General features: G+C 40.5%; 1 protein-coding gene across 1 annotated transcript; it reads right to left on the bottom strand.

The window, feature by feature from the left end:
* Positions 1-32,092: 32,092 nt before the first annotated feature.
* Positions 32,093-59,697, bottom strand: LOC124236757 (serine protease 52-like). Its single transcript, XM_046655730.1, is given in 6 exon segments — positions 32,093-32,362; positions 35,127-35,243; positions 36,570-36,834; positions 37,669-37,864; positions 48,558-48,708; positions 59,620-59,697. Coding segments are annotated over 6 exon segments (1,077 nt in total).
* Positions 59,698-72,089: the final 12,392 nt, after the last annotated feature.

Raw genomic sequence — 72,089 nt, 5'->3', positions numbered from 1 at the left:
ATAGGCAATTCCAAAGTCATAGTGGGAGGCTGTAATACACCTCTCTAGATAGCCAATAGAACAATGAGATTAAAAAGATTAATAAGCATGCAGAAGAGCTGAACAACACAGTTAAAATCTTGATTTAATTGATATCTGATCACATCCAACAAAGACACAAAACATTTATCAAAATTGGTGATATATACTGGACCATAAAAAAAAATAAATAAATATCAAGTGACTGAAATAATTCAGAGTAGGTTTTCTGACCACAATGGAATTAAGGTAGAAATTAATAATAAAATGATAACTAGAAAAAACACTTCTACTGCTTGGAAGTTAAGCAGTGTAGTTCTACATAATTCAAAGATAAGGTTGAAATGAAAATAAAAACTAAAGAATATATTAATTGGCTAAAATTGACATCACAGAAGTGATGTCCGCAACATGTCAGCATAAGACATTCCTCCTTTTTTTTTTTTAAAGATTTTATTTTTTTCCTTTTTCTCCCCAAAGCCCCCCGGTACATAGTTGTATATTCTTCGTTGTGGGCCTTCTAGTTGTGGCATGTGGGATGCCACCTCAGCGTGGTTTGATGAGCAGTGCCATGTCCACGCCCAGGATTCGAACCAACAAAACACTGGGCCGCCTGCAGCAGAGCGTGCGAACTTAACCACTCGGCCACGGGGCCAGCCCCTGACAGTCCTCCTTTTTAACCAATGAATTAGACATCCATTCACAAAGACAAGTGGTTTAAGGGATGATTTGGGACCCAGCACCTTACTTCAAGGGACCCAAGAGGAGTCTGGCCCACCACTGCATCCAGTAAGAGACAGACACATCTCCATTCATGCTGCAGAATCAGTGGAGGCAGCAAAACTGCCTAGACCCCTCTTACCACTGTTGGGCAAAAATCAGGTGAGTGCTGACACAGGCAGGCACTCACACACGAGAGACAACTTGCAGAAGTCTAGCATTCCCAAAGGAAGACTCCAGCACACCTTTGGAGAAAAAGAAAAATACAACTTTGGTCACAGTGTAGGTGGTATGGGAAACTTCCCTGGTACTACCCCTCCCCTAAGGAAACACTGAATGCAGCTGATTTATCTGGTGGAGGTAGCCTTTCCTACAGGGAAAAGGAAAGCAATGAGTGAGTGCCTGGCTACCCAGCTGGGTGGGATGTGGCTGGAGAAACCCATTTCTGTGTACCAGCACCTGGAATATTAAGGTGGGAACTCTATTATTGAGGGGAGGGAGAACATTGGGAAAGAGGCAGGTAAAAATTTCAAACTGCGTTAAGGGGATTGTGCCTGGCAGGAAGTTCACCCATGAGCATCCGGGCGTACGACCCCCAGGGATCTCTCTACTGGGTCTACAAGCACCCCCATGTACTGAGTGCTAACCCCATACCTCCCCTCACTCTGCAGCTGGCTCTTTGTGCACACTCCTGAGTGTGTCCACCAGGGCGAGCTCCAGCAGATAGGGAGACTGCTCAGAAAACAGGCCACAGTGGATGGGCAAGAGAGAAGCCACAAACTTGAGCTATAGCACCACCTTCTGGAAAACAAAAGGGAGGTTTCCAATAGCCAAGATGTAAAAGCTTAAAAATTCGGTCATAAGAGGGAGCAAGAAGAGTGGAGCAGGTATAATTTCACAAAACAAAACCCAGAACAAAAACCCAGATAATAACAATACCATAGGACATAATGCCCCATCTACTGAAGGCAATGAGCAAAGAGTTAAGGACATGTCTATACTTGACGTGAGAAAGTATCAATGCATAACTAAAAGAAATATGAAAAAATCAAGGAAATATGACACCAAAAAAATTGATAATTGTTCAGCAACCAAGCCCAAAGGCATGAAATATTGCAATCTCACTGATAAAAAATTCAAAATAGCTGTTATGCAGAAACTCAATGTGTTATGAGAAAACACAGAAAGACAACTCAAAGAAACCAGAAATAAATTATATGAACAAAATGACTTCTTTACCAAAGAGATTGAAATTATAAAAAAGAACTAAACAGAAATTTTGGAGCTGAAGAATTCAATGAACGAGATGAAAAATTCAATAGAGAGTACACGTAGCAGGGCAGACCAGATGGAAGATAGAATAAGTGAAATGGAGGATAGGAACTTTGAAATAACACAGAAGAGAATAAGGAATAAATTTTAAAAAGAGCAAACAAAGCCTATGTGAGCTATGAGATTACATCAAAAAGGCAAATATTAGAATAATCTGAGCTCCAGAAGAAGAGAAGGAGAAGAGGGCTGAGAGTTCATTTAAAGAAATAATAGCTGAGAACTTCCCAAACCTGAGGAAAGACTTGGACACAAAAATGCATGAAGATAATAGATCACCCTATTATCTAAATGCAAAAAAACTTTCTCCAAGAGACATTACAATGAAACTGTTAAAAATCAATGATAAAGAAAGAATTTTGGGGCCCAGCCCCATGGCCAAGTGGTTAAAGTTCTGTGCACTCTGCTTTGGTGGCCCAGGTTAGTGGGTTCAGATCCTGGGCATGGACCTACTCCACTCACCAGCCATGCTGTGGAGATGTCCTACATACAAAAAACTAGAGGAGGGTTGGCACAGATGTTAGCTCAGGGCTAATCTTGCTCAAGCAAAAAAGAAATAAGAGGATTGGCAGTTAATGTTAGCTTAGGGTGAATCTTCCTCAGCCAAAAAAAAAAAAAAAAAGAAAGAGAGAAAAAGGAAAGAATTTTGAAGGCAGCAAGGGAAAAAAAGAATCTAACCTACAAAAGAACCCCCATTAGATTATCAGCAGATTTCTCAGCAGAAACTCTAGAGGCCAGGACAGAGTGGAATGACATATTGAAAGTGTTCCAAGATAAAAATTGCTAGCCAAGAATACTTAGCATTCTTCAGATATGAAGGAGAAATAGAGGCTTGCCCAGGAAAACAAAAGCTGAGGGAGTTCACAACCACTAGACTTGCCTTGTAAGAAATGTTGAAAGGACTTCTTCAAGCTGAAATGAAAATATGCTAATCAGTGGCATGAAAACATGTGAAAGTACACACTACACTGGTAAAAGGTGAAAAATGTACAGTCAGACTTAGAAAACTATAACTCTGTATTCAGATGGTTGGGTAACTACTCAACTATAGTATAAATATTAAAGGAAAAGAGGGATAAAATTAACCATACCTACTATAAATTGTTAATGAACACACAACATAAAATAAGGCAAATTGTGACATCAATAATATAAAAGGTAGGAGTAAAATGGGGGACCCTTTATAGGCAATCAAAGGTAAGTTCCTATCAGCCTAAAATGGACTGTTTTATCTATAAGATATTTTATGTAAGCCCCATGGTAACCACAAAACAAAAACCTAGAGTAGATCCACAAAAGACAAAACAAAAAACAAAAAACAAAACAAAAAAAAACCCAAACACCGGGAAACACAGCATACCATCATGGAAAATAACCAATTTACAAAGGTAGGCAGAAACAGAGGGCAAAAGAAACAATGGAAATACAAAACAACCAGAAAGCAATTAATAAGAAGGCATTAGTAAGTCCTTACATATCAATAATTACTCTAAGTGTAAATGGATTAAATTCATCAATCAAAAGGCACAGAGTGCTTGATGGATTAAAAAAATGACCCAACTATATACTGCCTGCAAGAGACCCATTTCAGTCTTAAGGATGCACATAGACTTATAGTGAAGGGATGGAAAAAGATATCCTATGCAAGTGAAAACCAAAAGAAAGTGGGAATAGCCACACTTATATCAGACAAAATAGACCTCAAGCCAGAAATGGTAACAAGAGAAAATGAAGGTCATTATACAATGATAAATGGATCAATCTATCAAGAAGACATCACAATTGTAAATAAATATGCATCCAATATTGAAGCACCTAAATATATTAAGCAAATATTAACAGATATGAAGGGAGAAATAGACAACAATATAATAATAGTAATGGACTTCAATACCCCACTTTCAACAATAGATAGACCACCAGACAGAAAATTAACAAGGAAAGGATGGACTTGAACCATACATTAGACCAAATGGACCTAATTGGCATCTATAGAAATTCCATCCATCAGCAGCAGAACACACATTCTTCTCAAATGCACATGGAATATTCACAAGGATGGATCATAAGATAGGTCCCAAAACAAGTCTTAGCAAATTTAAGAAGACTGAAATCATACCAAGCATCTTTTCTGACCACAATGGTAGGAAATTAGAAATCAACAACATGAGAAAAGCTAGAAAAATCTACAAATATGTGGAAACTAAACAACATACACCTGAACGAACAATGGGCCAAAGAAGAAATCAAAAGAGAAATCAAAGAATACCTCAAAACGGTGAAAAACACAATATACCAAAACCTATGGGATACTATAAAAGGAGTTCAGAGAGGGAAGTTTATAGGGATAAATGCACATATTAAGAAATTAGAAAGATCGCAAATAAACAACCTAACTGTACACATCAAAAAACTAGAAAAGGAAGAACAACTTAAGCCCAAAGTTAGCGGAAGGAAGGAAATTATAAAGATCAGAGCAGAAATAAGTGAAATAGAAACCATAAAATCAATAGGAAAGATCAACAAAAGTAAGAGCTGGTTTTTTGAAAATATAAACAAAATTAATAAACCTTTATTTAGGCTAAACTAAAATTGACAAACCTTTAGTTAGACCTTAGACTAACTAGGGAGAGAGAGAGAAGGCTCAAATAAATATAATCAGACCTTAAAGAGGGGAAATTACAATTGACACTATAGAAATACATAAGATCATAAGATACTACAATGAACAATTACACATCAACAAATCAGTTAACCCAGAAGAAATGGGTAATTTCATAGAATCATACAACCTACCAAGAATGAGCCAGGAAGAGATAGAAAGTCTAAACAGACCAATAATGAGTAAGGAGATTGAATCGGTAATAAAAAACCTCCCAACACAGAAAAGCCTAGGACCAGATGGCTTCACTAGTGAATTCTATCAGATAGTTAAAGAATTAATGCTAGTCCTTCCCAAACTCTTTCAAAAAATTGAAGAAAAGAAAACTCTTCCAAACTCATTCTGCAAGGCCAACATTACTCTGATACCAAAGCCAGATAAGGACAATACAAGAAAAGAAAACTATAGACCAATATCCCTGATGAATATAGATGTAAAAATTCTCAACAAAATATTAGCAAACCACATCCAAAAACTCGTTAAAAGAATTGTTCACCATGGCAAGTGGGATTTATCCCTGGGATGTAAGGATGGGTCAACATACGCAAATCAATATGATATCACGTTAATAGAATGAAAGATAAAAATCATATGATCATCTCAATAGTTTCAGAAAAAGCATTTAACAAAATACAACATCGCTTCATGATAAAAACTCTCAATACCTTGGGTATAGAAGGAATATACTTCAACATAATAAAGGCCATATATGACAAACCCACAACCAATGACATACTCAATGGTGAAAGGTTGAAAGCTTTTCCTCTAAGATAAGAAACACGACAAGGGTGCCCACTCTCACTACTCTTATTCAACATAGTATTAGAAGTCCTACCTAGAGCAATCCAGCAAGACAAAGAAACAAAAGTCATTTGAATTGAAAGGAAGAAGTAAAATTGTCACTATTTGCTGATGATAGGATCTTACATATTGAAAATCCCAGAGACTCAACCAAAAAATTGTTGGATCTAATCAACGAATTCAGTAAAGTTGTAGGCTATAAAACCAATGCACAGAAATCAGTTGCATTTCTATACACTATCAAACAACTGAAAAAGAAATAAAGAAAACATCCCATTGACAATATCATCAAAAACAATAAAATACCTAGGAATAAATTTAAGCAAGGAAATTTAAGATCTGTACAATGAAACACAAACAAATGAAAAGACATCCCATGTTCTGGATTGGAAGAGCTAATATTGTTAAAATGTCCACGCTACCCAAGCCATCTATAGATTTAATGCAATCCCTATAAAAATTCCAATGGCATTATTCACAGAAATAGAAAAAACAATCCTAAAATTTATATGGAATCACAAAGACCCTGAACAGCCAAAGCAATCATGAGAAAGAAGAACAAAACTGGAGGCATCGTACTTCCTGAATTCAAACTATACTGTAAAACTATAGTAATTAAAGCAGTATGCTACTGGGATAAAAACAGAAACATAGACCAATGGAACAGAATAGAGAACTCACAATTAAACTCCTGCATATCTGGTCAACTAATATTTGATAAGGGAGCCCAGAACATACAATGGAGAAAGGCTAGTCTCTTCAATAAATGGTGTTGGTAAAACTGTATAAACACATGCAGAAAAATGAAATTGGATCCCTGTCTTACTCCACTCACAAAAATTAACTTTAAATGGATCAAAGACTTAAACATAAGACCTGAACCATAAAATTCCTAGAAGAAAACATAGGGAAGAAATTTCTTGACGTTGGTCTCTGTAATGACTTTTTGATGTGACACCAAAGCACAAAAACCACAAGAAAAAAATCAACAAATGAGATTACATCAGACTTAAAACCTTCTGCATTGCAAAAGAAACACTTAACAAAATAAAAAGTAACCTATGGAATGGGAGAAAATATTTGTAAACCATGTATCAGATAAGGGGTTAATATCCAAACTCTATAAAGAATTCATACATCTCAATAACAACAAAAATCCAATTGAAAAATAGACAGAAGCACTGAATAGACATTTTTCCAAAGAAGACATGCAAATGATCAACAGGTACATGAAAGGTGCTCAACATTACTAATCATCAGGGAAAAACAAGTCCAAACTACAAAGAGATATCACATCACAACTGTAAGAAGGGCTATCATCAAAAAAGACATGAAATAATAAGATAAGTGTTGGTGAGTATGTAGAGAAAAGGGAACACTTGTGCACTCTTGGTGGGATTGTAGGCTGGTTCAGCCACTATGGAGAACAGTATGGAGGTTCCTCAAAATATTAAATATAGAACTACCATACAATTCAGCAATCCCACTTCTGGATATATATCCAAATGAAATGAAAACAGGTTATTGAAGAGATATGCGCACTCCTATATTTGTTACCACATTATTCACAATGGCCAAGATATGGAAACAACCTAAGTGTCCATCAATAGATGAATGGATAAAGAAGATGTAGTATATATATATATATACATACAATGGAATACTATTCAGCCATGAGAAAAAAGGAAATCCTGCCATTTGCAACAACATGGATGGACCTTGAGGACATTATACTAAGTGAGATAAGTCAGGCAGAGAAAGACAAATACTATATAATCTTCCTTATATGTGAAATCTAAAAAACTAAATTCAACAAAACAGAGCATGGAATGATGGTTAACAGGGGCTGTGGGTGGGGGGATGGGAGAGATGTTGTTTAAGGGTCCACACTTGCAATTAGTATATAAATAAGTCCAACTAATATACAGTACAGTGATTATAGACAACAAACTTGTTTTATAAACACTAAACTTGCTAAAGAGACTAGATCTTAATTATTCCCAACACTAGATATCACCTATCAAGACTTGTAGAATGGAGGTAAAGCATGGAATTTATTAGAATGTTATAGCCTTATATGGACATATTTGAATTAAAATGGTAAAAATAAATTGTTTCCATCTCAAAATGCTAGGAAAAGAAGAGCAAATATAACATAAGGAAAGTAGAACAAAGAAAATAATAAAAGTAGAAATCAATTAAATCTAAAACAAATATGAAATAAAATAAATCAACAAAGTCAAAAATTGGTTCTTTGAAAAACAATTGTAAAATTGTTTGCTCTTGTAAAATCAATCATGATCAAAGGAGACAAAAAGAAATTGCCAATAACATGAATGAAAAGAAGAACAGAGCTATAGGTCCTGCAGATAATGAAATATAAGATTTTATGAACAATTTTATTACAATAAGTTCAACAAGTTGAAAGAATGAACAAATGCCTCAAAAAATGCAACTTACCAAATCTGAGAGAAGAAAAAACAAGAAACCTGAATTGTCCTATAGCAGAGAAATTGATTCTGAGTATAAATAAGAACCTTCTCATGAAACAACCCTTAGACTCAGATGGCTTCATTGATGATTTCTTCCAAACATCTGAGGAAGAAATACCGACAATCACAAACTCTTCCAGAAAATAGAAAAAGAGGCAACCCTTCAATCTTTTTATGAAGCCAGCATAGACTTAATTCCAAAGTATGACAAAGATAGATGAAAAATGACAAAACAGTCTCATGATTATACTGCAAAAATCTTCAACAAAATGTTAGTAAATGAAATTCAGTGTTATGCAAAAAGAAAGTTTATTCCAGATATGAAAGGATGGGTCAAAAATAAAAAATAAATAATTATATTAATAATAATAATAATGTTTTTCATGACATTAACAGAAAAAAAGGAGAAAATCATAATTATCTCACTAGATGCAAAAAAAGTGTTTGAAAAAATTCAACACCTATTTATGATCAGAATATTTCTGTAAATTAGGAATAAAAGGAAGCTATCTTTTCTGTTAAATAATGCCTGTCCCCAAAGACTCCGTAGGAAACATCATACTCAGTGGTTAAATACTGAAAACTTTTCTCATAAAATCAGGAATAAGACAAGTTCTGTGTATCTTTATCACCACTTCTATCCAACATTGTACTAGAGGCCTAACCAGTGCAATCAGGCAAGAAAAACAAATTTTTGGTGTAAGAATTGGAAAAGAATAGCTAAAACTGTCATTATCCATGAATAACAAGGTTACAAAACTAGAAAATCTGAAAGAATCTAAATACAAATGGTTAGAACTAGTAAATTTAGCAAGGTCATTGTATACAAGTTTAATATACACACAAGAAAAATCAGTATTTCTCTACACCTGAGACAAAAAATGAGAGAAAGGAAAAAACCCAATTTATGACAAAGGGGACATTGATATGCAGTGGGAAAAGAATGGTTTTCTGAATAAGTATTGCAAGATCATTTGGATATTCGTATGGAAAAAATGTATCTTGATTTTTACCTCACACTAGGCATAAAAGTTAACTCCAGATTGAGCTAAGGTTTTAAATGTAAAAGGCAAAATAATAAATATTTGGGGGGAAAATATAGGAGAGTGTTTTCATGACCTTGGAATAGGCAAAGATTTCTGGTGGTCTCTGGGACAATAGTTTACAAAAAATGGCTCTAGCAATGTGTAAAATTTTAGAGTTACTGTGTGGAGAAGTCTCACTAGGTGTGACTGTGAGTGTGTGTCTGTGGGTGTGTTTTAACGTCTTTATTAAGTATCAGAGTTTTTCCAGAATTAATTGTCAATGTAAGTGTGAAACCATTTTAGAAACTCTAGGATGAATTCAACAGTTCAAAATGCTGAGAAGCCATGCACTGCAGTTTTAAGGGTAAGTGTACATAGTGTGGTGGTTACCAGGGACTGGGGGGCGGGGGAAATGAGGAGATGTTGGTCAAAGGATACAAACGTCCAATTAGAAGATGAATCAGTTCTGGGTATCTAAGGTACAACATGGTGATTATAGTTGTTATACGCTCAAAGTTGCTAAGAGAGTAGGTCTTAAGTGTTCTCTCCACAAAAAAGAAATGGTAATTTTGTGACGTGATAGAGGTATTTAGTAAAGCTATGGTGGTAATCATTTTGCAATATAAGAGTGTATCAACTCAACACATTGTACACTGTAGATTTACACGAGGTTATACATCAATTATTTTTCAATAAAGCTGGGAAAAGAAAGGGTATAATCAATCCTAAACTTTGTTTTTGTTTTTTATTTTAAACACCCTGAAAATGTGTCTGATAGTCTAGGTTTGGACCTTGAAATTCAACAACCACAGCAGCACATTATACCAAGGCATTAATATTCTAAATCAAAAGTCATAATAAGCTGTAACTATACCAAGGTCATGGTATAAATAAACCAACTAGCACTGAAAATACGTCTTCTCTACCTCTTTCCTAAGAAGTCATGCAGCTTTACCTGTCAACTAACAAATGTTCATTGAATGCATAGCAGCACCTAGAGATGCTTTAGGTACTCAGCAGGGACAAGAAGAAGTAAGATCTTACCTTAAGAACTGTTACTTTCAAGGAAGGGTTGAGCACAAAAACACTGTACAAGTTAACAAATAATCAAGATATTTTCAGGTCCTAATAAATGGTGTCAAGAAGACAAAATATACTAGGGAGACACTGGGGACTACGGGGTAGGGGTTGGGTCATGATGTCTGATGCAGAGAGACAAATTAGAAGGTAAGAGATGATGGGGATTTTAATTAGGGTCATAGCAGTGGGAATAGTGAGATGTAGTTGGATTTTGGATATAATTTGACTTCAATGCTGATAAGACTTGCCAATAGAGCAGATGTGGGGAGAGATGAACGAGACAGTGATCAGAGAGAGAGCCATCAAAGATAGCTCCTAGAAATTTTCCTCTGGGCAATTGGATGGATGGTAATGCCATTTCCTGCTTTGTGCAGGGCTTGAGGTGAAGGGAAAGATTTGGGATGAAGTGAACGAATTCATAGTTTAAGTATGCCACTTTAATTTTGAGATGCCTCGTAGACATCCTAGTAGAAATGTTGGTTAGGGCAGTTGTATATAAGGGTCTGGAGCTCAGAGGAGAATTCCAGGAAAGATATTTAGACTTAAGAGGCATGAGCATAGAGACGGTATTTGAAGGAGTGGCACTGGATAGGAGAAACTGAGGACCGAGGATTGAGCCCTGGGGTGCTCAACATTTAGATGTCTGGGGAAAGAGGAGGAATCAGGAAAGGAATTGGCAAGGAGTAACTCATGAGGTAGGGGGAGAAGTGTTTTCCTAGTGAAAACTAAATTCCTCTGGGCAAGTGTGTTCTCCTAGTGAAAACAAAGCAAAAGAGACACACCCTAGATTGTGCCACGATTCAGGGCAAAGCTCAGACTGACTTCACTCTGCTTTGTTCAGAGCAGAGCTGACATACGTTCTCTCTAAATGAACGTGCTGTTGATAAATATGAGGAAGGCACCATTATTACTCATCTTCTTATTAAAACTTAGAAAGCTGAGACTTAGAGAAGCTAAATAACTGGCCCAAGGTCAGATGGCTTGCAAGTGACACAGCCAGAGCCAGAACATGAACCCAGGACTTCTGACTAAATTATACCCTTTTCTCAACTGCACCAAGATTTCCTGCCAGCCAGGAAATTGAGCAGGTAGTTTTCCATTCTCAGACCACACTGGCTGCCGCAGACTGGAGTTCTGTCTCTGTTCACCCTTCTCTCATTCTCATTTCCGAAAGCATTTCTCCAACTAAGAGTCAGCAGCCATGGTGAGAATCTTCAGGGAATGAGAGTTTCTGAGATAGCCCTGATGGAGGAAGCCAACTGGATTCCAAAGCTGACATGAGACCTCCCGGGCTCAAACCATCTGCTCGGATTGCATCTCTTGTTCTGGCTGGATGGTCATTTGGGGAAAATCTGTGCTCTGAAATGATCTAATTCTAGAGAGGCCTGGAATCCACCAGGAGGGGACATTTTGTATGCCCCGTTGCAGGGCATTAGGAGGTCTGTCACTCCCTTTTGTCTCATGATACTAGCTGATCCATGATCTCACTTGCTTCTTAAAAACCCCAAATATTTGGGCTCCCTGGAAAGTCCCTAAGAACAACAACAATCACAGCTCTCAAGCTTTGTAGGACGGCAAAAGCTTAGTGTAGTTTCCAACAAAAGTGAATCATTAAATGCGTATAACAATGTCTGAATTGCTATTTCTTTACAAGAATTTTAGGTTTTTAATCACTTTATTAAGGTATGATTTATATACCATAATATCCATCCATTGTAAGTGTACATTTCAATGTTTTTTTTTTTTTTTAATTTTAGTAAGCTTTTAGTTTGCAGCCATCACCACAATCCAGTTTGGGAACATTTCCGTCCTCCCAGAAGGTTCCCTCACACTCCTTTGGAGTTAATCACCACTCCCACGTCAGCCTCTCATCTCCTTTCTGTCTCTGTTAATTTGCCTTTTCTGAATATTTTGTGTAAATTGACTTTCATGTAAATTAACAGTATAATAGGTAGTGTTAAGTGTCTTCTGGCTTCTTTTCCTTGGCATAATGATTGTGACATGAATCTATGTTGCAGAATATATCAGAGGCTCATCTCCTTATGTGGCTACGTAGTACTCCGTTGTATGGATATACTACATCTTGTTTATCCATTTCACCAGTTGATGAAAATCTGGATCATTTCCAGTTTCGGAGTATAATGATTAACGGTGCTAAGAACATTTATGTACATGTCTGTACATGTAAATAGATTCCTAGGTGTAGAATTGGCTGAGTTATAAGTTTTTTCTTTTTAATATTTTTAAAAAACACCACACTGTTTTACAAAGTGGCTAAACCATTTTACGTTACTACCAGAAAGGTAGGAGGGTTCCAGTTTCTCCACATCCTTGCTAATATTTGTTATTGTCTGTTTTTTTTTTTAATAGCCATTCTGGTGGGTGTGTTGTGATATCTCATTGTGGTTTGAATTTGCATTTCCCTGATAACTAATGACGTTGAGTACATTTTCATATGCTTATTAGCCATTCATTTATCTTCTTTTTTGAAATGTCTATTTAAATAATTTGTCGGTTTTTTTCTTTCAAATTGGGTTGCTTGCCTTCTTGTTGAGTTGAAGAGTTCTTTATATATTCTGCATACAAGTCCTTTATCAGATATGTGATTTGCAAAATTTTCTCTCAGTTTATGGCTTGCCTTCTCATTTTCTTAGTGGTAGCTTTTGAAGCACGAAAGTTTTTAATTTTGGTGACATTCAACATATCAGTTTTTTAGTGGATTATACTCTTGGCATTGTATCTGAAAACTTTTTGCCCAGCCCAAGGTCATGAAGACTTTTTCCTATGTTTCTTCTGCAAGTTTTGTAGGTTTTGCTTTAACATTTAGGTCTATGGATCATTTTCAGCTAATTTTGGTGTATAGTGTGACTTAAGGCTCTAAGTTCAGTTTTTGTTTTTGTTTTTTGCATATGGCTATTCAATTGTCCCAGGACCATTTGTTGAAAAGACTACTTTTTGCCTTATTGAATTATCTTAGCATCTTTGTAAAAGATCAATTGACCATAAATTTCAAAACTCTCGGTTCTGTTCCATTGATCCATATTTCTATCCTTGTGCCAACACTACACCATCTTGATTACTGTAGCTTTATAGTAAGTTTTGAAATTAGGTATGTAAGTCCTCCAATTTTGTTCTTCTGTTTCAAAATTGCTTTGGTTATTCTAGGTCCTTTGCATTTCCGTACACATTTTAGGATCAGCTTATCAATTTCTACCAAAAGAACCTGCTAGGACTTTGATAGGGATTACACTGAAGTTATAGATCAATTTGGGGGGAATTGCCATCTTGATAATTTTGAATCTTGCAGTCTATGAAATGTCTCTCCATTTATTTAGATCTTCTTTAATTTCTCTCCACAATGTTTTGCAGCTTTCTGTGTACAAGTCTTATACTTCTTTTGTTAAATTTATTACTAAGTGCATTCTTTTTGATGCTGTTGTGAATGGAATTGTTTTCTTAATTTCATTTTCAGCTTGTTTACTGCTAGTATACAGAAATATCTAGTTTTGTACATTGATCTTATATCCTGTAACCAAATCAAACTCATTTATTACTTCCACTACTTCTTTTTGTTTTTTTTTGTGGACGCCCTGGGATTTTCTATAGCCAGCATATGTACTCTGCAAATAAAGAAAGATTTGCTTCCCCCTTTCCAATTTGGATGCTTTCAATTTCCTGTCTCTCTCCTCCCCCTCCCACTCTTTTTCCCTAATGAAGTGCCAGAATCTCCAGTATGCTGCTGTATAGGAGGTGGAAGCAGCCATCTTTACCTTTTCTCCTAAAGAGAAACCATTCACCATTAAGTGTGATGTCAGCTATGGGTTTTTCACAGATGCCCTTTATGAACTTGAGGAAGTTTCCTTCTATTCCTAGTGTCTTGAGAGTTTTTGAACATGATGGTTGATAGATATTTTAAAGTGCTTTTTCTTAATTTATTGAGATGATCATGTAATTTTTAGCCTTTATTCTATTAACATGGTGAGTTAGCAAAACCCTCTTTTACACCTCCTGCGTAGGGAAAAACCCAATCTTTCATTCCCGAGTTTCTCCTGTGTTTCTCCTTTACTACTCACACTACACCACACTCACACAGAACACTTCACTTCTGGTCACCAAATGGGTGTGGCTTTTTCTCACACCAAGAAATTCTCTGTGACACCAGCTGGATGTCCTACAATTTAACTCAATTTTGACACTGTCTACCTGGAGATAGTATCAGATCCCATAAGGTAAGGGCTCAGTCCTATGAGGCTGCCCCCAACTTCAGATGCCAGTCGCGAATAGTAGGTCACCAGGACACCTACAACTTCTGTCCGATTTGGTTACAAATCAGAGGTTCCCATGGCCTCCTCAGTTTCAATTAATTTGCTAGAGCATTTCACAGAACCTAGGGAAACACTTACTTACATTTACTAGTTTATTAAAGGATATGATGAAGGACACAGAGGAACGGCCATATGAAGAGACACATAGGCTGAGATCTGGGAGGGTCCCAAGAGCAGGAGCTTCTGTCGTCGTGGAGTTGGGGTGCGTCACCCTCCCGGTATGGGTGTGTTCACCAACCTAGAAGCTCTCTGAACCCCATTCTTTTTGGATTTTTACTGAGGCTTCATCATGTAGATGTGATGGACCAGCAACTCCATTTCCAGCCCCTCTACCCTCTCTAGAGAACTTGAAGGTGGGGTTGGTAATTCCAAGCCTCAAGTCGTGGCTTGGTCTTTCTGGTGACCAGCTCCCATCCAGAGCCCACCAGAGTCACTTCATTAGAACAACAGATGCTCCTAGTGCTCTTATCATTTAGGAAATTACAAGGGTTTTAGGAGCTCTGAGCCAGGAACTGGGGGCAGAGACCAAGATACATATTTTCTATTATCTCACACATGGTTAATTACAGTAATTGATTTTGAGATTTTAAACCAACCTTTGTATTTAATAATAAATCCCGCTTTATCATGATGGATTTGGCTTGCTAATATTTTATCAAGTAGTTTGCATCTATGCATATATTCATCTTAATTTGTTTTGTTTTGTTTTCTTTTGATGTCTTTCTTTTTGTTTCTTGTGATGTCTTTATCTGGCTTTGGCATCGAGGTAGCACTCTTTCAGAAAATAAGTTAGGAAGTGGCCCTTTCTTTTCTATTTTCTGAAAGAGTGTGAGAAAGATTGGTATAATTTCTTCTTTAAATGTTGGAAAGAAGTCAACAGTGAAGCCATCTGGGGCTTTTCTTTGTGGGAAGATATTTTGTTACTGAATCAATTTTTGTACTTGTTATAGATCTATCCATATTTCTTATTTCTTCTTGAGTCAGTTTTGTTAATTTGTGTCTTTCTAGGACTTTTCCATTTTATCTAAGTGGTCTAATTTGTTGCATAATATTGTTCAAAATATTCACTTGAAAGTCTTCAATTTCTGGAAGATTTCTAGTGAAGATCTCATTTTCCTATCCTGATTTTGGTAATTTTTCTTTTCTCTCTTTTTATCTTGGGCAATCTAGATAGAAAGTTGTCAATTTTGTTGATCTTTTCAAAGAATAGTCTTCATTTAATTGATTTTTCTCTATCATTTTTGTTTTTTATTTCATTCGTTTCTGTTTTTATCTTTCTTTATTCATTTGTTATGCTTCATTGGGATTAATTTGCTCTTATTTTTATAATTTCTTAAGGTGGAAGCTTTGATTATTTATTTGAGAACTCTGTTCTTTCTGCCACAGGCATTTAGAGCTGTAAATTTCCTTCCAAGTATTGCTGAGCGTCATCCCATAAAATTTTGACATGCTGTGATTTCATTTCAGTTCAACTCAAAATATTCTAAAGTTTACTTTGTGATTTCTTCTTTAACCCAAAGGTTATTTAGAAATATGTTGCCTAATTTCTAAATACTTGAGGATTTCTCAGATTTCTGTCTGCTGTCAATTTCTAACGTAATTCCATTTTGGTCAAAGTGCCTATATTGAATTTTTTATCCTTTTAAAATTTACTAAGACTTGTTTTATGGCCTAGCATATTCTAAATAATGTGTATTCTGAAATTGTTGGGTGGCATGCTTAATATATGTCAATTTAATTGAGTTGGTTAATAGAATTATTCAATTCTTCTATGTCCTTGCTGATTTTCTGTCCAAGTTATTTTCAATTATTGAGAGGGGGTTACTTAAATCTCCAACTGTTATTGTATTTTTCCTTTAAATTTTGTTAATTTTTTAAACATTTTTGAGGAACAATTCACAAATATAATTGTATATATTTAAAGTACACAATGTGATGTTTTGAGATACATATACATTTTTTTCTTCACATATTTTGACACTCTGTTGTTAGGTAAATATCCTTTATAATTTGTATATCTTCCTGTTACATTGACTCTTTTATCATTATAAAACGTATGTCTTAAGTAACACTTCTTGTCATAAAGTCTGTTTTTCTGACATGAACAGAGCCACTACAGCTCTTTTATAGTTGAAGTTTGTCCATGGTTTATCTTTTCCAATCTTTTTACTTTTAGCCTATTTGTATCTTGGAATCTAAGGTGTGCTTTTTGTAGAACATATAGTTAATCTTGCCGTTTTATCTGGTCGGACAATCTCTGCCTTTTGATTGGGGCGTGTAGACAACTAACATTTAATGTAATAGCTAAGAGGGTTAGATTACATTTGCCGTTTTGCCATTTGTTGTCTATATATCCCCTATCTTTTTGTTCTACTACTTTTCCTTTACTGCTTTCTTTTGTGTTAAATAAATATGTTTAGTGAATCTTTTAAAATGATCTGTTGATTTTTAGCTGTATGCTTTGAAGTTATTTTCTTAGTAGTTGCTCTAGGGATCACAATACATAGCAAATCACAATCTATGTTATCTGCATACTAGTTTAATCTGGTAAAATATGGAAACATTGTTGCAGTATGGCTCCATCCCCACACCTCTTTGTGCTATTATTGTGATATAGATTGTCATATAGTCATGTTATAAACACAACAATACAATGTTATAATTATTGCTTTTTACAATCCTGTATACTTTAAAGAAGGTAAGGTACGAGAAAAAGTACATTCTCCTATGTGCTTCTGCAGTCTGTGGCAATGTCATTCTGGTCGAAGCATATGAAGAAAAGCCCGCCTTGGTGGTCTAGTGATTAAGATTCAGCGCTCTCACCACTACATTCTGGGTTCATTTTCTGGTCAAGGAATCACTCATCTGTTGATTGTCATACTGTGATGGCTTCATGTTGCTGTGATGCTGAAAGCTATGGCACCAGTATTTCAAATACCAGCAGAGTCAACCATGGTGGACAGGTTTCAGTGGAGCTTCCAGACTAGACAGATTAGGAAGAAGGACCTGGCCACACACTTCTGAAAAATGGGCCATGAAAACCCTGTGAATAGCAACTGAGATTTGTCTGATATAGCACCTGAAGGTGAGAGGATGGCGCAAAAAGACCAAGCAGGGTTCTGCTCTGCTGCACTCAGGCTCACTAGGAGTCAGAATCCACTTGACTGCACCACCACCAACAACAAAAATATGAAGAAAATCTGGCTTTCCACAAATGTGGAATTGGAAAAGAGAGAATTATTTTAAGAGCCTTTTCAGATAATTGTGGATAGTCTCTGACACCAGTCCAAAACTTGACAAGTCGCAATTTTTTAAAGATCAGTTGCAATGTGAAATCTGTAAACAAATCAATGAACTTTCCATACTCTGTTGTATTAATAGCCATTGGGTTTTGAGTGGCTCTTTTACTCGTGCTTTATTTTGTAGCATCAAACATGGGTCACTTGGAAAACGTTCTACAGATTTACCAAACGCTCACACAGTTTTTTGTACAATGTCAAAGAATCAGATTCACCAGTATCATCACCAATTCATTATAAAAACCTTTAAGTTTGGGAAGCTGTTCAGCTCACGGCAGTGGATGTATGTTTCCTGAAATTTTAATTTTTCCCTGAAAGCTCAAATTTTACCATTTGTTAATAAATAAAATCATTTTATAAATGACACGATCACTTTATTAATTTTCAAGAAATGCTTGCCAAATGTCCACATCTGAATAATGATAGTATGTCTATAAGTTGTTCTTTCAAGAAAAAATGGTGTTCCATGAAAAATGTGATGAGTTCAGCTTGCAAATCAAACAATTCCACATGTGCTTTTTCTTGAATAATCATCACATTTCAATGTATATCAGAAGTGCTTTATGTGTACTTCCGATCTCTTCACATAGAATATTAAAAAGATGTATTCTCACGGGTTGAGATTTCATAAAAATAAAACTTTTTATGACTTCATCAAGGACATTCTTAAGTAAAACTGGCATGTCTTCTTTTATATTACTGTGAATGATTGGCAGTGAAGAATTCCATATTTAATAGTACAACTTGTTATCAGTTCCTTGATTCACGATCAGGAATACTGTTGCTTTTGGACATTAGTGAAGATATCAACGCAGTGAAAAAGGGCAAATGTATCATTATGAAAATAGTTTTTACCTCGTGAATCTGCGGAAAGTTCTCAGGAAGTGGAAGGTGAGAGGATGGCCCTAGGAGTCAGAAATGATGCAATGGCACTAACAACAAATAGATAGAGAGCTAGAGATATATGGATTCATAGATATAATTACTATACACACACTACATATTATACATATGTATGTGCCTCTAGAAGGGATATATGAATATTTTATAATATTAAAACATTAATATCATAATTTTTTAAATATTAGGTGTTTTTAATATTACAAAATGAGTATCATGCTGTCTGTATTCTTCTGAGATAGATATACACACTTTTATATATATATATATATATATATATATATATATATATACACTTTAGATAGATATATATACACACTTTTTCCTTTCTTTCCTTCTTTTTTTTTTTGGTGAGGAAGATTAGCCCTGAGCTAGCATCTGTTGCCAGTCTTCCTCTTTTTGCTTGAAGAAGATTGTCACTGAGCTAACATCTGTGCCAATCTTCCTCTATTTTATGTGGGGCACCTCCACAGTGTAGCTTGATGAGCAGTGTGTAGGTCTGTGTTGGGGACCCAAACCTGTGAACCCCAGGCTGCCAAAGTGGAGCACACGAAGTTAACCATTATGCCACTGGGTTGGCCTGCTGATATATATACATTTAATTAACTTTACATTGCTAAAGTTCATCCATATTGTTGCATATAGCTGATTATTATATAATTGTGTGAATATGCATCAATTTAGTCATCTAGTTCTCAATTATTGGGCATTTGTTTTTGTAAGATTTTTGCTCTTCTGAATAGTCCTACTATAAACTTTCTTGTAATTGCTGCCTTGTATATGTTGTAAACATATAAATGTTTACATGTGCAAGAGTTTCTGCAATGCCTTCCATCCCCCAAGATGGCCACATTCTAACTCCCAGAACCTGTGAATATGTTAGGTTACATGACAAAAGGTAATTAAGTTTGTAGATGGAATTAAGTTGCTAATCAGCTGACCTTGAAATGGGGAGATTACCTAAATGGACCCAATGCCATCAGAAGGGTCCTTGTAAGTGGAAGACAGAGGCAGAAAGAGAACCAGAAAAATGGCAGCTTGAGAAGAACTCAGCCCGACGAGGCTGACTTTGAAGATGGAGGAAACGGGCTATAACCAAGGAGGCAGAAGGCTTCTAGGAGTTAGAAAAGGCAAGGAAATGGAGCCTCCCTACAGCCTCCAGAAAAAATTCACCTCTGCCAACACCAATTTTAGCTAAGTGAGACCCAGAACTGTAGGATAATCAATTTGTGTTGTTTTATGTCACTAGGTTTGTGGCAATTTGTTATAGCAGCCATAGGAAGCTACTATAGGTTTCTACTTAGCAGCAGAGTGCCCGTCATAAGGTAATTATGTCCATCTTTAGTAGACACAGCCAAAGCAGTTTCCAAAAGGCTTGTACCAATTTGTCCTCTCAATAGAGAGTATGAGAGTTCCTGTCCACATTCTGTCAACACTCAGTGTTACCAATATTTTCGATGTCATCCCTTCTAGAAGGCTTAGAGTTATCTCACCACAGTTTTAATTTGCATTTCTTAGGTAATTAAGGAGCAAAGAACATTTTATATATGTTTATTGGCTATTTAAAGATCCTCTTTTTTTGAAGTGTTTATTCAAGACTTGTGCTCAGGGGGCTGCCTCCGTGGCCGAGTGGTTAAGTTCGCGTGCTCTGCTGTGGTGGCCCAGGGTTCGGATCCTGGGCGTGGACATGGCACTGCTCGTCAGGTCACGTTGAGGCGGTGTCCCACATCCCACAACTAGAAGGACCTGCAACTAAGATATACAACTCTGTACGGGGGGTTGGGGGGGGGGTGTTGGGGAGATAAAGCAGAAAAAAAAAAAGACTTGTGCTCATTTATTTATTGATGGTCCTTTTTCTTATTGATCTGTTGAAGTTTTAAATAAATTCTCAAATTAATAGCTTTATTAGTTATAGGTGTTGCAAATATCTTCTCCCACTCTTGGAACTGTGACTTCTGGTTAACAGATACTCTTAATTTTAATGTTACAGTTAGTGCTATAAATCCACACAGAGCTCCCCAGTTCTGGAGGATTTATGGTGAGGGAATTCTATGGAGGTCATCAGTATTCACAGCTCAGGAAGTCAGGGACTGGTGGCCTGGGAAAGTGGAAAGGAGAACACCCTTTACCTCCAGAGAGCAGGCTGGAGGGGAAGAGTACCATGATATGGTGCCTTTCTTTCCCCTCTGACATGGCTATTTAACTAGCAGGGGCATTGTTTAGATACACATAAATTTTGTGGATGATATTGGACTTATATATGTGGAAAAATAAGTGCTGGCTCAGGAATGAAAAGAAGACTTTGAACTCTGGGGAGATTATTACAAAGAGGGGGAGCCTGCTGAAAACCGTGGATGCCTACCCCAACCAGCTGGAGTTCAATTCTGACTCAGGTCCTCTTCAGAAGGAAAGCAACAGCATTCCCAGATGTGACTGTTCAAAGTTCCAGTGCCTTATCCACCTTCCTCAAACAGAGGAATGACTAAATAGAGAATATAAATTATTAATACACAGCCTTGTAGGCAAAGAGAGAAGATCATAATAGTTCTCAAGAGAAATAAGTAGGAAAAGATGTTCCATCATTTTTTCATTTAAGAGTTAAAGGCTGAGCTGGTTAGAGCTAATCTGAATTCAGAAATAAACAACAAAAACAAAGACGTGGAAACAGCCAAACAGCATGAGTAAAATATAGCATTTTATATAGATAGATTGATTGGTAGATATAGATATAAATATATAGAGACAGAAAACAATAAATAAAACAAAAAAATGTATTGGATGTACTCTAGGCAATAGAAAATTTAGCTGTTTTATTTTATTATCTTTACCCAAAGAAATTAAAGTTGACTTCATAATACATGAGTTCAAAAAAGGAGAAAAAGAAATGAAAAGGAAACTGTTGGAGATATATGAAGAAAATTCAGTAGAATTGATGTAATTAAAACCAAATTAGAATCAGCAAAACAAAAACTAGCATCTTGGAAGTGAAAAGGAGGGCTGATGTAAGGTAAGCATGCACTATGCAGATGAAAGGGTTGAGAAAACAAGAGGAAAGACATGGGGATAAATAACTTAGATCCTGCATATGAAGAATCAGTATACTTGAAGCAATTAAAAGGAAAAAAATGGAACCAACAAATCTTTCAAATCTATAATAAAAGAGGTAAAAACAATTTTCTTGAAATGAAACCATAAATCTACAAAATAAAAGAATTGAATATAAGAACCTCCTCTTCCAGGTAGGATGGAAAACTTTGCAGGAAACCAAAGCACTTGCCAAAAAATTTATAAAGTTTAGATAAAATACAAAAAACGCTTGTTTAGAGGCAAAGAGAACCCCTAAAGCACTGAGGACTCACAGGACTAAGTTCCAGGGGAGAGGAGAAATATACAGAAGTGACTCAAGGATCTGCAGCCACTTTTTTCCTGAAGGCATTTGACTATTTTGCATGCAAATAGCCTACAGCTAAGATTCCGTGATTTGCTGAGGTCTGGAGGGCAGCTGTTGGTAAAGAGAGAAACTAGTTAATTTTTTGTGATCTCATTGAGCTGGAGTGACAAAATTGGATATTTGAGAAGCCTCAAACACATGGCCATTTCCCTCCTCCAGACATATGCTGAATTCTAAAGTTGTGTGGGGTTGGAACCAAAAAGTGAAGCCAAAAACAAAGTGGAATTTTCCACAGTTTTGTGGTGCTGCAGGAGCAAAGATGAGAATTCAGAATCTTCAGGGAGACAGGACCTGATGACCGCTGCAGGCTCTCATGTTGCAGGCTAAATGTTGCAGGGCTGCACCCTATGAGTACAGTGAACTAGAGTGAAACAGAGCCTTAAATAACTGACAGTATAGCTCTGAGTATAGCTAGGACTATGATTAGATTATGATGTTTAGATCCCCATTTTCTCTGCCTAACATAAGAAAGGATGAATCCTTTCTGGAAGAAGATAACCTCATGTAGAGCATATACAATTTTTAAAGACATGATGTCTGGCTTTCAATTCAAATTTTCTAGGAATGCCAAGAATTGGGACCCTATGACCATAATCCAAGAGACAAAACAGAACATAGAAATCAACCCACAGGTGAAATAACTATTGGAGTTAGCATGTAATAGCTTTAAAATACCTTTGGTTAATATGTTGAGGAATATACTGGAAATATGGAGAAAATAGAAGACATAATTTCACCAAATAAATGGAATATATTAGAAGAATCAAATGGAAATTCTAGAAAAAACCCTCACAAATTTAAAACTGATAATTTAACAACTGTTTAACAGTAGATTAGACATAGCAGAGAACGGCATCAGTGAACAAGCAGGGCAATTAAAATAAACTTACTGAAGAGCAAATAGAATTGAAAACAAAATTGTAGAAGAGATGCGGGACACAGTGAGAAGGTCTAAGAGGCTCACTTGTAATTTCAGAAGTGGAAGAAAGCAGAAATAGAGGCAGAAGCAATATTTGGAGAAATAATGGCCATGAATTTTCAAAAACTGATGAAACATCAACTCATCAGCTGAAGAAACTCCTTGTACCATAAGCAAGGCTAATACCAGAGAACCACAATTAGAAAAATCATAGCCAAACTGCTGAAAACTAAATAGAAGGGGAAAAAATCTCAAAAATAGTCAGAGAAACAATGAATTTTACCTTCAGAGAAAAAACAATGATAGTGACAAGTGACTTCTCAACAGAAATCACGAAAATCAGAAGGAAATTACTTTAAAGTCAGCTTTAAATTCTTGAAAGAAAATAATTCTTAACCTAGAATTGTATATGCAGTAAAAATAGTCTTCCAAAATAAAAGCAAAGGGAGTTTTTCTGTGGCCAAGATAACAGGGGGTGGATTTAACTTCCTGCCTGAAACAACCAAAAAGAAAGCAAACAAATTATGTGAAACAATGATATTCCAGACTCTGAACTTTAGTCAGTGAAGGATTTGTTCCTTTAGAGATGGGAAACAAATGAATTGAGTCCTATGATTTCCAAAGCTTCATGCCCTGAGAGATTTCCAGGCAATGGCAGAGGGAGAAGTAACTGAGGTGGAGTTCCGCAGACTCTGTGAGTTGAGGAGACAGATCCGAGTTTGGGGAGACCAAGGTAGCTGGAATTCATAGGATAAAGTACCAGAGGGGAGAGAGCTACACAGAGAGACACCCCAGAGACCTACAGAGCGACCCTCTCAGTATCTGTGTGAGGAAACGACCTGAGGCTGAGGGAGAGATATTTAAAGTAATTAGAGGGAGCACTACCCAGTGCTCATGCAGAGCTGACAACAGAGCTGACTGTTTCTGCAAACCTGATGGGAAAAACTCAGAATTCACAGGGCATTCAACAGAGGACTCAGGAAAGTCTTTCTTCCATAGTGAGAAATAATTAGCCCTAGACTGAGCACTACTCCAGACCTGCCTAACAAATTTTGAAAGCAAGATGTGAATGGATAAAATTTTTCCAAGTAATATAACTATAACTAGAACAAAGCTCTAGACAATTTACAGAAACTCAAAAATATCCAGCACCAGACAGGTGAAATTCACAGTGTCTGGCATCCAATCAAAGATGATCAGGCATGCAAAGAGACAGACAAGCGTGACCCACAATGAGGAGACACAGGCATACCTCGTGTTATTGCGCTTTGCTTTATTGCACTCCACAGATGTTACATTTTTTTACAAGACCCTCCACCACTGAAAAGATCATGACTAGCTAAAGGCTCAGATGATGGCTAGCAGTTTTCCACAATAAAGTATTTTTTAATTAAGGTGAATATATATATTTTTTAGATATAATGCTATTGCACATAATAGACTACAGTATAGTGTAAACATAACTTTTGTATGCACTGGAAAACCAAAAAATTCATGTGACTTACTTTATCGCAATATTCACTCTATTGTGGTGATCTGGAACCAAACTCACAATATCTTTGAGATATGCCTGTAATTAATCAATCAAAAGCAACTCATAACTGACATAAATGTTAGAATTAACGTAGAGAAACATTAACTAAGGCATTTAAACTCTATTCCATAAGTTCAAAAAGCTAAAGAAAAGATTAAACATGATAGTAGAGACATGTAATAAATATATACATATATGTATGTTTCATATATATATAATTTCCAAATTGAAAATCAAGAGATGAAAACCATAATGTTTGAAATGAAAAATCCACTTGGTGTGAATTATGGCAGGTTAGACATCATAGAAGAAAAAAATTAGTGAACTTGAAGACAACAATAGAAACAAAAATAAAACTCACATTGACTAAGAATAAAAACAGAGCATTGGTAAACTATGGAACAACTACAATTACCCTAATAAATGGTTAATTGGAGTATCTGAAGGAGAAGGAAGAGAGGAAAGGCAGAAATAATACTTGAAGAAACAATGGCAAAAAATTTTCTAAGTTTGAAGAAAACTAAATTCTACTCCAAGAAGCCAAGAACAAGAAATATGAAGGCAACTATACCAAAGTGTATCATTATCTAATTGCTAAAAACTAATGATAAAGAGAAAAATCTCATAAGCAGCTGGTGGATAAAAAGACGTCATGTACGGATGAACAAAGATAAGGATGATGGCAGATTTCTCATTGGAAACAATACAAAATAAAAAAAAGTGGAACAACATCTTTAAAATACTGAAAAAAATAATTGTCCTCTTGGAATTCTATGCTGGAAAATATTACTTAAATCTGATAGTTTTTGCATTTTTCCTGAGTTTTTGTGAGAATTGGTAAAATAATGTTTTAGGAATTAAAAATTCTGGAGGAAAGCGCATTGTCAAAGAACCACGGCGTTAGGAGCCAAATGGATCTGGGTTTGAATTTTGGCGGTTGTCTAAACGTTGGCCTGGTCATTTCACTTATCTGAACCTGTTCATTGTAAAACAGGGAAAGAGCTAAGTTGCCCTAGATCACAGGTTTGTGGTAAGGATTAATTTTAATGGTATATGTAAGGGTCCTACCACATAGTAAATCATCAGTATGTATCAGCACCAGCCATTCTCAATCCCCTTCTGCCCCATATAAAAAATGGGAGGCTTAGGGGCTGGCCCCGTGGCTGAGTGGTTAAGTTCGCGCGCTCAGCTGCCGGCGGCCCAGAGTTTCGTTGGTTCGAATCCTGGGCGCGGACATGGCACTGCTCATCAAACCACGCTGAGGCAGCGTCCCACATACCACAACTAGAAGGACCCACAACGAAGAATATACAACTATGTACTGGGGGGCTTTGGGGAGAAAAAGGAAAAAATAAAATCTTTAAAAAAAAAATAATGGGAGGCTTAAACCAGAAAATGATCTCTACGGTCCTTCCAATTGAAACCTTCCTATGATTAGCACAGATGTGTCTTACCAAGATATCTAGGATATTTGCAACTTCTTGCCCACCAGGTCCAGTCAGCATGATATCATCATCAACGTAGTGGACCAGGGTGATGTCTTCTGGGCTGGTGAGATGACCAATATTCCTGGTGAGTACGACTTACAGCTGAAGGATTGAGAGATAGGATAGGGAAGATGTCTTGCTATTTATGTCAAACTGAAAAAACTGCTTCTGGGCCTGGTCCCGTGGCCAAGTGGTTAAGTTCATGTGCTTTGCTTTGGCGGTCCAGGTTTCGCCAGTTCGACTCCTGGGCATGGACCTAGCACCGCTCATCAAGCCATACTGCAGCAGCCTTCCACATAGAAGAATTAGAAGGACCTACAGCTATGATATAGAACTATGTACTGGGACTTTGGGGAGAAAAAAAAAAGAGGAAGACTGGCAACAGATGTTAGCTCAGGGCCAATCTTCCTCACCAAAAAAATCCCCCTGCTTCTAGTGGTCTTTGATATTTGATATAGAGAAACAATTAATTTCCCAATTTTATAATCTTTTAAAAGTTATGTTGGTTTTCTCCAATAAAAATGTCATGTGTGGAATATCAGCTGCAACTGGAGTCAGCACCTTGTTAAATTCATGAAAATCAATTTTCATTCACTAAAGTCCATACACATCTGAAATGAGTTAAATTGAGAAGTGAAAGGAATCACCGTTTCTACACTTTTCATTTTATGTTTCTATAATTTCTGCAATTGGGTTAGGAATATTCCATTTCTTTGAGTTTATGACTTTGGTAAGGAGGGGATTTTTCAGGAACCTCCATTTTGGCCCCTCCTGCCATAGTAGCCCTGAATCCATGGGTCGAGGGGTCAGTGTGAGGATTCTGCTAGGTGCCACATAAGTACGTTGCAACAAACACATCTGATGCCTCAAATCACATCCTCTCAGCTTTCCATCCATTTCAGTGACATCTGGAACTGACAGTTCCATACCGGCTTCTAGTCACTTCCCACTGACATTGTCTCACCTTAACCGTCTTGCCTCTTCGCCTTCTTCCCAGGGCTCCTCTAATGTCAAGAAGTCTGACAGGTGTGCACTGGGCCCACTTACATACACTTACATACAGTCTGGAATTGCAGGGGTATTCACTCCTCTGGAGCAACCTTTGACCAATGAGAGCAGCAGCTAGCTCTAGCTTCCAGTAATTAAAGGGATAGTTCTTAGACTCTTCTAAATGGTTCTTCAGAGGGTCTCCAGTGGGATTGAGCCCAGTTTCCCACAGTAGCAACCAGCTCAGTGGCTTTCCCTTCTTCCCTGTTGACATTCTTTTCAGTTCTCCACTATGGTTCAATATACAGAACTGAAGAAATAAGCACTGGATTGATTTGCAGAGCCATGAGGCTCAATGTCAGACGGACTCAGGCCATCACTCTATTTATCACCTGACTTCTATGAGCCTCACACTTTCTAGTGAACCACAGTGGGTCTTCAGAGTTAGCATCACCTCATAACCAAGTGTCCGATGTTTCCCCATAAATCTGTGTCATTCTCTCCCATTGCAGAGTAATCTTGGTGAATGGCTGCAGGTGCCTTTGGGAACGACTAGAAGATTACATATTATGTCAGAGGCATAAAATCCTTCCTCAAGGGGCCCTAACCTTTGGTCTATTAAGGGGTTTAAAGATCTGTGAATTGGCTCAGGTCAGGGAAGTGGGTGAGGGAGATAACGCTCCATCATGGGGACTCAAGGAGGCCTCTATTCATCACATGTACTCATTCAGTTTTGGTTATGCAGATCAATTAAGACCTTAGCAGGCTTTATTTCAGTCTTTGGGACCTCATCATTAGTGACCACTGCCAAAGATCCCTGCTGTTCAAACCACTGCAATGATTTGCCAGTCCTGTTGCTTATTATGGTCACTGTGCCCACCACATTTCTAACAGTCAAAGGCCACTTTCTGGCCTTTGACTTTCCAGGGTGATTTTCATTTTTCATTTTCCAGGGTCATCCCTATATTAATCAATGGAGCCCATTTCAACCTCAGCATCTGTTGGCTTCACCCTACCTGAATAATAATAATACTTACATTTAAAAACAGATACATGTAAATCCACCCAAATATTCCCATTTTGATTTTCAGGTTTCCACTCTTTCTCCAATCATACCTTTCATATGAGAGACCTATAGAGGCTGTGAATTCATTTTATATTGTATTTATGCAATCAGTATATGGTTAGATTTGGGGCCAATTTTTGGCTCCATTGGCTCTGCAGCTACACGAGAGAAGATATTCTTTGTATAGCAGGTATAGAAGGTGTCTGGTTCTTTGACAGTGACTTAAGCCAAAAATATAAGACCCTGAGCCTACTAGGTTTTCTTATTTAAGTTCTTTTCTAAGCAGTTAGCCTTCCCATTATAATTGTCAATTGCAACAACCATTTGGTCTGCTAAAAGCTTGCCTTCAATAGCCACTTTATTCTAAGGTCCCATAGGTGATAATTAAATTACTGGATGCCACAAACTCCCTGTATCCCATTTTCAAGTGGAAACAAAGCCATTCAGGTCAGATATCAAACAAAAGCCAAATCAGAAATCCGATCATAGACTACCCAGGACAGCAAAAGAAAAACACGTAACTCAGAAATAGACCCACACGTGTTTTTATGGTCAGCTGATTTAGACCAAGACACCAAAGCAAGCCAGTGGGGAAAAGAAGGTCTTTTCAACTCACTTGGCTATGCATATGGAAGAAGTGAATCGACCCATATCACATCACACATGGCAATTGTTTCAAGATGAATTACAGATCTAAATGTTAAAGCTAAATGATGGTAAAGCTTCTAGAATAAAACAGTAAAATATGTTCTCAATATTAGAACAGGAAAAAATTTCTTAGATAGGACTCAGCATGTACTAACCCTGAAAGAAAAAATTGATTAAATGGATGTAATAAAGATTGAAATCTTCTGCTTGTTAAAAGACACCATTAAGAAAATAAATAAGGGGACCAACCTTATGACATAGTGGTTGAGTTCATGTGCTCTGATTCAGTGGCCTGGGGTTCATGGGTTTGGATCCCAAGTGTAGACCTGCACACCACTCATCAGGCTGTGCTGTGGTGGCATCCCACATATAAAGTGGAGAAAGATTGGCACAGATGTTACCTCAGGGACAATCTTCCTCAAGCAAAAAGAGGAAGATTGGCAACAGATGTTAGCTCAGAGTCAATCTTCCTCACCGAGAAAAAAAATAAAAAAGAACAAAAGGAAAATAAATAGGTAAAACACAGATTGGGAGAAAGTACTTACCATATATAAATGTATGGTATATATAAGCAATTCCTATAATTTAATAATAAAAAAATCCAAATTAAAAATGGGCAAAAGACTTTAACAGGCATTTCACCAAGAGAGCTAAACAAATGATCAGCAAGTATATGAAAATGTGCTCAACAACATTTGGAGGGAAATGCAAATTAAAAGAATAACAAGATGCCACTTCATACCCATAGAATGGAGAAGTTAAAAAGACTGATGATGCCAAATGTTGGTGGAGCAACTAGAACTCTCACCTGTTCCTGGGGTTGTGGGGTGAGTGGTGTGAAATGTCGTAACTACTATGGATATCTGGCAGTTTCTCTTAAAGTTAAACATACACCTCTTCTAGACCCGGAAATTTTACTTCTAGGTGTTTACCCAAGAGAAATGAAAACGTATACACAAAGGATTTGTTATGAGACCCTTCGTAGTAGTTTTATTATTTTTATAATAGGCCCAAACTGGAGAAAGTTCAGGTGCCAATCAAGATGAGAAAGGATAAGATAATTGTGGTATGGAATAATACCCGGCAGTAACAAGGAGCTACTAACACATGCAACAACATAGATGAACCTGAAAATATTACATAAGCCCAAAACAGACACAAAGAAGTCCATACTATGTTATTCCATTGATAAAAAGTTCTAGGGGCCGGCCCCGTGGCTGAGTGGTTAAGTTCGTGCACTCTGGTTTGGTGGCCCAGGGTTTCGACAGTTCATATCCTGGGCACAGACCTAGCACCGCCCATCAAGCCACACTCAGGTGGCGTCCCACATAACACAACCAGAAACACTCACAACTAGAATATACAACTATGTACTGGGGGGCTTTGGGGAGAAGGAGAAGAAGAAAAAGAAGATTGGCAACAGATGTTAGCACAGGGCTAATCTTAAAAAAAAAAAAAACCTTCAAAAAAAATGTCTATAACAGGCAAAACTAATGCTCAGTGGAAGAAACCAGAATAGTGTTTGACCCTGGCAGAAGGGCAGGAAGGTGGGAGCTGGAATTGGGAGGGAAAGGACTTTCGAGGTCTTTCTAGGTGATGGAAATGTTCTATGTCTTGGTAAGGGTGTAGGTTACATGGCTATAAGCATTTTTAAAAACTCATCAAACAATATACTTAAGATCAGGGCATGTCTCTCTGGGTAAATTGTGCCTTAATTTGACAGCAAAAACTCTATTTTTAGCTTCTACTTCTTCCTTACAGGATTGGCAAAAATCTGCAAGTTTGAGAACGTGCTTCTGCGGGAGGCAGAGCTGCCCTCTGCGTGCACACACGCCCTTTCACAGGAGCCTGGCCGAGTGGCCCGGCTGGTGGGGCTTCTCTGTCAGCCTGCTGCCCTGAGCTGAGGGCACAAGACACAAGACTGTGACTTCTCTCAGTCTCTTCCAGCCTCTGCCCTCTGAACTTGAAGGCCAGGTTCCTCCCACCGCCTCCTCTTACATGGAAAAGAGGAATTTCTTTTTAAACCTACCTTTTTCGGGGACACTAACCCATCTGCTTGCAGCTGTATTTCCCCGCTTAGCAACAGCTAGAATTCTTGTGGTAACTGCAGCTTTGGCAAAACTTAACTACGTACTGATTTTTCCTGCCCTCATCCACCTATATGTTTCTTTGCCTGCCCTCTCTCTAGAGTCAGATGGTACCCAGCTGTCCTCTTCTGATGTAGCCGATGAAGGCAGGTGTAGAGAAACTGTCTTTTCATCCTCTCTTTTTTCCCTCTCAGGATACATCTGCAGGGAAGTTGGTGGTTTCTCCTTTTTGTTTCACTTTCTTGTTGTTGTTCATAGCTCAAGGAACTCCACTTACAGCAAACTCATAAAAACACACATCTTTTTGAATACTCTACTGCTTTTCCCTCTCTCTTCAAAAATGTGCTGAGTTCCCTCAGAAAAGAATGCCACTCATTATGTCTTGCCTGGTTGAAAAAAATCATGCTCATGGGTGATTGGGTGAAGGATGGAGAGTCCACCCACTGTTCCAGATAGCCCGAAACGCACCCTGGGACTAAGTTAAACCCTCACACAGCTGTTTGCTGGAACACCCTCCCAAGGCCAGTAATGTTCTTCCTTTGATTCTGTGCTACCCCAGTATACTTCTCATTTCCATTTTTGCTTCAGGTTGAGTTTCTGATGCTTGCAAGCAAAAGTCCCTTCGTTAATACAACCCATTAGCTGTGTGTTTCTTTCCCACCTCATCTCTAGGACATTTATACTTCAATGATTTCCTGATCCTGAATCTTAGCATTGTTACTCCTGATCTTGGAGAGCCAAAAGCAGAATTTATGGGGGCTCTGGACTATGCGATAGCTATGGAAGCAAAGGAGGGTGAAGAACAAAGATCTTTCTGGAAACCAAATCTATAGGTCTCAGGAATGAGCTACAAATGAAGGGAGACAGAGGACTTGGAATGCTTATTTCAAGAGCAAAAGAAATTTGGGAGCTGTGTACCCCTTTGGAAAGTGAAAGAAGCTATGGAAGGACACTTGTTGCAAGAAAGGAAAGACTAGGTTCTCTGTTTCCGAGGTCCCTGGCATGCCCCTCTCCCTGGGAAGGTGATCCATCCAAACCTTTGGAGATGCCTCGAGCTGCAACTGGTAACCTGCCTCCAAATTCCAGGGGAACCAGAGGCCTTTTAGTGGGTCCAAAGTATGTTTTAAGCACTCCTATAGGTAAATGATTATTTCTGATGCAACGAATCATATGAGAATCTTTCCTCATAACTTGTACCCCACTCTTGACCTTACTCCACAAACTGAGAAGGACACTTGGTTTTGAGGCAATACAGTGTTTAATCATGGGCATAATAGAAGCACCACAAAATACAGTAACGAGATGGCCCAGGATGATAGAAGCAGACTGTGCCCAGAGTCTGGCGCGTGCCTGTAGGGCTTTCCTGACAGTGAGGTCTCTGTGTTAATCCATAACAGATAATTAGACACCTTCGTGTACACTCCAGGCAGTTGCTCCTGGCCACAGCCCACTCCCCAGCTGACAATGCCCAGCTGGTACCATAGGCTGTTGTTGTGTTTTTTCTGGCAAACCAGAGGCCCCCCACTGTCACCCTAGGAAAGAAAAGTTGTTTGGGAGTCGAAGGGAGAGTAGCAAATCACTCCTATAGCCTATTGAGGTGTGGGAGCCTGGCACAAGGCAAAAAGCACTTATGATGTCTTTGATGAGCGGACTGTTTTAATTTTGATAAGGCTCTCCAACTCCACGACTATGCTCCCAGCTCTGTGGCTGTCAGAAAAGGTAGCAACAATTGGTCAAAAGCAATGGTGATGAATGACAATTTAGTCAAAAAGTAAATATCCACCATTATCATCATCATCCAGTTGCATGCATTCATTTTGATGCACCATGGAGTGGTTTTGCAATCCATTTTGCCTCTAAGCACTTTTGTTGTTTTTCAGAATTCTTCCAATCTTTCCCTGGCCTTTTTACTTCAAATCCACTTTCAGTCAGCCCATTTTGTTCTTTCTGTATTGTTCACAGGAGCAAAGTAAAACACAAAAACAAAAATCCATTATGCCTCATCAAAGGTCATTGGTTGAATACAGCAGGCATACAAACTGACATATACAAAATGCAAAAAATATAAAAATGATATCGAAATATTGTATTGTGGTTTAAAACATTAAATTTTAAACAGCTTACAAATTTTAAAACATCTTGAAAAAGATTGCCAAATAAGTATGAGTAAGCGGAACAGACATCATTGACACAAAAATCGAGGAAAACATATACTGCCTTTCATGCCCCCAAAGCTCCTGGGCCATTTTTAAAATTCTGTTAAAGAATAATGTATCTTCATCAAAAAAAATCAGAAAACTCAGATATGGGAAAAGAACATGAAGAATACCCATAATTGTATAGATAAGTAAATTTATATATAAACACACATGATTGTGTGTGAAAAGACTATTTCCGGTAAGATATGGTAACACAGTAACAATGGCTTCTCTGGGGAGTGAACCGGAGAACAAATGTTAGAGGTAAACTGCCTCCTCACTGTACACCCATCTGTACCACTTGCCTCTTCTTTACCACGTACTCATATAAATAAACGAAATAAACATTTCTGACTCCAACCATCAGAGGCAACTCCTTAGTCAACTATAACTTCCTACATCCTTGCGTATGCAAATATGCATCCATCGCTATTATTTTACAGAAATAGGGTCAAGCAGTACATATTGCTTCACAGCTTACAAAGATTTATTTTTGAAAATATTAAGTGACATACAAAAATGTTGAAAAGAAGCACCATTCAAAGATGTGCCAAAAATCCAAATACAAAACAAATAAACAAAAAACCCAAAAAACTGGCTATGGGTTTATTTGATTTTTTTTTCCAGTCAGATTGTGGTTATCATGAACAAATTGCTATGCCCATCAACTTACTTTGAACAAAACTATTCTTTACCAAATTCCTTGAAGTCATTGGAAAGTCCCATGACCTTTCTTTAAAGAATTGTAATCGCTTCCCTGGAGATGAGGGGATCTACGTGAAAGGTGTTGGGCAGAATAGCAGCCCAGTTAAGAACTTAAACTTTCGGAGTTAAAGCCCCCGGTGAATATCTAGCTGAGAGAATGTGAAAAATTTTCTTCAGCATTTCAGGGCTCGGTTTTTACGCTGATGAGAATAATTGTACCTCTCCCACAATAATTGTACCTCCCTCTCACGTGGTAAGCCTCTACTCAGTGAGCTCCCAGCATTTTTGTGAATTTTTGTTGAACAGGCGAATCTGCACGTGGTCAGGCTGAGCTGCTGGATTTGGAGCCCCATTTCTCCTGGAACTCAAAAGATGGCCCTAACCCCAGAAGTCAGTTCCCTTCATTAGAACTCTGGTGTGTTATTTATCTTGCTGGTGTGTCCTCTGCAAGGCTGTCAGCTTCACTGATCCTCAGTTTCTCCATCTGAAATAGGCCTGCTTCCTAGGGCTAATTTATAACCCTTTCATGTAATATTTGTGGAAACAGTTTGTATGCTATTGAGCTTTGAGCAGGTGTAAGAGATGGTGATGGAGAAAATGATATTGCTAAGATTTACTTTGACCCTCTTCTCCTCCATGTGGTTCTAAGTGCCTTTGTGCGTTTGATTCGCTTGATTTTCACAGCAGACCTAAAAGGGAGGAACTCTTAGTATTTCCGTTTTACAGATGAGGAAACCTGAAAAGGCACAGGCACAGAGGGAAGTCACAGGTAATAAGTAGAGGAGCTGGGAGGGAGGCTAGGGGAGGCTGCACCCCAAACCATCACCCTGCACTGCCTCCCTTTGGTTACAGAGCATCTGTACTGAGTTGAATAGCAGCCCTCTCAAATTCACGTCCACCCAGAACCTCAGAATGTGACCTCATTTGGAAATAGGGTCTTTGCAAACGTAATTAGTTAAATTAAGATGAAATCTTACTGGATTAGGGTGGGCCCTAAGCCAATGACTGAAATCCTTATAAGAAAAGAAAACAGAAGAGACACGCACACAGGGGAGAAGTCCATGTGAAGACGGAGGCAGAGATTGGAGTGATGCAGACACAAACCAAGGGACGCCACGGATTGTCGGCAAGGATGAGAAGCCAGAAAAGGTAGGGAAGGATCCCCCGCCAGAGCCTCCAGCCTGAGCATGGCCCTGCTGATGCCGTGAGTTTGGACTTCTGGACTCTGTGAGAGAATATGTTTCTGTTGTTTTAATTCACCCTGTCTGTGGTCATTTGTTGCAGCAGCCTTAGGTAACTTATACAGAGGAGGAAGAGGGGAGCCAATAATCCTGGAACCGTGGGCCAGCCCTCTGTGGTAGCCCCTCTCCAAGCAAAGGACAAGCTCCATTACCTGGCAGGCATCCTTCCCACCTTGAGGATTCCCAGCACACAGCATGTTCTTGGTGAGCATAGACATCACTTCAGAGCACATGTTCCATTTGACCAGGTCAGTGTTGACTTTATGCAGCTCTGCATTCACACCTTGCATTGGAGCTGACCCAAAGAAGAAGATGGGGAGAGACCCTGAACTCAAAGTGGTCCCTTTAGGTTGAGATCAATCATTCACCCACATCATATCTTTTCACCTCAACAATAAGGGAACTGCTTTATGGCCCAGAGAATAACCTAAATTCGGATGGAGTGAGGAGGAGGTGGGAGTGGTGTCCAGGAGACTCTCGAGCCCACCCTCTCTGAATCCAGAGCTCCCCAGGACTGAGTCTTTATGGAATCTCAGCCTAGTGCACCACTTCTCACCCTGAAGAAGGTGCCAGTCTCCAGCTAAGGTCCTAAAAAGGTGTTTTGTTTAAATCCATAAGGATGTAAAGAGAACCCAAGATGACAGGCTCTATCCTGGGGCCCACGGCACATAAAGAAGGGCTTGAATCACGTCAGGGTCCTTGAGCAGTTCATTACCTATGGAGGAGGTGAGTCCAACACTGGAATGTTCACTCCTTGAAGGTGCCCACGATATTTTCCTCTTTGTAAGTTGCTGAGCCTAGAACCTCACCTGGATCATAGAAGTTCAAGGACTATATGCTGTACAAAGCTCAAGGAACTCTAAGTTGGGAAGGTGGCTTTGTTTTAAAGGGCAATTCCCAACGAGGAATTCTAAAACAGCTCTGAGCTTTGAGACCATGTAGGAATCAATGTACAGCCATTTAGATACCTAACTGGAAGAACAGAACCAACTGGAATTTTTTTCTGCTCTGTTGGTTTTGAGGCAAGACACACTTACCAAGAAGAAAGACAAAAGGGCACATTTTGTGGGTTGGCTGGGAGAAGTAGCAGGGGTGCATTACTGGTTGACTCTATAAGGACAAGTTTATATTCAGTTTATCCTCTTCTCCTTAGCCTAGATCTGTGGTTTTCAGATATTTTAGCCACAGAGCCCTTTATCACAGGGAATCAGAACTGACATCATTAATTGGGACAGAGTTGCTGTGGCTGACATTGGTGTGGACTTCTTGGAACCCAGTCCATTTTGCCACCCCTTTGCCTGTCAATAAGTCCCTCAAAATTCTTCCAAATCACCCCTCAGACTCTGAAAACCTCTGCCTGGGTTATCACTGAGGCCTTGTTTAGAGTTTATGTTTCACAATATGGACATAAAATTTGCTACAGGAGCCCAGGAAGGCCCACAAAGGATGGCCACCACATGGACTGAGGAGGTTCATCATAGAAACCTAAATGAGAACTTGAGGTCGCCAAATCCACCAGGCAGACTTCCCAGGGCCAGCAGAGCCTCCAGAGTTTGCTTCTCATGCAAACATCAGCCAGGGTGCTGGCCCCCCACTGGGTTAGGTTATAGTAACTCACCAGCAATGTCCCATCCAGTCACCCAGCAGTTTCTCCACCTCTGTATGTCAGTGACCTCTGAAAGGCAGATGGGTGCTTCGTTGGCACTCAAGTTGAGTGGGGATTTGAGCAAGAGCAGAGCGATGTCATTATCTAAGAGCCAGCTGTCAAAATAAGGGTGAGTAATTAGCTTGTCCACTTGCATCTTCCTCAAGTTCTTGGTGTTAAAGAATCCTTGACCGTGTTTGACCTCCAAGGTAGATCTTATTTCAAAACAAAAGAAGGAGAAAAAAGGTAAGTGGTGAAAGGGCAAAAGATGAGCCTTAGGAGAAAATTCCACCAGTCTGAGGCTGTGATCCTGCGAGCTTCAGGGAGGGAGGCATCTGGGGCCACGAGCTTGGCATAGAGCTGGGGAAGAGACTCCTGACTGGGCAGCAGGAGATGGACCTGACTTCCAGTCCTGCCCTTTTCCAACCCGCTCTTGCCCTGATGGCCCCTTACTTGGGCAAATTCACTTGTAAATTTCATCAGCAAATGTCTAGGAAGCCATGCTATGCACAAGTACTTGGGGACCTGACCTTGATTTGCAAGAATAGGGGGACTGGCTATATAACAAACACCTGGGAAGTTTCTCAAAAATATTGACTTGTGGACTTGAGTTAAGACAGCACCTAAGGATCTCCTGTCATGTAGCCAGGCCTGGTACCCTGCCCTTGGGTCCTAATCCCTTCTAGGATTCTCTGACTCTGTGGTCACTGTCAGCCTATGCTCTTCCCGAGTGAGAGCAAATGCTTAGGAAAGTACTTTCCAGAAGTTTAGACTAGGACCACATGCACTTGGCAAGACGCTGAGAAATCCAGGAAACGTTTGTTCTCCCATTTGGGTCCCACATAACCAGATGTAAAACATCTTAGGAGGAGAGCAGTGTCTCTCCCACCTGCACTGTGTGATGTTTGGCCACACGGGCGTGTATTTAGCCTCCTGGTATTTTGTTCTATGGCTGACAAACCTGGGTGGAGCTTCCAAAAAATTAACAAGCATGTAGGGGAAAATATTCTACCACACTGGTTAAAAAAAAGGCTGTTTGCAATACTTACTTATTTTTGTTTATGAAGCAATGGGACGCAGTTAGAACCCACCACTCACTGAGGATCGATCCTCCACAGAGATGTCGCCCTTGGTCAAGAATACTCACATGCCATGGGAAATCTACAATGTCTGCAGGTTCCCCACCTATGATTCCCAAAGCTTCTGACTTCTCAGATTTGTCCCTCATGTTTCGGCCACATGTCACTAAAAGCAAAAAGAAGGAAGAGAGAGGAGAAAAACCAGGCCCAACAGTCAAGGTTGGTTGGCTTGGAAAAAACTTAAGTGTAATGCCCGTTTCTCCTTGCCCCCCAGCACACAGACAGCAGTACCTTAGCCAGGTTAACATCAGGTGGGAGAGCCATCCAGTCAGAATGATGCCCCCCTATGCCTACCAAGGGCACCACAATTGTGAGAATGGGCTTGTGGGGAGCAATGACTGCTGCCTTCACTATGGCTTTGATTCTTGGAAGGGTCTCCCTCTAAGGGCCCTTGGGGAGGGGGCACCGCTACAAGCCCTGGGGCTGGACCTTGCTGTTGCACCCCAGTGAGGAAGCCCAAATGAGAACATTCATTTATTTGAAATTAGACCTCATTGTCCTCTGAAAATCAGGGCCTTGGTGTGGTGTCTTGGGATGCACATTTTCACTGGCCTCTCCACGTGGGTGACACAGACACCAGAAACTCTACAGGCAAAGAGAGATTGATCTGTCCCTTCCTTCCTATCTGATTCCCCTCCTGTGTTTCCTATTGTGATTACTGGCACCATCTTACACCCAATTTTAATTCTAGGGATCATTCCAGTTGCACCTTCAAAGGAATAAAAATTTTGGAATTTCCTATGGGATAGGATTGTTTTGACATCTTTGATGTCTTTCAAATGTCATTTGAGTAATGAGGAAAATAAACATCATAAAATCTAAAATGCTGAGTGCTTACTATTTCTATTTTTAACATTCTGTTTTGTCTAAAACACAAACCCCATGGATAACTGAAATTATTATTGCCCCATTTTAAAGGGGAGCCAACAGAGATAAGTTTAAGGTTAGGACATCTGGCCAAGACCCAAAAGCTAATATATGATTGAGCTAAGATTTGAACTTAGGCAGTCTGCTTCCAGAGTCTGTTCTCCTAACCACTGGGCAAATTGTTTTTAAACTGTTAACCATGCTTATATATGGGGAGAAAAGGCAGTGCCATTCAAAAATTTTCACAAAGTATAATATGAAAGGTGTATTTATTCAAATCATCTCCACACCACACATTCCACCACCACGTGTCCCCACCACTTGTCACCATCATCACACCACTCCTCGCTGTCACATTTTACCACCACCAGTGCACATTGCCATCACTGCTGCTGCTTATCTCTGCCTTTGGGTTTCTCTCCTCCAACTGCCCTGGTCCTTTCAGCCCCCAGAAGTGCCCTGCTCCTCCCTGTCTTAGGGCTCTTCCCCATGTCTATGCCAGAAAGACAGTTCCTCCCTCATCTGTCTTGCTCTTCTTTGTCTGTTTAATTGCTGTGTATCCTTCACATCTTAGCTCAATTATGAAGTCCCTTTAGAAATCTTCCTTGCCTTTCAAGATTACATAAGCTACCCTCGGTTTACTTTCTCGTTCAACACCATTCCCTCCCCTCAGAACACTAACAGTGATTAAATATTTGTGAAACTGTTAGTTTAGAGTCTATTTCATCCATTAAATTGTAATCTCTATGAGGGCGGGAACCATGTCTGGCTAATTTTTACATCCCCATTACCCACCTTAGAGACTGGCATGTGGTAGAAACCCAATACTACTGATCGAATAAATGGATGGATGTATGGACGGGTGGATGGGATGGGAAATAAAGATCTTAACATCCCTAAAATCTTGACCTATCAATAACCTGTACAGCTGGTTAGAAATTGAGGGACCTCAGTTCAGATACTATTTCACCCCATACTCATGGAGGCAACTGCGCTTTGAGTTCCTAAATCAGGGAGCCTGGGGGAGGGGAAGGGAGAGTAAATCACCCATGGAAGTGTTGTCTCCTTTGAAGATACAAAGAGAGAATAAGTAGCTGGTGCCCAGGAGTACCTGTTCCCATGAAGGGGGACATGATTTGGTATTCCCAGTGGAACACCACACATTGCAAGGAACCTGCAGCCCAATCTCAGATGGAAATGTTGAATTTTCAGGGCCCAAAAAGGAATCTTGGAACTAAAACGCAATAATGTTGAATCTCTGGGAAATGTTAAAAATACTTAATTAAAATAATAGTTTGTGGAAGTTTAAAGAAAATTACTGGTGATTACAAGTTAAATTGGATTCACAATTTAAAAGCCCCAGTATGCAGTCTTTTTTGCTACATAATGATAGCTGCCACTTACTGAGCACCTACCAGGAGTCAGCCTCTGTATCGTGTGTGTCTGTGAGACATTTAATAATCCTAACAAACCTCTAAGATAGGTTTTATCACCCCCTTTTACGGACGAAAAAACAATCTCTGAGAGATCATGGTATTGCCTAAGGTCACTTAGCCTGTAAGAGGAACGTGGGGATTTTTCAGTCAATGTGTCTAGTTCTAAAGCCCAACTCTCTATTCATCTTGCTCATAGCTTGCAATAGGTCTATATTTCAGCAAAGCTTCTGCTCAATTCTTTTTTGGCCAAAATGATGGTAAGTGGTTTGGATGATTGCTCTCTAAGGTGAACGTCAAGCAGGTTGAGACATTACATCCAAAGCAGTGATCATGAACTCTGTGTCCACCTGGAAGGAAGCTTTCTGGGGTGAGGTGGGGAGAAGGTTTCACCTGGAGAGCTAAGTCTGACCTGTCTCTGGTCCTCTGCGTAGGACAAGTCCAAAGGCACATCTAAGCTTAGGAAAACAAAGGATGGCAACCTATCATCAGTTTCTGCTGAGGGTTCGGAGGTGCTGGAGCAGCACAGGACACCAAGCCAGGCGAGTGCTAATAGATGCCTTTAAAATTTAAATGGGTAAAAAGTCATCTCAAACTCGGAAGAAAAAGTGCATCATAATGCATGACACAAAACTGAGCAAGAATGAATATTATAGATGACAGACTTGAGATTGAAAATTAGCTGGCCAGGTCTGAATGCTGGGTGTGAACCATCAACAAGGAATCCACAGAAAGTCTTGCAACTCCCATTAGAAAAACAATAGATCCAAAGCTTGAGATTGTGAAGGTAGCCTTGGCCTGGAAGTTTTTCAAGAGGATATCAACCACAAGATGCTGACGAGATGACTAGACTGCTACGCTCTCCACCGCACAGACTGCAGGTCGTCAGTCTGGGGCCTCAAGGTGTAAGAATGACATTAACAAGTGGAGGGTGTTCAGAGGTGAGGAGCCAGCACCTTGGGAATCCTTACATCATAAGGAGCATAAGAGGAAAGAACACTCAGATGGGCCTTCAGACTCCTGCAGGATTTTCTTAAAGATGAAGTGTCAGGCTTGCTCAGATCTAGTATCAGTGGGTGGAGATCACTGGATGGTATGAAAAATCTTACAGAAGTATAAAAAATCTGCTACACTGTTGTATTCCACTTTGTTGGAAATTACACAGAATTGAGACTGACTTGGAGAATTTGAGACCTGTGGTTGTGATATTTAGGAGAGTCCATGGGAGCCCAAGGAACTTGTTTATTCTTTTTTTTTTTTTTTAATTTATTGAGTTCTTAGTAGTTTACATCACTGTGAAATTTCAGTTGTACATATTTCTTGTCTGTCACCACACAAGTGCTCCCGGTCACCTCCTGTGCCCACCCCCCGCCCCTCCCCCCGGTAACTGCTGAACTGTTTTGTTTGTCCATGTGTTTGTTTATATTTCACATAAGAGTGAAATCATATGGTGTTTGTCTTTCTCAGTCTGGCTTATTTCACTTAGTGTAGTACCCTCCAGATCCCTCCATGTTCTTGCAACTGGGATGATTTTGTCTTTTTTTCTGGTTGAGTAGTATTCCATTGTATATACATATCATATCTTCTTTATCCAATCATCATACAATGGGCACTTGGATTGTTTTCATGTCTCCACTATTGTGAATAGTGCTGCGATGAACATAGGGGTGCATATGTTACTTTGGATTGTTGATTTCAAGTTGTTTGGCTAGATACCCAGTAGTGGGATGGCTGGGTCATGTGGTAGTCCTATTTTTAGTTTTTTGAGGAATCTCCATACTGTTTTCCATAGTGGCTGCCCCAGTTTGCATTCCCACCAGCAGTGTATGAGGGTTCCCTTTTCTCCACACCCTCTCCAACATTTGTTTTTCTTCTTGGTAATTATAGCTGTTCTGACCCGTGTAAGATGATATCTCACTGTAGTTTTGATTTGCATTTCCCTAATGATTAGTGATGTTGAGCATCTTTTCATGTGTCTGTTGGACATCTGTATTCTTTAATATAAAAATGAACTTGGTGGAATTTTTCTATAATGGAACAGGCTATCTGTAGAGTCTTCAGTTTTCTCACACATAAAATGATGGCATTCAGTAAAATCATCTTTAAGATTTTTTCCAGTTCTAAAACACTGTTCAGTTCAAAATGGTGAGGGGAAAATATTTTTCCTTAAATTACATTTATATGAAACACAACTATCTTTATTTAATTTCTTATATATAAACATTGAAGCAAATTTTAGCTTTATTCTTAATTTTTTCCTTAAGGGGTATATGATTTCACTTACAACACTTTAAATGCTGTATTGCTATTGATGTCAGGCTGCCAATTGTCGTGCAAACTGAAACGTGAAGGTATTTACATGAAAAGTCTTATGCAAGTACAAAAATTCTTCTGTTTTTGTATGCTTGATGGTTCAACTTTGTTGAAAATTACATAGAATTAGGGCTGACCTGGAAAACAGGAAACCTGTGATTGAGAATTTTAGTAGAGTCCCTGGGAGCCCAAAGGATTTGCATATTCTGTAGACAGAGAACTGAATGGATTTTAGGGTCTGACAGCACCACAGAGCGAAACTCCTGGTGAAGGAGTTCAGAGATGGTTCCTTGCAAGTCCCACTGGAATGAAATCACTTCAGACTCTAGATTTTTCCCAAGTGACTGACTGAGCCAGATCCAGGATGTAACCGATCAGATTAAGATGAGGAGGTCTCATTTCAACTTTTTAGTCCAAAGTGGCTTCTCTTTGCCTGTACTATCGGGGTGTCTCAGAAATTCTTTTTCCCTCAAAAGATCCTATCAACGTGTTGGTGACCATGACAGAAAGAGGAGCATGACTGTTGAGACAGAACTCAAGTAGGGAAAAGGCACTGTGATTTTTAGCTCTGTCCCCGCTGACAGGGCACCTGGTGAAGAGGGAAGGAGGTGAGATTCGGCATTAGAAGCTCTGAGTTGGCTCCATTGTTTGCTAGCTGTGTGACTTAGAGCCATTGATCTTTAATACAAAGACAAATATTAACATAGGCCTGCTGCCTATTTTTTCATGTAACATTGATTTAGAGGGATGGCATTTGGCTTCATTCTAGTCTGGACCAAGGAGAAAGAAGTCTGATTTTGCCCAAGACTCTTGGATCAATCTGGGGTCATCTCTGAGCAAAATTTCCCTGGGAGAATGCACCTGCTGGTTGTTTTCCTACGTCAACGGCCACTCCTTCCCCTGCTCTTTTGCTGTGTCCTCCTGTTCTTCCAAAACCTAAGGCTCAGTCCTCAGACCACTTCTTTCTGCATGTACTTTGGCTAGAGTATCTCATCCCAGCCATAGCTTCAAATACCGTCTTTATACAGATGATCTCACCATTATCCTCCTCAGACCTCTCCACTGAGCTCCCCACTCACTTAACCAACTGCCCTACTCAGTATCTCACAAGATGTCTAAGTGGCACTCAAACTTAGTGTGGCCCACACTGATCTATTGACTTACCTGACCCCACTCCAAATCTTCTTTCTTACAAGCCTTCCAAGTTCAGTAAACGGTCCCCACATCCATCCGTTTGCTTAGACAAGGAAAACATCTAGGAGATATCCTTGACTCCTCCTCTTGCTCTCACTCCCCACTTCCAATGCATCAGCCGGGTCAGTCAGCACTCCCAAACGATTTCCAGAAACCAACCACTTCTCTCCATCTCCACTGTAAATGCATCTAGGCCACCATCCTCTCATGCCCACTGACTCATCTCCCTGCTTCCACTCTTGCTCCTGCCCAGCCCAGCCTGTGTAGCAGCCAGAGCATCTTTCTCAAGCACCTCTCAATTCACACTCTCCCATTTAGACTCTCTGACGGCTTCCCATTGTAACCAGAATAAAATCCAGAGTCCTTACTGTGCCTTTATGAGGCTCAGCATGGTCTGGGCCCACTAACCTCTCTGAACCCATCTTTCTTGGATGCCCCTTCCCAGGTACTCTGCCCCAGTTGCACTGGCCTGTCTGCCTCTGAAACACACTGAGCTCATTCACTGCTTGGGGCCTTTCTACTTACTGTCACTTCTGCTTTCAAATACGTCTCCTTCTCACCACATCGGTCTCAGCCCATGTCTCATCATCTCAGGAAGGCTTTCCGTGACCACCTCCTACAACAGCCTCAACAGCCATTCACAGATCTCCCATCACCTTAGCCTATTCTGTCTGCTTATACCATTTACCAGGAATTGAAATTAACTTCCTTATTCACTCATTTATGGGTTTGATACTTCCTTCTCCTCACTAGATAGTAAAACTGCTTACAGATGGGAAATGAATATGTCGTTCTCTGTTATAAACCCAGCTCCTACAACAGCTCCCAGCACATGGTAGAGGTTTGATATTTGTCAACCAACAAATAGACTGAACATGCAAGGCTCTGTAAGTTCTCAGGACCCAGGGAGATGAGTCCGTATTAGGTATTAATACACTGCCTTCGTTACAGTCATAGTGCGTGGTGGTTTTGCATTAGACCGGTTAGGTTCCACATGATCCTTCAGAAGGTTTTCAAAGAGGAAGCAGCAGGGAAACACCTTCTTAGGACCACACATGACCTTAAAGCTGCAGGAGGTGGCTAGTGGGCATCTCCAGCTTGACAGCTGGCTACCCCTGTCAAAGGGGTACTTACATTGGCCAGTCACTCTGGAAAACTCTGGTATTTAACATAGACATTACATACACGCACACACACACACACACACACATACACGCATGCACACACCCCAGGCTCCTCCACATGTAACTTTAAAGTTGGGGATGTTGTGAGAGCAACGATCTGAAAGTCTGGTCCAGGGGCCCCCTGCCTTAAAAGGCAGTTCCCTGGATCCCACCCCAAACTATGCCATCAGCATCATAGGACCTGACCTCTTGGACAAGCCCCCCAGGTGATTCTCTTGCCCGCCAAGTAAGCACCCTCGTGAGGCACAGACACAAGAACACCATGAGAGACCTACGTGCCAGGCAGCTGCATGCCCAGGGCAGCAGCAGGGCAACCGGCAGCAGGAGCGCTGCTCTTCCATCCTTCCATCCTTTCATCGGCCCTGGTCTTTACTCAAGCTGGTGGAGAGGCTTCAGGTGAGACGGTGCATATTCAATTCAGAGGGACCGGGTCAGGGCTTTGCTCTCTGTGCCTATCTCACAGCCCAGCCTGACCGCCGAGGTCATAATAGGGCACTGGGTGGAGCTGGGACAGTCAAGACAAGGCAACCACTTGGCAGCCCCGAACCAAGATGTGATGATTTCCATGAGCTGATCCTCTGGGTTGTGACGGTCAGTGTGGAACTGGAGGGCTATAGACAGGGGAGTGGGAGGACTCCATGCTAGTTGGGTTCCTGCAAGACAGGGCATCTCAGATTTACTAATGTGTCAGGACAAAAGAGCTGAAGGCACTCCCCAGGAGAAAGGGTCTCAGGCTGCTGGTCCCAACAGGTCAGGCGATACAGTGGTGTGAGCACAGACTTGTACTCCTACAGAAAAGAGGTCACATCACCAGGGGGACCTTAAGGGAGCTACTTAACTTTCTCATATTACTCATCTGTAAAAATGGGGATAATAATAACACTTACAACATTATATTGTTGGGAGGCTTAATGAGCTAACGCATGATTTAAATTCTCTACTAATTGCATCTCTACTAATGTCTTCCAGTAAAGGAAGGCACATTGACTAGCAGTTTCTATGATTGAGACATCATAAAGTACAGATCCATGCGTAGATCAGCTGCAGGGGAGCTTCCATTGATGCAGCTCATTCATTTGTTCATCCACTAGGTTAGCTAGGACTTTATGAAGCATTTTCTATATGCCAGGCTTGGAGGATGATGCAAAGATGAGCTATAATTGTTCTCTGTCTCCTAGAAGCTCACACCCATCTGGGAGAGACACTTAAGACACCACCTTAAGACAATGGGATAAAGGTGTTGTTGGAAGCTGTGGAGGGGTACCCACCCCAGTCTAGGGGGAGTGCTGGTATGTGGTGGGTGGGGAAAGAGGCCATTAGGGAAGGTTCTCTAGAGGAAATAAGCTCTGTCTGGGCTGAATCAATCCACAAAGAGAAATGGCATTGGGAAGGGCAGAAAAGCACTTGTTATGGGTTGAATGGTGTCCTCCCAAAAGTCATCTGTTGGAGTCCTAACCCTTAATGCCTCAGAATGTGACTTTATTTGGAAATAGGATCATTGCAGATGTAATTAGTTAAGATGAAGTCGTCCTGGAGCAGGGTTGGCCCCTAGTCCTGTGTGACTGGTGTCCTTATAAGAAGGGAAAATTTGGATACACACACACTCCCACACAGAGAGAACAATGTGTGAAGATTGGAGTTATGAGGCCACAAGCCAAGGAAGTCCCAGAAGCTAGGAGAGTGGCCTGGAATGGATCCCTCCCCAGCTCTTTCAGACGGAGCACAGCCCTGCCACACCTCCATTTCGGACTTCTGGCTTCCTGAACTCCAGACAGTAAACTTCTGTTCTAAACCACCCCTCTTGTGGTGCTTTGTTACAACAGCCCCAGGAAACTGTACGGCGTTCTAGGTGGGCGGAAATCTGGTGCAAAGGTACCGAGGTGCATGGGAACTGTAGAAACTTTTAAATTAAACCATATAGAATTGCTCAAAAATAGACTAATATTGGCAAATCTGATTGGTTCAGCATAAAATATTAAGTTGGAATAATGTACAAGATTAGGTAGTAGACAGGGGTCAATTTATTGAGTAAAACTCAAATCTGAATAAACGGTCTTCCTATGAAGCATCCACTGAATAATTCTCACAAGAAATTACCATAGATGTGACAGGTATGTGGAAAACAAGTATTATTACCGAAGATTGGCAAGGAGCTGTCAGCGTAAATGTTTTCCAAAATTCTATACATAATGGATTTCCACTTTAGGGGAAATAACTATGGGACTTTTTGTTTCCCTAGCTTTTTTGAAGCTTTAAAACTTATCTTAAAAACTCTTGAAAATATCCCATCAGAGTAAGTGAAGGGCAGAGGAAGTGTTAAGAAGTTAGTTTGTGTTATTGGATGTAGAGTTTTAACATACCAAGCATTTACTATACATCTCATAGCTCATTAGTTAAGCATTGGAAATTCATCATAAGCAAAAAATTGGAATTCATCAACCTAACTCATAGCTTTTCTTTGCCAGGAAGGGGCTTGAAATGGGAGTGAAAGCTTCCTTACCCCTGTTCTTTGGAAAATACAATGAATTTGAGCTCAGAAGAGCAAAATGTTGTATTGCAGCTATAAATGTTTGCAAAATTTGGGGCACTGGAGGGCACGTGTTCAGATAAAGTGGAATAGGGCATAGATAAAGAATTCCAATGTCACCCACGATCCTGCCCGCTTAATCACATAGCTTCTACGGCCAGCCCCCGAATTCAGAACAGGGGAACATAGCATATGCATTACTTTCATTCAGACCCCAAAGAATCTCAAGATCTCGCAGCACGTCAGTAGATGGATTCACATTTTTATCAGAACACCATTGCATGAAGACATACGTCCACTCTGAAACCAGTACACAGTGTTTGTAGTGGCTTTATTCATAATTGCTAAAAACTGGTAATAACCATTACTGGGTGAATGGATGAACAAGCGGAGGTACATTCAGACGAAGCAATGACACTCAGCAATAAAAAGGAACAAACTGCTGATACACACAGCAACGTGAATCTCAAGTGCTTTGTGCTAAGTTGAAGAAGCCAGACACAACCAGCTGTATTCTGTATGATGCTATTTCTATGACATTCTGGAAGAGACCAAAGGAGAGGCACAGAGAATACATCCGAGTTGCCAGGGGCTAGGATTCGGGGAAGGGGATGGGCTCCAAGGGGCACGGGGGAGCTTTCTGGGGTGGTGGAAAGGTTCTTGGTCTCGACTGTGGTGGTGGTAACAGCCATGTGCATTTGTCAGAATTCATAGAACCGTAAACCTTAAAAAGGTGATTTTACTAAATATAAATTGTATCTTAAAAACCAGACTTTTAAAATGCCTTTGTGCTTTGTGCACTTCAAAGAGCCACTGACGTGAACCACAAAAGAATTGCCCAATTTTTTGAAGGGATTTTTGTTGTGACCTCAAGGGCCGACCACATGGGGAGAAATTGTTTTAATCCCAGCTTAGTCTGCTCAGGCTGCCATGGCAAAATACCATAGAATGGAAGGTTTACGTAACAGAACTTTATTTTCTAACAGCTCTGGGGGCTGGAAGTCTGCGATCAAGGTGCCAGCCTGTTCATTTCCTGGGGAGGGCCCTCTTCCTGGCTTGCAGACAGCTGCCTCTCACTGTGTCCTTGCGCGGCCTCAGAGCTGTTCACGGACGGAGGGCGCACTCCAGGGTGTCTTCTCATAAGGACTCTAATCCTGTAGGATCAGGGCACCCTGATGACCCCATTTAACCTTAATTTCTTTCTCAGTGGCTCCATCAACATATACAGCCCCACTGAGGGCTAGGGCTCCAATATATGAATTTTGAGTCCATAACAAATACCCAGCAGACAGGACGCTCCAGTGCCCCCAAGGCCGCAGTACCCGTTGGGGTTCTTGCTCAGGTACTGCTGGTGGTAATCCTCGGCGTAATAGAAAGTTTGTCCCTCCCGGATGTCGGTCATGATCAGGCCACAGCCGTGCTCTGAAAGAACCTGTGGAGACAAAGGCACCGTCAGGACCCTATGCTGGCAGAGATCGTCCGAAGGAGGAGGGACAGGCAGGTGGGGATGCGAGGGAAGCAGACATGGGTGGCTGGGGACGTGCAGTAGGTCCTTGTGGGCCTGGGCTCTGCCACTTCCCAGCTGGGTGATTCTGGGCAAGCTTGCACCTCCCTGTGATTTAGCTCAGGAGGCTGGGATTGAAATCAGGTTTTCGACCCTGCAATTTATGCTCTACCCTTGACACCACCTCTGCTCCTGGTGCGTGTTAGGAGCCCTGGTTTGGGCCCTGTGGGCTGTGAAACTGGCCCCAGTGCTCTCCCAGGGGAAACAGCAGGACGTGTGGCTCCCTGGCTGCCCTGGGAAGAATGGGTGTCCCTGAGAGCACTCTAGCAGGGTTGTGGTGGGAGGGGACAAATGGGCAGGATGGGGCAGGCAGGGATGCAGCACCGCCCACAGCTGTCCCCTCTGTTGCCAGCTCAGGAACAGGCCCCCTGCCCACTCACAGGCTGGACAGAGGAGCCCCCACTCACTCCTTGTGGTTCTAGTGAGCAGGGACCCTATCAAGACCCCCTGGAGAGCAGGGGGCCATTTGGGGCCTGGGCTCTGCCACCCGAGGCCCAGGAGCCTGGGGAGTGAGGTCAGGGGAGGAGGTGGCCTGAGGGCCTGTGTCGGGTCATCGCCACCCTCTGTGACCTAGTTTAAGGCCTGGTGGCATCTGCTACCAGGGAAAGAAACAGACACGTAAACACCAGTTGGGGGAGGAGAGCAGAGCTATTTGGGGCGGGAGACAGATTAAGAAATAGACATTGCTCCCTGTGGATTTTAGCCTGTTCCCTTTCCCTTTTGGATTTCAGCTGTGCCCTAATTCTTTCTTGTTACAGGCTGCATGGAGCATTTGAGCACAGGGCTACAGAGACGTGACCCCAGTTTCACTGGTTCCATTTTGGACAGGGGTGCAAGTTGAGGTCTTGGACTTGTCCTTCCATAAGGGAACTGCCTGTTTGTCGACAGTCCATTGGTCTCTTTTAGAGATGAAGTTCTCACGTCTGCCCAGAAGGATGGATCCACTCTTAGTGTTCAGCATTATTTCACTGCTGACCCTCTGCCGAGCCCTATCACAGCTTTCTGAATTTCCATCCAGCCCTCCGAGGCAGAATTGGCTCTGAAACCACAGGCCTGGGGATTGAGGAAGGTGATCTGAGTGTCTCAGTTAGGGAGGATCCCAGAAGGAGACAGAATTCCACCCAGAAAGTTAGAATGAAGGTTCTTTCATGAAGGGCCTAGGCGTTGTGGGTATCATCAAGGGGCCCAACAAAGAGGAATGAGGCTTTCCAGAGACGAGCAGCAGCAGTCAGCCACAGGGCAAGGAGATAAATTCCATAGTTACTGAAGTCCAAGTGTGGGGGAGGGATACCGAGGAGGAACTGGGTCAGGGAGGGACCCTGCCACTGGGAGCACAACGGCCTCAACAGGAAGGCACAGAGAGCAAATACCCCAAACCCTCTTACTTCTTGCCTTGTACCTTCTGTCAGTACCTCCCATTGCTGAGGGCAAGCCAAGCAACATTTAGGATCCCAGGTGACTAATCCTTAGGGGCCAGCCTACCAGGACCCAGGGAAGGACAGCCAATGGATCTGCAGAGGTGAAATGGGAACAAATGGAAAATACTCACGCAGAATCATCTAGTGCTCTCTCCTAGATAGTAGAATTGAAAGCTATGAGCCATTCTTATTTTAGGGCTGATAAAGATGCCAAGCTACCCATTAAACCTCATCATGGTGTTGTGTTGGTCCCAGCCTATTGAGAGTGATGCTGTAGGCTGAGAATGAGGCACTCGCCTGGGCCACATTGCTTGCAGTGAGCCCCCACAGACAGTTCCCCCAATGCCGTGGCTGGACCAGCCCTTGTGGTTCTTAAGATTGCAGGACGCACTTCAGTAAAAACCATCAGGGAACACTGAGGAACAAGATTTATTCCTCATAGGCCTGGAGGGTACACAACATGCCCAAGGGCCACACAGTGAGATTGCAGGGAGAGAGAGAGAGAGAGAGAAAGCATGGACCTGGGTCTCTGCCTTTATTAGCGTTGAGGGTGGAGTGTCTATGGTTTCATGAGTTCACTCTTTATTGGCCAATTTAAAGTATAAGAGCAGGAATTAGGGCTCAGGAATGGAGAAGCGGGGTCACTCAAGCAGTTGTCTAGGTTACCCAGGGCTTTCTGAAAGAGGGACCTTCATGGGTGGGGACAGCCTAATTCCTTCTCTGGCTGTTTTGCTAGTAGCTGTGTCGTACAGCTGGCAGTGTGTTTCTTTAGGATGAGTGTCTTTTGAAGTGGATGCCCCAGCAGTCAAAAACTTAACATCAGGCACTTACACTACACTTGTATAATATGCTGGGCTCAGGACTCTGCAAGCATTATCTCATTTAACCCTCATCGCAACTATTCAAGGGATTTACTCCTCTTGTTTCATATTTATTAGATCAATATGCCAGATATTGTACGTTGACGTTCAGCACCATCTCTGCCTTTCCAAACTCTCCTAAGAATTGTAGATGCTGAAAGCTGGCCACTTTTCTCAGAATCCCAGGCAGGCTTCAAACTTAGATTCTCAGGCAAGTTTTAGGAGGCAGAGGACATGGAGAAACGGTTATTTTCCCACAGCTGCAGTGTGCAGGCATGCAGGTTTTAGCAGACAACGGTTATGAGGTTTTGCCGTTAACTTTGAATATCTTGCTGCAAATCGTCACTCCAAAGCTGAAGAGAATAAGATCATTAGCGGGGAGTTCCTGTGAGTTGGGAAGTTTACCACACTCCTGGAAGAAGGAGGCTGTTTTTCTTGACCTTTGCACTCAAGCCCTTCTAATGGTTCTGTAAGCATCCATCTCTACATACTAAAACCCTTTCGGCTTGGAATACGTCGCGTATGTTCTATTTTCCTGGTAGAATCCCGACTGATACCGTATTTGGAACTGAAAGCAGTTCCAGGAGATACAACTGCAAAGGTAGAAATCTAAGATTTGTTGTCAGGCCTGGTTTGATTTGAAGGCAATGACGACCTGGTCGCTAGTGGAAAATGGGGTTCTGGGAGTCCATGGTATGCAACGACAAAACAGTTTCTCAAGTTCTTATCTGTCGTTCCTAGAATCAGTTACCTAATAAAAGAGATCAAGTGGCGTTTGCAATAGAATGCTCTAGTGGGAGAGGCAAGTACAAGGGCTATGGTTACTGAATGCAATGGAAAGTTTGCAGAAAACAAAAGAATGAGCCAGACGATCTTGGGGCCTTACATCCTCAACTCAAAGACATAATCCAAGAGCCAGAGGAGCTTCCATAATTGCCCTAAAAGAATCTCTTACCAATTGTATTAAAAATCAGACCCGGAGTTGTCCTACAGGTAGAAGAATGACAACATAACTTAAATTCACAACCTCTTCAGATGCTTACATGAAAGATGATTAATTGGGGAAAAAGGTGACCCCAATAATTGAAATGGGATACTTGGGTGGATTAAGATGAATCAGTGTACTTTAAAACCTCAAAGCCCGCTGAGCTTCCCTTCCTGCCAGAAGCAGCCCCTCTGCCCCTTCAAGCGAAGGCTAACCCTCTGGCTTGAAGACTTTGTAATGCCTGAGTTGAAATAAGTACTTTCCCAGGGGATGCTGATTCTCCCCTCGACCCGCTCCTACCACCTCTCATGGCAGTCAGAACCATAAGTAGAGTCATTCCAATAGACCTCATAGGGCGTCAGTTCAAATCCGACCCCAGGAGAATACGGATACACAGTAAAAGGGCTGTAAAATTCTGTTAATGTATATTTGTAGAAACTCGAGGATTAAGTATGAGGACAGATTCTAAGGGAGTTAGGCAAAGAATAAAGTAAAATGCGATTGGCCCAAATTTATCCATCAAGGTGCACTTAAGAGAAATTCTATATTCAGTAGGTTAGCTGAAGCAGCTGGAAGTGGCTCTGTTTGTTTGATCGAAAGACTAGAACCTTGGACAAAAAAGTGGCCTGTATTAAATGTAATTCCTTTGTAGAATATAAAAGAAGGAATCCAAAGTCTTAGCTAGGAATGTCAGAATAGATTTACTGTGACCTACTCACCCATCCTCTAACTCTGCCCCTTATATGAGTCCTGAGGACACCATGTTAAATTAGGCCTTGAAAAATACATCTTCAAGGGGAGCGTCAGTATCCTAGAAAAATCCTGTTGTGGCTGTCATCTGCAGGCTGAGGATGATGTGACACATAACCCATCTGGTAGAAGGTTGATTACACTTGACTCCTTCCTTTATGGAGTAGGTGGCAATTTTTCTTCATAGTAATAGACAATTATTCTGTATATAGATGTGCCTGCCTTGCCCACAATGCTTCTGCCACCCCACCACACATAACTTACTAGATGCCTAGTTATTGATCATGATGATTTTCCATTTGGCACCACCTCTGACCAATTGGTTATAACGCAACAGAGATGAGGCAATGAGCTGATGCTCATGGGGTTCACTGATCTTATTATGCCTCTCACCACCCGGAAGCAGTTTGCCTGGTGGAACAGTGTGATGGTCTACTGAAGGTTCTGTAACTGAGCCTCTTGACATCTAATAACCTGTGAGGTTGAAGTGCTCTTTTACAAAGTGTGGTATACATTGAGAACTGTTCAGTATATGGTGCTGATTCTCCTATGGCCAGAAAACATGGGTTTGTAAATCAAAGGATAGAAATGGGACTGGTTCTATTTACTATTCACTGAATGATCCATTCAAAAAATATTTTGCTTCTTATCACCACAACTGTGAGCTCTGAAGGTTTAAAAATCTTAGTTCCCGAGGAAGAAATGCTTCTACCAGGGGACACAATGGCTCTGTTGACCTGAGAGTTGAGACAGCTGCTTGGCCATTTGGGTCTCATCATGCCATTGAACCAGGGGGCAAAGAAGGAGGTAACTGTGCTCACTGAGATGATTGACCCTGATTATCAAGAGAATAGAATGTTGCTGCACACAATGGGGACAAGGAGGAATATGGCTGGAATCCATGAAATCCTCTGGGGATGCTCTTTGTATTTCATTATCAAAAGGGAGAGATTAATGGAAAATCATGGCAACCCAATACAGACAAAACCACCAAGAGCTCAGAAATGGAATTTGGGGTCACCCCATCAAGTAAAGAACCACAATCAACTGAGCTTCATTCAAGTTGGAAGAAGGAATTTACCAATACCAACCGTGGCCTCAGGATCAGTTGCAGACTTGAGAACTATTGTAGCTGCCTAGATTTGCATGTTTGCTTGGTTATGCATTTGTATATGCCAATTTCCCTTTATTTCTTCCCTTTCCGTATGTTGGTGGCGGTTACATTTATTATTTAGTCTTTAGGATACAACACTGTGATGGTCATGGAGGTGTATCTCTCAGATCTGCCTTGAGAGAAACTGTTGCGAGGAGCATAGTTGATGATGTTCTTCAGCTATTGCTCCTTTGGATCCACCATGGCAGTCAGGCCACAAGCACCCTTCTCCTGGGTTGCCCCCAGCCAATGACTGAGAGTGGCAGGACATGTGAGAGCCAGTCCGTTACTGCCCAACATGGCAATCTTTGTTCAGGAACTCCTATCAACCTGATCGAGACTTTCTCAGACCTGCACTGGGGTCTGAAGATGCCCTGCCTACTACCATCCCCCCACTCTTTATCCTCCCCAGACATTTTCCCCAGTAAATCTCTTTCACATATATTTCTGTCTTGGCATCTGCTTGTTGGAGAGCACAAAGATATGAAAGTGGGATTGTGATGGAACTGAAGAGCAACAATTATTATCCAGAGATGGATATTGTGATTTATAAGACTTTTGGCTAGCCATTTGGGGAAGAGGATCACAGTGTTTCTGTTTGTATGAAGAATAGTTGTATTGTGTTAAGCAGGAGCATGCTGTTGTTGCTATTCTTGAATTTCAGAAATTTTAATGTGGTAGAAGTTTGTGTATGTATGCTGAGCAGCCAAAGTGGTGGGTTTGCTAGATAGTAACTAGTCTCACAGTGCTCAAAATCCAGTTCCCTAAATCCTAAATCCCCATTTTTCTGTGTCCTAAGACCAGGAAGTCCATGAATCACAAATCCCAGCTCCCTTGCACTGACATTCTGGATGTGATTTTGGGTCCAATGAGATGCATTCGCTAATATTTGATATGTAGAAGGGAGGCAGTGGCAGCTGAAGCTGGACTCCAGTATCGGGCTGTGAGAGAGTTGGGCAGGGGAGGGAGGAAGCCACATTTTATGCTCCTCCCCAACCACTGGCTGCAGCACCAACCTCCTGGCCTAAAAACTAGTGGAGGCCTCTGACTTCTCCTTGTCAAATCACTGACAAGCTTGAGGAGAAGGCCTCTAATTAAACCCGCTCTTGTGATAAAAGTTTCTATCTGCTAACTATCCAGAATTGCTTTATTCTCTTATCCTTATTTGCTCTTGAACCATCTCTCAAGTACTGGTTTTACCTTTCAGTATGCATTTTGCTTTGCAAAATCAGAAGAGATTACACTGACTTTCAATTTTCTTCCTCTTTTTCATTTCTTTTTATAAATTATGGTAAGATATTTAAGAAATAAAACACTACGAACACGGTTGAAGGTCTCTGTGGGTCTCTCCACCTCCTCCAGTCATAATAAATAGCCTGAGCTTTGTGTTTATCTTTCCCTTGCATTTATAATTTTTCTGTATCTAAATATATACTAAGCAATAGTAGTGTCTTGCATATTTTAAAAACTTATAGAGATGGTAGACTGAACACGATTTTCTGCAACTTGCTTTTGCCTGACATTGTGAGATTAATTTCTGCTGATCAGTTTAACTCCAGTTCATGTATGTTTTCACCTCTGAGTGATATTCTGTTGTATGGCTGTACTAAAACTTAAATATTCCTGTCTTTGATAATGAGTATTTATGGTTTTTTCTATTTTTTATTACAAACTATGATGTTATGAGTATTCCTGTATATACCTCCTTCTAAATTTTAAATGAAATGTTTTTAAATATTAAAAACAATTGGTGAAGATATATTAATGATAAACTACTTTTAAAATCTGTTTTACATGAACGATAGTTTTTGGTGTCAACACTTTAAATAAGGCAGTTATTTTCTTTCAGCACATTGTTGGTATTATTCCAATATCCTTTGGCTTCCATTGTTGCTTTGGAGAAGTCCGTCAACTTGATGTTCCTTTGTAAGTACATTTTGTCTTGCATGTGTTGATTTTGAGATTTTCTCTGTCTCTACTGTTTTGCCATTTCACTAAAATGCATTTAGAGATATATTTCTATAAATTCTGCTTGGTATTTGTGGTTTCCTGAATTGGAGGACTCATGTCTTTCACCAGTTATGGAAAATTCATGGTCATTGACTCATTGAACATTTCCTTTCCTCCACTATTTTTATTCTCTCCTTCTGAAACTCCGGTAGCCACGTGTTAGACCTTTTCAATCTATCCTCCTGGTTTCACAACTTCTCTCTCATATTTCCCTTGTTGTCTCTTAGCATTAGGTAATTTGTTCAGATCCAGCTACTGGTTTACTAGTATATTACTAGTTATATTTCTTATTTCCGTAAATTGTATTTGATTCTTCCTGGTCATTTTTGACAGTATTTTGTTTTCAGTTCCCTCTTTATTGTAATAGAATTGTTTATATTCACTATCTAATAACTTAATAAATATCTGAAGTCTTTAAGTGTATAATCTTCTGTTCTTGCTGCACTTTCTCATGATCGTTTGTTTCCTACATGAGTTTAGCAATTTTACATTTCGAACCCACATTTGGCTGAACTTAAGATCTGTGGGAATCTATAGGGACTATAATTAGAATTTCTAGTTTTAGAGAAAAAACAATGGGATACCTAGTTAAATTTGAATTTCAGATGAACAACTAATACGAGTATTTCTCAAATAGGTCACGCTACATATTTATATTAAAACTTTTTTCGTTGTTTGTCTGAAATTCAGATTTAACCCTGTGACACGTGTTTTATCTGGCAGCCCTACATGTGCTGGAGATACATGTCTCTAGAGAAGATCTGTTCTTGTTTCTGAGAGATTCCCTGGGATCTGCCCAACTGGGGCCACTTTAATTTTTTCAGTTTGGTGTTTTCTGGGCTATGTACAAGGTTAACTTTGAACTCTAGACACTTATGAGGGTAGAGCTGTGTTTACCATTTCTCCAAGGAGAGTTCTTCCCCCATATGTTGCTGAGGCTAAAACAAAAAACAGTCTCCTTTTATCACACTGGTTTTATTTCTTAGCCCACAATTTCTCTGAGGCTATAACCCTTTAAGTGTTCATTCTTTGTGAATGGTCCTCAGTTCCTACAATCTACAAGAGCTCAAGCCTTTTTTCCCCACATGACCAGTAAAGCCCAGGAGTCTAGATTCACACTTCTTATTGACTTTTCATTCTGGATAAGAACTCTGGACTGCTACTTCTGTTTTTGACTCCCTAAACTTTTCCTTACTTTCTTGTGGGCTCAGTGATTCATTTTAAAGAATGTTTGTTGAATTTTGGCCTTCATTTATAGATGTATACTAAAAAGAGGGTTTTTCAAAAATAATCTCATAGCCCATATTACCTCAGAAGTATTCCTTTTTTATTTCCTTTAACATACATGAGAAAGATGTCAGAAAATAAGTTGATCTGAGAGTCAGGAAATATGAATTTTAGTCTTGGATCTGTCAATAACCTTTAGCAAAACCTTGCTTTGTTTAGGGCTCAGTTTCCTTATATGTAAAATGAAGGTTGGGGTTGATTTCCTTCAGTGTTTTTCAAATGGAGATTCACATTTCATATCCTATTATTGAGTTATGATATCAATTTACTGGGTTCTAACTAGCAGGTAGGAAAGCTGTGTATTGTTTTATGAAACCTTAGCTCTGTGTGTGTGTTTGTGTGTGTGTGTGTACCAGGCCATGATGTAGGATCTACTTCTTCCTATGGTTTACATAGGATACCATTGTGGGCATTGATCCCCCTCATAGATCAGTGCCTTCTCTGCAGTGAATGTTCTCTAGTGGGCATTAATGTGAAGCACAGAGCTCTCTCCTCTGGTCCATCCACACGCCTCTTCCCTAGACCTTATTACTTTTGAACTTTCAGTCTTACTCTTTCCAAGCCCTTGGCCAACCAGCCAAGCTGTTCATGACTGCCCAAGAGGCCTTACATTATACCACCTATTTTTCCATTCAAAGGAGATGACGGTGTGCACTGTTCAGAGCTCTGCCCACAGGGGTATTTCTCCTGACCACATCATTCAAGGCCAACCCTGAGCAGGTCTATCTGGTGACAGAAGTCCATTTTCATGGGCCTCTGAAGAATCAGGACTGAGAATTTTTCCTCTGTCATCAGCTGACATAGCACCTCTCATTAAGTCAATGCATAAGCTGAGAGAGAAGATTTGTTGCAACAGTAGGTAACATGGGGGCCCAGGCAACCTGTTCATACAACTTATTCACACTTGCTTGAACCCAACCCTAAATTTCCATCAGAAGATGGAGTGTTGATGGCCTGCCAGACCACGTGAATTTGTGGGTTATGACAGGCAGCTCCAGTCAGTTACTTGGTGTCTCATGGCTAGGTCCTTGCTCTCTATTAGGACTCTGCAGCACAGTAGGAATTGTATTGAAAATAGTAGTTCTCTGCTGCAGAAGGCAGATTGCTTCAGATCTATAACAGTCTACAATTTTTCTGTTCTGGTTTGCCAGAGACCCTATGCAATGTCCATATTTATCATCATAACATGGAAACACACGGACATTAGGACTAATAGGGATGGGGGAAGTTTATAGTGGAGAAGTATTAGAACACAGAAATCCCCTGAACTCACATTAGATAAGCTGGGTGTAGATGGTCTGCGAATATCATGGCTAGTGTTCCAGGAGAGAGGAGCCCCATGACTTAACACTGGATTCTTCATGGGTTGGAAAGTGACCTTGTTTGAAAGAAGGAGCTTCAGAGTGCTGGAGCCCAGCGAAGAATGTTAGCCTCTTCTTCGTTGAGCTGACTCAGACCTACTGAATCAGCTCTCTGTTAAGCTACTAAAAAGGGGGAGAAAATGAACCTTCATGGCCATCCAAAGTTTTTGTCCTCACACAGATGCCTTTAGTGTCATTGGATCTACTGGTCAAACAGCCCAAGTGGCAGGGCAATTTGTACTACATCCTGAACTCAATGCAAAGCCCTTTCTTGCTTTGAGCCCTACACTCAACTGGAAAACTTCTGAGGCATTGATAAATGGGTGGGAGCATTATTTCCAAGTATAGCATCTACTATCTAGAAAATCCAAGGAGGATCCACCAATTGCTGTGCCTCCTTCTTGGTGGTCGGAGATGTACAGTGCAATAATTTGTACTTTCCCTTAGAGAGGATGTCCAGATCATTGGACGCCTAAAAGCTTTGCCAATGTGTCAGGTCCTGAATCTCTGTAGGTTTATCTTTCATCCTCTGGAGTGATATTTCTTATCAGGGCATTCAAAGTACTTTCCACTTCCTATTCTCCAGGTCTGGTAAGCACAATGACATTAATACAGTGTACTGATGTGATACTCTATATTGTGACAGAGCATGTCAGTTAACATAGTCCTGGGGGCAAGACAGTGGATGTGAGCTGCTATACTTTCCAAGTCAATGCAAACTAATTTTGATCTTCTTTCTTAGAGGAAATGGAAAAGAACGCATTTTTCAGATCAATATCTGCATACCATGTGCCAGAGTATGTATTGTAATAATGATGCCACAGAAGGCGTAATTGGGGATACCAATTGATAAAACGCATGGCAGTCCATCATCATCTGCCATGATTCATTTGGAGTTTTGCAGGAGTCATAGCAGTGAATTGAATGAGGACATGATGGAGATCACCAACCTAACATCCTTCAAGTCTTTGATGGTGGCATTAATATTGGCAATCCTACCCTGGATGAAGTCTTGCTTCAGGTTAACTACCATGGTGGACATTGTGATGTGGTGCTCAGATTCCCCCTACAGGAATCTCTCCAACTTATTTCCTCAGCTGTCAGCTCTCTTTTGGAATTGCCTTGGCTAAAGAGAGCTCCTCACCCTGGGTCATGTCTCTCTTCCAAAGGAAGCCCACGTTGAATGACTGGTTAATGCAGGGAATATCAAATTCTAGCCCCCTCACCCTAATTCAAGACAGCTGTGGAGGGCTATCTCAGCTTTAGAGCACCCTGTGGGGTTGCTGAGGGCTTCACTGAGATTGCATCACAGCCCAACTTTTCCTTTGTCCAGTCCTGCTTCCTCCCCACAGCAGATATTTATCTTGAAGTCACTCCCTAATAAACCTTCTGCAGTGTCTCAGAGTCTGCTTCCTAGGGAACCCAAGCTACCACAACCATCTTGGTCAGTAGGGGCATTTTCAGGGCCTTTCTACTCTACAGGTTGTTAGGCCAGTGAACGAATGGGAAGGTTCTACTGGCTGCTGAGTTTAACCACACTTGCACGTGCCCAGGAACCAGGAAAATGACCACAGGGTGGGTGCATGAATCTATTGTTACCCACTTTGAGTCAGACTTGGGCTGGGACTATAACAGGGGGCCATAATGGCATTTTGGATCCCTAGTGTCAGTATCAGTATCATCTCAGATGAATCAACAGCCTTCAAAAGGTCTGAATATTCTCCTTTCCCCAGGGTACGGCTACCTTAGAAAATGAAAAGGGTGTTGGTCCAGGAAGGAGTGAAGGACAGGGCCAATAATTCCATCTGCCATGGGAAACATGAGAGGAAATAAAAGGACTGTGGGTAGAAGGAAATTATTTTAGAGTGGTCAGGGAAGGCCTCTCTGAGGAAGTGATGTTTGAAGTGAGACTTGGCTAATGAGTAGGAGTTAGCCTAAGGAAGATTGGTAGAAAGAGTGCTCCAGGCAAAAGACAAGCATGTGCAAATGCCCTGAGGTAGAAAATAACTTGCCCATTGAAAGCATGGAAAGATCAGTGTGGTGGAGCCTCTTGAGTGAAGTGGAGAGAGACAGTGGTGGGAGAGATGGGATTTGCAGGCTACATCAGGGATATCCAGAGTTACTGTCAAGAGGTTTGATTAAAAAAACCTCTGAATAACTTGTATACTATAGGAAATATCTGGGCAAATGTTTATTACCTAATTTAAATGAAGCTCCATTACTTCAACTTAAGGACTCCCCTATTTAATGACGTAATAAAGTATGAACAATCCTCGTAGAGGAGGAATGTCTTCACTCCTTGGTTACAGTTTCTAAGAAACTCTAATGTTACCCTTTGGGGTCCCCTCTTAAATATCACCCCTTGGCTAATGTCCATTTACACATCCCACGCATCCTGCACACTCCAGACTCCTCAAGAAGGTTTCTCTCTTTCCTGGCCTTCCATACGTGTTGTTTGTGCCCCTCATTGCACAGAATACTTTATACCATGAGGTGCGTTATTTTTACACATGTCGCACAACCATTCTTACACAGGACTTAGAGCTCTCTACTTATGGCTTCTTACAAAGGAGCATTCAAGGTAACCCAGGAGTAACCGTTGAAGACAGTTTGAAGTTTGACCAGGAGGCAATTCTCTGGAAAGCACCCCCATCCCCCTATCAAGTGCCATAGAGAAGGAAACACTGAACCATAGAAGAAGCTAAAAAGAAAGTAGTTTTCCTTTCACATTTTGCTTCAATTAACGCACAAAAGTGGTTGTTCTCAAAGTTCAGCTACTGTGAGTGCTGCCAGCGGATGGCTCTCGGCTCTCGGACGTCTTCAAAATGGCCTTGGCTGGAAAGAGTCGCTCTGCCCAAGGTCACACCCCATTCTCAGGCTGCCTGAAACCAATGACTGGTCAAGATAAGAGTTTAAACCAATGACTATGTTGCTCCAACTTGGGACTACTCTGAAAGGCTGTCTCACTATCAGAGCTGCCTGTGGAGTCAGTCGAGGTCCTAACTGAGACCTCATCACAGCCCAACATCGCCCTCTGTGGAATCCTCCTTCCTTCCTCACTACAGTAGGTGGGGATCCCATGACCTACTGTAGGCTAATCTCTCTCTCAAAGTCTGATTTCCAGGGAACCCAACTGACGACAGCGAGTAAACATCAGAATGACGTAAAGGAGAATTCAGCTTTTGGCCAAGATGGAGTAATAGAGATCAAATTTATCTTCTGCCTAAAACAACAACAATGACAAAAGCAGGGGAAAAAAATGAAACAATGATTTTGAAGTCACTACATAAAAAGAAATGAAGGACAGTGATCTCTGAGAGATGGGCAACAAATGATGTGAGTCTGTCAGTTGCCCCAGCCTACCATCTTGAAAGAGTTTCCAGGCCCCAGGCAGGGGCAGTAACCCTGGCAGAGCCCCCAGGACTCTCTGAGTTGAGAGTCCAGGAAGACCAAGCAGCTGGAATTCACAGGACAGAGTACCAGAGAGAGGAGATCTGCGTGGAGAGTAACCCTGGAGATCTAAAGAAGGGTCCCTCTTGAGTATTTGGCAGAGTACGAATCAGAAGGGTGATCATCTTCATCATTCTAGGATGAAGAAAGAATGATCTGAAAGAATTATAGGTGCCTATTCACACAAGCCAGAGTGGGAAGCTTCATAATTCATGGAGTGTTGGGTAGAGTATTCAGGATGGTCTTGCCTCAGTAGTAGATAATAATTAGATCTAAAGTAAACAGTGTTCTGGTCCTACCTGATAAATCTTAAAAGCAGGACCTGAAAAAGACCAAACTGCTTCCATTCATGTAACTGAATGTGAGAACAAGAGTCAAGAATATTTATAGGAGTAAGAAATAACCAGCACCCAACAAAGTAAAATTCACCTTTGATTGGATGTATAGCATTCAATTAAAGATTACCAGGCATGCAAAGAAGAAGGAAGACACAACTCCTTCAGGAGGTGGAGAAAAAATTAGGATAAAGAAATTAAGTCAATCAACACTGACTGAGAACTGACATAGATAAATAGACCTTATATATAAATATATATATATAAATACAAATATATATAAATATATAAGGTTTCTAAATTTCTGTCTCTTTAAAAGATAATTGTTTAAACAAAATTAGAAACAATTTATTTTTTTGTTTACAACATAAGCAAATTATATGACAATAATAGAATAAAGGCTAAGAGGGGGGAAAGGAAGTATACTATTACAAAGTTCTTATACTAAACATGAATTGCTATTCTGTCATAAGTTAAAGATGCCTGCTGTAAACCACAGTAGCAAAATTTTTCTTAAAGGAACAGGTAGGAAGTGCTTTAGACTTGGGGGGCCATAGAGTCTTTGTCACCACTACCTCACCGCTGCTGTTGTAGCTTGAAGGCAGCCACAGGCCATATGTAAATGAATGAGTGTGATTGTTTTCCAATAAAATTTGACCCACAGGCCATAGTTTGCCAACCCCTGCTATAAACCTTAAATCATTCAGTAAAATAAAACTTAAAAAAAAGAGGAATAGCTAGTAAGCAAAGAAAGATGATACAATGGAATCATAGAAAATACTCAAAACTACTCAATTAACCAAAAAAAGTCATTGAAAAATGACAAAAAGGAAAAACAGATTGTGCAGATAGAAAAGAAACAGCAAGATGCTAGACTTAAACCCAATCATTTCAATAATTGTAATACAAATGCTTTAAATATACCAATTAAAATGCAGATATTACCAAATTGGATAAAACAGCAATATCCAACTATATGCTACCTACAACTAAGTCACTTGAAATATGAAGACACAAATTAATTAAAAATAAAAGGATGGGGAAAGATATACCATGCTAAAACTAGTCAAAATAAAGCTGGAGTGGCCCTATTAAAATGAAAGAAAGTAGATTTCAGAGCAAAGACTACTATGAAGAAGAAAGAAGGTATTTCATAATGATAAAGTGGTCAGTTTATCAAGAGGGAATAACACTCCCAAATCTTTGTGAACTTAACTACTTCACAAGACATGAAACAAGAACTGATGGAATCGCAAGATGTAATAGACGATATTAGTCACAGTTATCAATACTCTTGTCTCAATAATTGATAAACTAAGTAGACAGAAAATCAATTAGGATATAGAAGACTTTTAACAATACCGTCAACCAACTTGATCTGATTTATATTTATCAAACACTCCATCCAATGACAACAAAATTTATTTTCTATTCCCCAAGTGCCCCAGAGCATTTATCAAGATAGACTATATTCTGGGTCAAAAAAGAAGTCTCAATACATTTTAAATTATGCAAGTTATACAAAGTATGTGCTATGACCACAGTGGAATTAAATTAGAAATCAAGAGCATAATGATATCTGGAAAATCCCCCAGCCTTTATAAACCAAATAACATACTTTCACATAATCCATGGGTCAAAGAAGAAACCAAAAGGGAAAATAGAACATATTTTGAACTGAATGAAAATGAAAACACAACATATCAGAATTTGGGAAATGATGCTAAAACATTATTTTGGGGAAATTTTATAGTACCTAAATCTCTATATTTGAGAATGGCAAAGGTCTTAAACCAGTGAACTCAGCTTCCAACTCATGAAATAAGAAAAAGAGCAAGTAGAAAATAGGAAATAATAAATACAAGATAAAAAAATCAATGAAATAGACAAGAGAAAAATAATAGAGAAAACCAGTAAACCAAAAGCTGGTTCTCTGAAAAGATCAATAAAATCATTGCTATACCTGTAGACAGACTTATCAGGAAAAAAAGAGAGATGGCACAAATTACCAATATCAAGAATGAGAAAGGTAACTCACTACAGATTACACACGTGTTAAAAGGACAATAAAGATTATACAAATATTTAAAGGATAACATCATGAGAACACTTTATGCCAAAAATTTGACAACTTAGATGAAAATAGACAAATTCATTGAAAGACATAAATTACCAAACTACCAAAGCTCACTCAAGAATGAAGAGATAATCTGAATAGCTCTATAGCTATTAAAGAAATTGAATATGTGGTTAAAAATTTTACAACAAAAAAATTCCAAGTTCAGGGGCCCCACTGGTGAATCCAATCAAACATTTAAGAAAGAAATAATTCCAGTTCTATATAAACTCTACTAGAAAATTGAAAAGGAGAGACTATTTCCCAACTCATTCTATACGGTCAGCACTACCCAGGTATCAAAATTAGACAAAGACATTACAAGAAAAGTTCAGATCAATATCCCTCACAAACATAGATGCAAAAATTTTAAACAAAATTTTAGTAAATTGAATCCAACAATATATAAAAAAGGAAATACGACATGATCAAGTAGGATTTATCCTAGGAATGCAAAACTCATTTAATATTCAAAGTCAGTCTTTGAAACTACAAAACTATGATGAAAATAATCAAGGAAATCTAAGGAAATGAAGAGATATCCCATGGTCATGGATAGGAAGACTCAATGGTGTCAAGATGTCCGTTTTTCCCAACTTTGTCTATAGCGTCAAGACAATTCAAATCAAAATCCCAGCAAGTTATTCTGTGAATATTGAAAAACTGATTCTAAAGTTTATATGGAAAAGTAAAATATGCTGAACAGCCAACGAAATATTGAAGGAGATGAACAAAGTTGGAAGATGGAGACTATCTGACTTCAAGACTTACTACAAAGCTACTGTAATTGGGACAGTGTGGTACTGGGAAAAGAATAGACAAATACACCAACAGAACAGAAATAGACCCCACGAGTATAGTTTGCTAATGTTTTACAGAGGAGGAAAGGCAATTCAATGGAGAAGAAATAGTCTTTTCAACAAATGGTACTAGAACAACTGGACACTCAAATGCAAAAAAAAAATATGGATCCAGACATAGACCTTATACTTTTCACAAAAATTAACTCAAAATGGGTCACAAAACTAAACGTAAAATACAAAACTATAATATTCCTAGCAGACAACTTAGGAGAAATCATACTTGACCTTAAATTTGGTGATAGGATTTTAGACAAAACACTAAAAACACAATCCATGAAAGAAAAAATTGACTAAGTTGGACTTCATAAAAATTAAAAACCACTCTGCAAAAGACACTGTCAAGAGAATAAAAAGGTAAGTCACAGACTGGGGAAAAAAATCTTTACAAAACACATCTTCGATAATGCAAAGGTATCCAAAATATACAAAGAACTCTTAAAACTCAACAATAAGAAAACAAATAATGCAACTGAAAAATGGCAAATTGTCTAGACAGACACCTCACCAAAGAAGCTACACAGATGGCAAATAAGCATATGAAAATATCCTCCCTATCACATATCATTAGGGAATTGCAAATTAAAACAATAATGAGATACTGCTACACTCCTGTTAGAATGGCTAAAATCCAGAACACTGGCAACGTCAAACACTGTCAAGGATGTGGAGCCACAGGAACTCTCATTTATTGCTGGTGGGGATGCAAAATGGTACAGCCACTTTGGAAGACAGTTTGCCAGCTTCTTACAGACTAAACATACTCTTACCATAGGATCCAGCAATCATGCTTTGTAGTATTTATCCAAATGAGTTGAAAACTTGTGACCACACAAAAACCTGCGCATGAATATTTATAGCAGCTTTACCCATAATTGCTAAAACATGGAAACAACCAAGATGACCGTCAGTAGGTGAAGGGATAAATAAACTGTGGCACATCCAGATAACGGAATATTTTTCAGCAATAAAAAGAAATGAGCTATGAAGCCAAGAAAAGACATGGAGGAAACTTAAATGCACATTGCTAAGTGAAAAAAGCTAATCTGAAAAGGCTATATACTGCATGATTCCAACTATATAACATTCTGGAAAGGGCAAAACTATGGAGACAATAAAAAGACCAGTGGTTGCCAGGAGTTTTGGGGAGAGAGTAAAGATGACTAGGAGGAGCAGAGGTAATTTTTAAAGCAGTGCATCTATTCTGTATGATATTGTAATGGTGGACACATGTCATTATACGTCTGTTAAAACCTCTAGAATGTGCAACACAAAGAATGAACCCTAATGTAAACTATAGACTTTAGTTAATAATAATATATCAGATCATGAGCCAAGATGGTGCCGTGAGTAGTCCTCTTTGTCTCTCGCCCTTCGAGTCTACAATTATTTGGACACTTATCGCTTGACAAAGGATATCCAGACAGCATCTCAGGACGTCTGAGACACCCACGCGACTATACATCGGAAGGCGGATGGACTCTCCTCCGGGAGGATGTGGAAATAGGTGAGGGCTCTCCGACCCCGACGGGCAGCCTGGTACACGCAAGCGGCTTTCTTCCAACGGACGCCCCCAGAGGATCCACGCACGTCTAGGGCAGGAGCGAGAACACAACAGAGGAGCGACGGTGGAAACAGGTGACCAGAACCCTACCTAAACCCCCTGCAATTACTCCTAAACGCAGAGGGAAACTTTGGAGTTGCACACCTGAGCCCGCGGGGAGAGTCTCTCCCCGCCATTGGCGGGGGGATCCAGCCTGGTGCTCGGGGCGCCCGGAGGGTCCCAGAGAGAGACACGGAGGGCACGGAGATCTCCCAGCTGCTGTTGCCCGCCCCGTGGGACTAGGGATTGCCGGAGATCTCGGAGAGGACCGGGGCGGGGGGAACTTTCAAAAGGCCAGTCCTGTGACCCGGAGGGGAAGCGCCGGAGCTCTGCCCGGGCAGCAGACAAAACTCTCTGTCTGCCATTAGCAGAGGGGCCACGCTGAGCATTCACGGCTCCGGCAGAGGCCAGGAGAGAAGCCCTGAGGGCGGGGCGACCCCCAGCTGCCGTTGCCCACCCTGTGAGGCTAGGGATTGCCGGAGATCTCGGAGAGGACCAGGGCCGGGGGAAGTTTCAAAGGCCGGTTCTGCGATCCGGAGGGGAAGCGCCGGAGCTCCGCCCGGGCAGCAGACAAAACTCCCTGTCTGCCATTGGCAGAGGGGCCACGCCCAGCATTCACGGCTCCGGCAGAGGCCGGGAGAGAAGCCCTGAGGGCGGGGCGACCCCCAGCTGCCGTTGCCCACCCCGTGGGGCTAGGGATTGCCGGAGATCTTGGAGAGGACCGGGGCGGGGGGAACTTTCAAAAGGCCGGTCCTGCGACCCGGAGGGGAAGCGCCAGGGCTCCGCCCGGGCAGCAGACAAAACTCTCTGTCTGCCGTTAGCAGAGGGGCCACGCTGAGCATTCACGGCTCCGGGAGAGGCCCGGAGAGAATCCCTGAGGGCGGGGCGACCCCCAGCTGCCGTTGCCCACCCCGTGAGGCTAGGGATTGCTGGAGATCTCAGAGAGGACTGGGGCTGGAGAGAGTTCCAGAGACCCAGCTTAGTAGCCTAGGGGGAAACCCTACAGGCTCACAGCAGCCTTAGGGAAAGCCTCTGCACAGCACCAGTAGAAGGCACCCAGCCGCCAGCCACAAGGCTGGAAGACCCCAGGGCAAAAGCAGCATAGCTAGGTGTACTAACCACAGACTGTAGAAGATGCCAATAGCTCTCCTGCGACCTATAGAGGACAAGTGAGATTTGGTGGGTGCCGACAGCAACGGAGCGACAAATATAAGTGATCCCACCCCGGCTGCTGGAAAAGCCCATAACACCGTTGCAGACCCCAAGGAGAGAGCACATCTAGGTGGGCTGCAACAGTAGGCACCTGCAGCCTGAAGCCCCCCTGTGACGGCCCCCACGGCAGAGGAGGGAATCCAAAGGGCCACTGTGGCTACGAAGAGGGGCCCAGGCCCAGTTAGCAACTACGGACAGGATTCCTGGTTGGTGAAATATAAACAGCTGCTCCTCCCACCGCAGCAGCTGAAACAAGTGAAAGGAGCAACTAAACTCTATTTCCATGCGGAGGCACAAATCAACAACATCAAGCAATATGAAAAAATACATTAAATCTCCAGAATAGAAAGAAAGCAACAAATATACAGAAAACAATCCCAAAGAAAATGAGATGTATAACCTAAATGACGATGACTTCAAAACAGCCATCATTAAGATTCTCAATGAGTTAAGAGAGAATTCTGACCGACAACTCAACGAGTTCAGGAGCTATGTCACAAAAGAGTTTGATACGATAAAGAAGAACCAAACAGAAATATTGGAAATGAAGAACACAATAGAGGAGATTAAGAAAAATCTAGATGCTCTGAACAGTAGGGCCGATAATATGGAGGAAAGAATTAGCAATTTGGAAGATGGCAATATAGAATTGTTGCAGGCAGAGGAGGAGAGAGAAGCAAGACTTAAAAGAAATGAAGAAACTCTCCGAGAATTATCAGACACAATTAGGAGATGCAACGTAAGGATTATAGGTATACCAGAGGGAGAAGAGAAGGAGAAAGGGGCAGAAAACCTATTCAAAGAAATAATGGCTGAGAACTTCCCAAATCTGGTGAGGGAGATGGATCTTCAGGTGACAGAAGCCAATAGATCTCCAAACTTTATCAATGCAAGAAGACCAACTCCACGGCATATAGTAGTGAAGCTAGCAAAAGTCAACGACAAGGAGAAAATATTAAGGACAGCCAGGCAAAAGAAACTAACCTACAAAGGAACCCCCATCAGGCTATCAGCAGATTTCTCAGCAGAAACTTTACAGGCTAGAAGAGAGTGGAATGATATATTCAAAAATCTGAAGGACAAAAATCTACAGCCGAGAATTCTCTACCCAGCGAAAATATCCTTCAAATACGATGGAGAAATAAAAACTTTCCCAGATAAACAAAAATTAAGGGAGTTCATTGCCACAAAACCTCCTCTTCAGGAAATCCTCAGGAAAACCCTCATTCCTGAAAAATCCAAATAAGGAAAGGGGCTACAAAACCAAGAGCAGAGGAGATAAGTAGAAGGACAACAACAGAGAGTAGCAGCTCTACATCAGAACAGATTAAACCATGGGACGAGAAACAAAGGAAACTGAAAAAAACCGGAAAACAAGACACAAAATGGGAGTGGTAGGCCCCCACGTCTCAATAATCACTCTAAATGTAAATGGATTGAACTCCCCAATCAAAAGACACAGAGTGGCAGGATGGATCAAAGAACAAGATCCAACAATATGCTGCCTACAGGAAACACACCTCAGCCCCAAAGACAAACACAGACTCAGAGTGAAGGGATGGAGAACAATACTCCAAGCTAATAATGAACAAAAGAAAGCAGGTGTCGCTATACTAATATCAGACAAGGTAGATTTCAAAGCAAAACAGATAAAGAAAGATAAAGAGGGACAGTATATAATGATAAAAGGGACTCTCCACCAAGAAGACATAACACTTATAAATATATACGCACCCAACACAGGAGCACCAAAATTTGTAAAGCAACTCTTAATAGAACTAAAAGAAGACATCAACGACAATACAATAATAGTAGGGGACCTCAACACACCATTAACACCAATGGACAGAACATCCAGACAGAAAATCAACAAGGAAATAATAGAATTAAATGAAAAATTAGACCAGATGGACTTAATAGATATATATAGAACACTTCATCCAAAAACAGCAGGTTACACATTCTTCTCAAGTGCACATGGAACATTCTCAAGGATTGACCATATTTTGGGAACCAAAGCAAACATCAATAAATACAAGAGAGTTGAAATAATATCAAGCATCTTTTCTGATCATAACGCTATTAAACTAGAAATCAACTACAAGAAAAAAGCAGAGAAAGGTGCAAAAATGTGGAGACTAAACAACACGCTTCTCAACAAACAATGGATCATTGAAGAAATTAAAGAAGAAATCAAATATTATCTGGAGACAAATGAAAATGAGAATACAACATACCAAATCATTTGGGATGCAGCAAAAGCAGTCCTAAGAGGGAAATTCATCGCAATACAGGCTCACCTCACTAAACAAGAAAAAGCTCACGTAAGCAACCTCAAACGACACCTAACAGAACTAGAAAAAGAAGAACAAACAAAGCCCAGAGTCAGTAGAAGGAGGGAAATAATAAAAATAAGAGCAGAAATAAACGATATTGAAACAAAAAAGACAATAGAAAGGATCAATGAAACAAAGAGTTGGTTCTTCGAAAGAATTAACAAAATTGACAAACCCCTAGCCAGACTCACCAAGAAAAGAAGAGAGAAAGCGCAAATTAACAAAATCAGGAATGACAGAGGAGAAATCACAACAGATACCAATGAAATGCAAGAGATCATAAGAGAATACTATGAAAAACTATATGCCAACAAATTGAACAACTTGGAAGAAATGGACAAATTCCTAGACTCCTACAATCTCCCCAAACTGAATCAGGAAGAAATGGAGAATCTGAAGAGACCAATCACAAGTAAGGAAATAGAAACGGTAATCAAAAACCTCCCCAAAAACAAGAGTCCAGGACCAGACGGCTTCTCTGGAGAATTCTACCAAACATTCAAAGAAGACTTAATACCTATTCTCCTCAAACTGTTCCAGAAAATTGAGAAAGATGGAGAACTCCCTAACACATTCTATGAAGCCAACATCACTCTGATCCCCAAACCTGACAAGGACAACACAAAGAAGGAGAACTACAGGCCGATATCACTGATGAACATAGATGCAAAAATCCTCAACAAAATTTTGGCAAACCGATTACAGCAATACATCAAAAAGATTATACACCATGATCAAGTGGGATTTATACCAGGGACACAGGGATGGTTCAACATCCGCAAGTCAATCAACGTGATACACTACATCAACAAAATGAAAAACAAAAACCACATGATCATCTCAATAGACGCAGAGAAAGCATTCGACAAGATCCAACACCCATTTATGATAAAAACCCTCAGTAAAATGGGTATAGAAGGAAAGTACCTCAACATAATAAAGGCCATATATGATAGACCCACAGCCAACATCATACTCAATGGACAAAAGCTGAAAGCCATCCCTCTGAGGACAGGAACAAGACAAGGGTGCCCACTTTCACCACTCCTATTCAACATAGTACTGGAGGTGCTGGCCAGAGCAATTCGGCAGGAAAAAAAAATAAAAGGAATCCAAATAGGTAACGAAGAAGTAAAACTCGCGTTGTTTGCAGACGACATGATCTTATACATAGAAAACCCCAAAGAATCCACAGAAAAACTATTAGAAATAATCAACAACTACAGCAAAGTAGCAGGGTATAAAATTAACGTGCATAAATCAGTAGCATTTCTATACACTAACAATAAACTAACAGAAAAAGAACTCAAGAACTCTATCCCATTCACAATCGCAACGAAAAGAATAAAATACCTTGGGATAAACTTAACCAAGGAAGTGAAGGATCTATACAATGAAAACTACAAGACTTTCTTGAAAGAAATTGACGATGACATAAAGAGATGGAAAGACATTCCTTGCACATGGATTGGAAGAATAAACATAGTTAAAATGTCCATACTACCTAAAGCAA

This window comes from Equus quagga, chromosome 3, assembly GCF_021613505.1.
Source record: "Equus quagga isolate Etosha38 chromosome 3, UCLA_HA_Equagga_1.0, whole genome shotgun sequence".
NCBI classification, from domain to species: domain Eukaryota; kingdom Metazoa; phylum Chordata; class Mammalia; order Perissodactyla; family Equidae; genus Equus; species Equus quagga.
This window is presented reverse-complemented; position numbering and strand designations above follow the sequence as displayed.